The sequence below is a fragment of the Amphibalanus amphitrite genome, unplaced genomic scaffold, assembly GCF_019059575.1.
Source record: "Amphibalanus amphitrite isolate SeventyFive unplaced genomic scaffold, NRLGWU_Aamphi_draft 000571F_arrow, whole genome shotgun sequence".
Lineage (NCBI taxonomy): Eukaryota > Metazoa > Arthropoda > Thecostraca > Balanomorpha > Balanidae > Amphibalanus > Amphibalanus amphitrite.
In genome coordinates this window covers 42,829-113,870 of record NW_024882065.1, presented here as the reverse complement: position 1 = coordinate 113,870, position 71,042 = coordinate 42,829, and the positions used below count along the sequence as shown (strand labels likewise).

General features: G+C 47.8%; 3 protein-coding genes across 10 annotated transcripts; 2 read left to right on the top strand and 1 right to left on the bottom strand.

Moving 5' to 3' along the window:
* The first annotated feature begins 16,511 nt into the window (after nt 1-16,511).
* LOC122394063 (proline-rich receptor-like protein kinase PERK1) lies at nt 16,512-39,711 on the top strand. The gene is made up of 7 exons (XM_043390617.1): nt 16,512-16,629; nt 17,027-17,082; nt 24,651-24,733; nt 33,654-33,823; nt 34,175-34,301; nt 34,653-35,217; nt 39,572-39,711. The coding sequence occupies exons 2-7, from the start codon at nt 17,046-17,048 to the stop codon at nt 39,709-39,711; spliced, it is 1,122 nt and encodes a 373-aa protein (XP_043246552.1). The 5' UTR covers nt 16,512-16,629; nt 17,027-17,045.
* A 3,783-nt stretch (nt 39,712-43,494) lies between these two features.
* Nucleotides 43,495-45,172, bottom strand: LOC122394074 (prostatic acid phosphatase-like). The gene is made up of 2 exons (XM_043390648.1): nt 44,274-45,172; nt 43,495-44,022 (listed from the first exon to the last, which is right to left on the bottom strand). Exons 1-2 carry the CDS (start codon nt 45,159-45,161, stop codon nt 43,753-43,755), a joined length of 1,158 nt encoding a protein of 385 aa, XP_043246583.1. The 5' UTR covers nt 45,162-45,172; the 3' UTR covers nt 43,495-43,752.
* An 11,341-nt stretch (nt 45,173-56,513) lies between these two features.
* On the top strand, nt 56,514-66,610 carry LOC122394071 (cysteine--tRNA ligase, cytoplasmic-like). Of its 8 annotated transcripts, none has more exons than XM_043390642.1 (14): nt 56,739-56,848; nt 58,273-58,437; nt 59,694-59,872; nt 60,444-60,639; nt 61,102-61,242; nt 61,841-61,981; nt 62,284-62,494; nt 62,691-62,932; nt 63,207-63,440; nt 63,680-63,818; nt 64,110-64,327; nt 64,732-64,894; nt 65,445-65,653; nt 66,109-66,610. In XM_043390642.1, exons 2-14 carry the CDS (start codon nt 58,300-58,302, stop codon nt 66,238-66,240), a joined length of 2,343 nt encoding a protein of 780 aa, XP_043246577.1. In that variant the 5' UTR covers nt 56,739-56,848; nt 58,273-58,299; the 3' UTR covers nt 66,241-66,610. The 8 variants fall into 8 exon arrangements, with proteins under 8 accessions (XP_043246578.1, XP_043246577.1, XP_043246582.1 ...); XM_043390645.1 differs by having other exon boundaries at nt 56,801-57,066; XM_043390646.1 differs by having other exon boundaries at nt 56,821-56,851.
* The last annotated feature ends 4,432 nt before the right edge of the window (nt 66,611-71,042 follow it).

The following is a 71,042-nucleotide window of genomic DNA, read 5'->3' as shown; positions in this document are numbered from 1 at the left end:
GCACCAAAATGTAGCGCGTGCAAAGTTCTAGCCGCACATCGAAAACCATTTTCATCAAGGTCAAACTTCAAGGTCAAATTCAAGGTCAAAGGACGGGGAACTGAAAAAGTGCAACTAGATATTATCCGATCTTCAAAATTTTGGCACCAAAATGTAGCGCGTGCAAAGTTCTAGCCGCACATCGAAAACCATTTTCATCAAGGTCAAACTTCAAGGTCAAATTCAAGGTCAAAGGACGGGGAACTGAAAAAGTGCCACTAAATATTGTCCCGATTTTCAAAATTTTGGCACCAAAATGTAGCGCGTGCAAAGTTCTAGCCGCACATCGAAAACCATTTTCATCAAGGTCAAACTTCAAGGTCAAACTCAAGGTCAAAGGACGGGGAACTGAAAAAGTGCCACTAAATATTGTCCGATTTTCAAAATTTTGGCACCCAAATGTAGCGCGTGCAAAGTTCTAGCCGCACATCGAAAACCATTTTCATCCAGGTCAAACTTCAAGGTCAAATTCAAGGTCAAAGGACGGGGAACTGAAAAAGTGCCACTAAATATTGTCCGATTTTCAAAATTTTGGCACCAAAATGTAGCGCGTGCAAAGTTCTAGCCGCACATCGAAAACCATTTTCATCAAGGTCAAACTTCAAGGTCAAATTCAAGGTCAAAGGACAGGGAACTGAAAAAGTGCCACTAAATATTGTCCGATCTTCAAAATTTTGGCACCAAAATGTAGCGCGTGCAAAGTTCTAGCCGCACATCGAAAACCATTTTCATCAAGGTCAAACTTCAAGGTCAAATTCAAGGTCAAAGAACGGGGAACTTTAAAAATGCTACGTCACCAGCGACTTATCCAGCGACGAGCACCGATTTTACCCAAAACCTCGTCCAAGGTCAATTGGACCATGAAGATCACGAAAATCGAACCCATTCACCCCTTAACCTTGACCTTCAAGGTCAAATTCATGGTCAAAGGACGGGGAACTGAAAAAGTGCCACTAGATATTATCCGATCTTCAAAATTTTGGCACCAAAATGTAGCGCGTGCAAAGTTCTAGCCGCACATCGAAAACCATTTTCATCAAGGTCAAACTTCAAGGTCAAATTCAAGGTCAAAGGACGGGGAACTGAAAAAGTGCCACTAGATATTGTCCGATCTTCAAAATTTTGGCACCAAAATGTAGCGCGTGCAAAGTTCTAGCCGCACATCGAAAACCATTTTCATCAAGGTCAAAATTCAAGGTCAAATTCAAGGTCAAAGGACGGGGAACTGAAAAAGTGCCACTAAATATTGTCCGATCTTCAAAATTTTGGCACCAAAATGTAGCGCGTGCAAAGTTCTAGCCGCACATCGAAAACCATTTTCATCAAGGTCAAACTTCAAGGTCAAATTCAAGGTCAAAGAACGGGGAACTTTAAAAATGATACGTCACCAGCGACTTTTCCAGCGACGAGCACCGATTTTAGCCAAAACCTCGTCCAAGGTCAATTGGACCATGAGCATCACGAAAATCGAACCCATTCACCCCTTAACCTTGACCTTCAAGGTCAAATTCAAGGTCAAAGGACGGGGAACTGAAAAAGTGCCACTAGATATTATCCGATCTTCAAAATTTTGGCACCAAAATGTAGCGCGTGCAAAGTTCTAGCCGCACATCGAAAACCATTTTCATCAAGGTCAAACTTCAAGGTCAAATTCAAGGTCAAAGGACGGGGAACTGAAAAAGTGACACTAAATATTGTCCGATTTTCAAAATTTTGGCACCAAAAGGTAGCGCGTGCAAAGTTCTAGCCGCACATCGAAAACCATTTTCATCAAGGTCAAACTTCAAGGTCAAATTCAAGGTCAAAGGACGGGGAACTGAAAAAGTGCCACTAGATATTGTCCGATCTTCAAAATTTTGGCACCAAAATGTAGCGCGTGCAAAGTTCTAGCCGCACATCGAAAACCATTTTCATCAAGGTCAAACTTCAAGGTCAAATTCAAGGTCAAAGGACGGGGAACTGAAAAAGTGCCACTAAATATTGTCCGATCTTCAAAATTTTGGCACCAAAATGTAGTGCGTGCAAAGTTCTAGCCGCACATCGAAAACCATTTTCATCAAGGTCAAACTTCAAGGTCAAATTCAAGGTCAAAGAACGGGGAACTTTAAAAATGCTACGTCACCAGCGACTTTTCCAGCGACGAGCACCGATTTTAGCCAAAACCTAGTCCAAGGTCAATTGGACCATGAGGATCACGAAAATCGAACCCATTCACCCCTAAACCTTGACCTTCAAGGTCAAATTCAAGGTCAAAGGACGGGGAACTGAAAAAGTGCCACTAAATATTGTCCGATTTTCAAAATTTTGGCACCAAAATGTAGCGCGTGCAAAGTTCTAGCCGCACATCGAAAACCATTTTCATCAAGGTCAAACTTCAAGGTCAAATTCAAGGTCAAAGGACGGGGAACTGAAAAAGTGCCACTAAATATTGTCCGATTTTCAAAATTTTGGCACCAAAATGTAGCGCGTGCAAAGTTCTAGCCGCACATCGAAAACCATTTTCATCAAGGTCAAACTTCAAGGTCAAATTCAAGGTCAAAGGACGGGGAACTGAAAAAGTGCAACTAGATATTATCCGATCTTCAAAATTTTGGCACCAAAATGTAGCGCGTGCAAAGTTCTAGCCGCACATCGAAAACCATTTTCATCAAGGTCAAACTTCAAGGTCAAATTCAAGGTCAAAGGACGGGGAACTGAAAAAGTGCCACTAAATATTGTCCGATTTTCAAAATTTTGGCACCAAAATGTAGCGCGTGCAAAGTTCTAGCCGCACATCGAAAACTATTTTCATCAAGGTCAAACTTCAAGGTCAAACTCAAGGTCAAAGGACGGGGAACTGAAAAAGTGCCACTAAATATTGTCCGATTTTCAAAATTTTGGCACCAAAATGTAGCGCGTGCAAAGTTCTAGCCGCACATCGAAAATCATTTTCTACCAGGTCAAACTTCAAGGTCAAATTCAAGGTCAAAGGACGGGGAACTGAAAAAGTGCCACTAAATATTGTCCGATTTTCAAAATTTTGGCCCCAAAATGTAGCGCGTGCAAAGTTCTAGCCGCACATCGAAAACCATTTTCATCAAGGTCAAACTTCAAGGTCAAATTCAAGGTCAAAGGACGGGGAACTGAAAAAGTGCCACTAAATATTGTCCGATCTTCAAAATTTTGGCACCAAAATGTAGCGCGTGCAAAGTTCTAGCCGCACATCGAAAACCATTTTCATCAAGGTCAAACTTCAAGGTCAAATTGAAGGTCAAAGAACGGGGAACTTTAAAAATGCTACGTCACCAGCGACTTTTCCAGCGACGAGCACCGATTTTACCCAAAACCTCGTCCAAGGTCAATTGGACCATGAAGATCACGAAAATCGAACCCATTCACCCCTTAACCTTGACCTTCAAGGTCAAATTCAAGGTCAAAGGACGGGGAACTGAAAAAGTGCCACTAGATATTATCCGATCTTCAAAATTTTGGCACCAAAATGTAGCGCGTGCAAAGTTCTAGCCGCACATCGAAAACCATTTTCATCAAGGTCAAACTTCAAGGTCAAATTCAAGGTCAAAGGACGGGGAACTGAAAAAGTGCCACTAGATATTGTCCGATCTTCAAAATTTTGGCACCAAAATGTAGCGCGTGCAAAGTTCTAGCCGCACATCGAAAACCATTTTCATCAAGGTCAAACTTCAAGGTCAAATTCAAGGTCAAAGAACGGGGAACTTTAAAAATGCTACGTCACCAGCGACTTTTCCAGCGACGAGCATCGATTTTAGCCAAAACCTAGTCCAAGGTCAATTGGACCATGAGGATCACGAAAATCGAACCCATTCACCCCTAAACCTTGACCTTCAAGGTCAAATTCAAGGTCAAAGGACGGGGAACTGAAAAAGTGCCACTAAATATTGTCCGATTTTCAAAATTTTGGCACCAAAATGTAGCGCGTGCAAAGTTCTAGCCGCACATCGAAAACAATTTTCATCAAGGTCAAACTTCAAGGTCAAATTCAAGGTCAAAGGACGGGGAACTGAAAAAGTGCCACTAAATATTGTCCGATTTTCAAAATTTTGGCACCAAAATGTAGCGCATGCAAAGTTCTAGCCGCACATTGCACGCGCTACATTTTGGTGCCAAAATTTTGAAGATCAGACAATATCTAGTGGCACTTTTTCAGTTCCCCGTCCTTTGACCTTGAATTTGACCTTGAAGTTTGACCTTGATGAAAATGGTTTTCGATGTGCGGCTAGAACTTTGCACGCGCTACATTTTGGTGCCAAAATTTTGAAAATCGGACAATATTTAGTGGCACTTTTTCAGTTCCCCGTCCTTTGAACTTGAATTTGACCTTGAAGGTCAAGGTTTAGGGGTTAATGGGTTCGATTTTCGTGATCCTCATGGTCCAATTGACCTTGGACGAGGTTTTGGCTAAAATCGGTGCTCGTCGCTGGAAAAGTCGCTGGTGACGTAGCATTTTTAAAGTTCCCCGTTCTTTGACCTTGAATTTGACCTTGAAGTTTGACCTTGATGAAAATGGTTTTCGATGTGCGGCTAGAACTTTGCACGCGCTACATTTTGGTGCCAAAATTTTGAAGATCGGACAATATTTAGTGGCACTTTTTCAGTTCCCCGTCCTTTGACCTTGAATTTGACCTTGAAGTTTGACCTTGATGAAAATGGTTTTCGATGTGCGGCTAGAACTTTGCACGCGCTACATTTTGGTGCCAAAATTTTGAAGATCGGACAATATCTAGTGGCACGTTTTCAGTTCCCCGTCCTTTGACCTTGAATTTGACCTTGAAGTTTGACCTTGATGAAAATGGTTTTCGATGTGCGGCTAGAACTTTGCACGCGCTACATTTTGGTGCCAAAATTTTGAAAATCGGACAATATTTAGTGGCACTTTTTCAGTTCCCCGTTTTTTGACCTTGAATTTGACCTTGAAGGTCAAGGTTAAGGGGTGAATGGGTTCGATTTTCGTGATCCTCATGGTCCAATTGACCTTGGATGAGGTTTTGGGTAAAATCGGTGCTCGTCGCTGGAAAAGTCGCTGGTGACGTAGCATTTTTAAAGTTCCCCGTTCTTTGACCTTGAATTTGACCTTGAAGTTTGACCTTGATGAAAATGGTTTTCGATGTGCGGCTAGAACTTTGCACGCGCTACATTTTGGTGCCAAAATTTTGAAGATCGGACAATATTTAGTGGCACTTTTTCAGTTCCCCGTCCTTTGACCTTGAATTTGACCTTAAAATTTGACCTTGATGAAAATGGTTTTCGATGTGCGGCTAGAACTTTGCACGCGCTACATTTTGGTGCCAAAATTTTGAAAATCGGACAATATTTAGTGGCACATTTTCAGTTCCCCGTCCTTTGACCTTAAATTTGACCTTGAAGTTTGACCTTGATGAAAATGGTTTTCGATGTGCGGCTAGAACTTTGCACGCGCTACATTTTGGTGCCAAAATTTTGAAGATCGGACAACATCTAGTGGCACTTTTTCAGTTCCCCGTCCTTTGACCTTGAATTTGACCTTGAAGTTTGACCTTGATGAAAATGGTTTTCGATGTGCGGCTAGAACTTTGCACGCGCTACATTTTGGTGCCAAAATTTTGAAAATAGAACAATATTTAGTGGCACTTTTTCAGTTCCCCGTCCTTTGACCTTGAGTTTGACCTTGAATTTTGACCTTGATGAAAATGGTTTTCGATGTGCGGCTAGAACTTTGCACGCGCTACATTTTGGTGCCAAAATTTTGAAAATCGGACAATATTTAGTGGCACTTTTTCAGTTCCCCGTCCTTTGACCTTGAATTTGACCTTGAAGTTTGACCTTGATGAAAATGGTTTTCGATGTGCGGCTAGAACTTTGCACGCGCTACATTTTGGTGCCAAAATTTTGAAGATCGGATAATATCTAGTTTCACTTTTTCAGTTCCGCGTCCTTTGACCTTGAATTTGACCTTGAAGTTTGACCTTGATGAAAATGGTTTTCGATGTGCGGCTAGAACTTTGCACGCGCTACATTTTGGTGCCAAAATTTTGAAAATCGGACAATATCTAGTGGCACTTTTTCAGTTCCCCGTCCTTTGACCTTGAATTTGACCTTGAAGTTTGACCTTGATGAAAATGGTTTTCGATGTGCGGCTAGAACTTTGCACGCGCTACATTTTGGTGCCAAAATTTTGAAAATCGGACAATATTTAGTGGCACTTTTTCAGTTCCCCGTCCTTTGACCTTGAATTTGACCTTGAAGTTTGACCTTGATGAAAATGGTTTTCGATGTGCGGCTAGAACTTTGCACTCGCTACATTTTGGTGCCAAAATTTTGAAGATCGGATAATATCTAGTGGCACTTTTTCAGTTCCCCGTCCTTTGACCTTGAATTTGACCTTGAAGGTCAAGGTTTAGGGGTGAATGGGTTCGATTTTCGTGATCCTCATGGTCCAATTGACCTTGGACGAGGTTTTGGCTAAAATCGGTGCTCGTCGCTGGAAAAGTCGCTGGCGACGTCGCCAACTTCACGGACATGGGCTATCCGGCGAGTGCACCTAATTTGACTAAATCTGCACCTTATGTATGTATGTATGTATGTATGTATGTATGTATTGACACCAAAAGCCTTCCACATATGGCGTGGCGATTACGGCTTAGATCCGAGTATAATGGGTAACAATCATGCGGGCAGGGGGAAGAACACACAGCACTAGACGACAGTCATCCATCGATGGGGGTCGCGACAATAATCATATACATATGTACACAAGACAAACAATATATATATATACATAAGCACAAACAGATCGTCCACCAATTGGCGGCATGCCCTGCCTACTACTAAACAGACTCGTCAGCGGCGTAGCGGGGATTTGTTAATCAGCGCGGCCCTGGCAGACCGGGCGAAGCTGGCAGGTGGCAGCTGCACTACCTGGGGTGGGAGGCTATTCAATAGCGCCGCGGCACGGTACTCAAAACGCCGTTTTCCAGTTTCAAGCCTCGGTCGGGGAAGATGAAGGAGATGATCCTGCCGTGTGTGCCTGTCTCGAAAATTTTGGTTAGGGACGAACAGTGCAGCGAGGTTCTCGGGCTCTTCATGCTTAATGACCTTTTGCGCGATCGTGAGTGTCAGGTAATCTGACATGGATTTTGGTGATAGCCAGCCAAGTCTGTCACGCAGGTCCGAGACGTGGTCAAACTTACGCCGTCCGAAGATCACTCTAGCGGCAAAGTTCAAAATTTTCTGGAGTCGGTCAAAATTTTTCTGAGTCCCGTTACCGTACACAGTGAGGCAGTAGTTGATCCGTGATATGACAAGAGATGTAACGAGGACTTTAATGACACCGTCAGGGAGACAATTTCGTGCGTGAGACAGTCCGACCAACAAGCCAGTACACCGACGACTAAGCTCGGACACATGTGCTTCCCAGGACAGGGCGCTGTCAAAGACAACACCCAGATTCCCCACCTGCTCGCATGGCTGCAACACAGAGTCACGAAGAGAGACGCTGAAGTCGGGTACTTTCCGTAAATTTTGTCTGCTGCCAAAAACCATTAGTTGAGTTTTGTTTGCGTTTAGCTTGAGGGCGTGAAGACAGAACCAGTCACTGATTGATGCGAGTGAAGCTTCCATGCGAGAGATAAGCGATCTGAGGTCGTCGGCACGGCCGCTCACTAGAACCTGGGTGTCGTCCGCATATTGGAAAACGGTGGCGTCATCTGCGTATAGCGAGAGGTTGTTCGAAAATATGGTGAAGAGTAACGGTCCCAGGGCAGATCCTTGGAAGACGCCCATATTATTTGGAAGCGGCCGCGACAGTACTCTACCTCCGGCGCCGTTAGATAGGGACACGCTCTGGGTGTGTCCCGTGAGAAAAGCAGAAAACCAAGTGGTCTCGATCCCGTGCATAGCCAGTTTTTGAAGTAGAAGGTCGTGGTCGATGACATCAAAGCATTTGCTCAAATCAAGGAGACACAGCAGTGAAAGTTCTCCCCTATCAGAGGCTGCGAGGATTTGGTCTGTGACGGACAGCAGAGCGGTCTCTGTGGAGTGTCGGGGGCGAAAACCATGCTGCGAGGAGGCAAGGAGATAGTTATTTGAGAGGTAGTGGTAAAGCTGTTGATGTACAAGGCGTTCCACAACCTTCATAATCACGGGGACTAATGAGATTGGTCGAAAGTTGGTGGGATCTGAGGGGCTGCCAGATTTGAAGATTGGGTGGACTGTGGAATGTTTCCAGGAATCGGGGATATCGGAGTATCTCTTTATCTCTTTTACAGCAAATATCTTTATTTTATGAATTTATTTCAATGTTTTAATAGATAATACTCTCTGATAAAATGACAAAGCAGGCATAAAAGCAATTAGTGCAACCCTAGCTGATAGCTACTAAGAGACACACTGAACCTAATTTGACCAAATCTGCACCTAATCTGCACCAGATGTGCACCAAATGTGTACCAGATGGCCGTCGTGAAAACGGCTATTATAGTGCTGAATGCTGATAACCCCGGCATTAGCCACACATTTGTTATCTTAGCACTTCGGCTTGATTGCTGAGAACACATCGCAACGGGGTGTGGAATCACAATAGTCACCAACTTGCCGACTTCAAAGTATATTTTTAAAAAATGTTTACTTATTTCCTAGCTATCCGGACACTTTTCACTAAGTGAAGTCTGCTCGCATTTTGCTAGGAAATAAGTAAACATGTTTTACAGTGATAGGGGAAAGTGGGTGTATTGCGCCCTCCTAACCAATTGTGCCCACCAACATTCCCACGAATTCAATTGCATGTTAACCCTCGCTGGGCCAGGGGGTGATGCAACCTCCTAAGGTTTTTCGCAAATAACGTACTTACTTAGAAACGGCGGCGCACAGCGCCGCCTGATTTGGCATACCCTCTGGAGCAACCTTTTGGCATCTTTCCTGAAAATTCCAGGTCTCTGTCATTTCAGGTCAGGTCACCAGGTCACCAAAACCGGTACAATGTCAGGGGAAAATTGGACTAACTGTATTAGCGGCAACGGAATCGCTGAGTTTATCGTTAATAACGTAAGAACCGTAAGACTTATAGGGCCACAGAAGTTCAGACACAGCTTGGGGCAGCCCTTTGACACGTGTCCTAGGAGTTTTTTGTTCCAGTGACCTCATATCAGGTCGCAAGGTCACAAAAACCGGTACATGGTCAAAATGGCAGTTGGCACTGCAAATACGCTATTTTGTCAATGAAATCTAGAGTTGTTCACCGATTTGATTCAAACTGGCAGGATATGCTAAGCTCACCAAGTTGTATATGAATAACATAGGTACATCCAGGTTTTTCAAGTTCGGGTGACCTGAGGTCATCTTGAGGTTACGACAAATTTTAAGAAAATTTGTCTGAATAGCTCCAATCGTAAAAATATGCTCCATTTTAACGTCTTGTTTTAGCTACATTAAATATGAATTCGGTGTTCGCTAGCTGAAAAACACTTAGGTCAGGTCATCTGAGGTCAAATGAGGTCAAACTACGTTTTTGCTAATAACTTCGCACACAATGAGGCTAAAGCTTCAAAAATTGTGTCATTGAGTTCCTTGTGATCAGCCGAACCGAATCATACGCGATATGATGCAATTTCATTAACTTGAACTTATTAAATCAATTTTAACTTGAACTTATTAAATTAATTTTACGATGTTAAAGTATACAGTGCAATTGGATTCTAATTGCGATTTACAGCAGCTGTTGGTAAATGCGCCCTTTTGCATGTTGCTGAAAAAGCAGAGCTCTGTCAGAAGCATTAACGAAACCTTAAGCGGCGCGCCGGGGGTATTCGGATTCCCCCCCCCCCCGCCTGTGGTTTTTCGAAGATAGCACCGTCGTGTTCGACATATCTATTCATGCACTTTTTCCGCACATGTGAAAATTTCCGACCCAGATCGCTCAAGGTCAGGTCACTAGGTCACGTCAAGTGGCCTCAACTCAGAAAAAGTTAGAATGCTCGACATAGCTACACCGATGAAACGATCGCCTTGAAACTTTCAGCGTTTGATAAGAGTGATAGAAGTGTAGGGGAAAGTGGGGTAAGGCGGTCAGGGTAGGTAAGACGGGCACCCTTTCTGCAAACCAAACTAATAGCGCTACGAGCGAGAAAAATTAGGACCAGAATTGCCTTTCCCACTACACACCACCATTGAAGTCTGGTGAATTTGTGTTCAGTCGATAATCTTTTATTTTGATATTTTTTAAACACTCATTTCATTGAAAACATCCATAATGTATTGTGCAAGCTTTTGTGTGCAGCACTAGAGAGTTAATCAAAAACTCACAATCACATGTGGGGCAATCATATGCCACCAGTGTTCATTTACCGTGGATTTGTTTTGTCTGCATCAAATTGTCCACAGAGAAAAATCGTGCCGAACTTCTGACATTGAGTTTGAGGTAAGACGGGCAACTATGAATCCAATGGGTAATGGTGAAAATATTTTTGTTGCTGTAGGAAAAAAGAAGCATTTCTAATAAAATATGTTTGATTCCGATAATCACTGACATGTTAGCAATATTCCGTCGGCACAGTTTATTCTCGAATAATGAATGTGAAAAACGGTTCTACATGGCTTCTGAACTAGGGACTATATACGAGCATACGCCTTCTGCACGAATCTCGTATAACGCCATTTCCGAAGCACTTGAGACCAACGAGCGACTGTATCAATGTAGCTAATCTCGGGCATTTGTTGCGAGCTGTGCTGGTCGGTGAAAGAAGCTGGCCGTCTTGCCCTACCCATGTGACCGTCTTACCCCATGGGGTGGGGTAAGACGGGTTTTTGCAAGGTTTTGCAAAAATAGTTGCAGTTTATTTGTTGAATCAGCTCTAAGTCTCATTTTCTGGCAAATGGAAGTAAAATGTCTAAAAAAGGTTTTCACTCAGTTTCCCGTGTCTATGTTTCTAACCGGCCTAAAAATGGCTCCAAAGTTAAGGTGTCCGTCTTACCCCACTCAACCCTATGGCTCGGATATTTTATATCGGTGACCAAAAGACAGGTCAATTTTGCGACCTTCCCATTATAAGTCAATGGGAGAAACGTTGAAGGCTTCTCGTTTGGACGAACACCATTCTAGACGCTCTGAAGCATCGGGACACGGGTAATGATGACACACTGAATTGGAAAATTGCACCTGTGACCCCTCCCTATGTACCTGAAGTCATCTCAAGTCATGGCAGGTCCCCAGCAGTTTTTTTTGGCAATAACTTTTGATAGGGACATACTAGAGCGATGAAAACACCTCATATGTGTTCAGGTCGACTATGCGAATCGGCTTATATGCAGCGCGACCTTTTCCGGTCCGGTCATGACCTCGACCTGAGGTCAAATTTTTAAGCTGACCTTTTAAGGTTAAATTATAGTTCATTCGACGCGTCTCGACGAGAGGACCACAATGCTGGTAAGATAAATGTGGCACCTTCCTTAAGTCAAAAGTGATTGCAGAAAACCTCTCTTTTTTCGTAAAGACGGCTATTTTTCCAGTTTTTGTTTCCAGTTTTCCAATCGTTAACCTGAGGTCAAAGCTGAGGACACGTTAGCGGAAGAGCGTTGAAAGAGCTATCGAATGTGCTTTCCCCGGCGCTGTAGCTCTACCTATTGGTTCCCGAGTTATGCGCCGGGTTTTCGAAAACTGTTGAAATAGGCAAAATTTGGCCTTTGATGACCTGTGGTGACCTGACACCTGACCTAAGAAATGACAGATGTATTTTCGTCCTAATTTTGGACGTTCTTTCGTATGCCGCTAACTGCGTGTCGCTATGTGGCCCAGGAGCCGATTTAGAGGGGGTCAAACACCCCTCCCCCCCCCCGGTGCGGCGCGGTTGGCGACGAGCACCGGCCTGGCGCGGGTTAATTGGTCGGGAGTCTCTTAAATCGTAGCCAATGAGTTCTCCATTGAAACGATGAACAGTGCATGCTGATGTCTCTAGCGATTTTCTTACAATTAGCGTTTTTTCCTTAACGTGGCGCAATTCACCCCTTTTCCCTTAGATCAAAGATAAGCATTACAAATTTCATCGCACTCGTGTATATTGTTCACTTACATAAATAACTAGTTTTGCTTATCGACTATCACGTCACATTTCAAAGGACATATGTAAGTACCAAATACATGGTACTCATGTATGTTGGACTTGGTATAGTAGGTATTATTCTTACGCACCATTCAGGCGTATCTATCAGAAAAGAGTAATGAATTAGCCACCGCAGTGACCTGTGATGTCTCCTGGATAACTTCCAATGGATAGTTTCCGCACATTCAATGTCACCGCTCATCAATGCACGGAACGATTTTCATACCATTTGCTATGGGAATGATTTTATGGTCAATCTCGTAAGAGACCGGAAACACGTAGGGTCAGAGTCACATCAAGATATGTGTGTAACATTTCCTTGTGACAGGCGAGCTGCGATCTCCATTTTCCGCTTAAGTGTGTACGTACATACATGTGAATCACAGCAGCCAGTTGGGTAGGTACTGGCATAGCGGGCATCAGTCACCAAACCACTTGGCTGGGTGGTGGTGTCATTCCAAACATCTATTAACCCGCGCGGGGCTGGGGGGGGGGGGTAAATTTTACCCACCCTCGCGAATTTTTGCAATAACTCAAAAACGTCGGCGCGCAGCGCCGCGAAACTTATAGTACCTTTTCGTACATCAATTTGACACGTTCCCTGAAAATTTGAGCGAAATCCGTCGGAATTTTTTTGAGAAATTGACGTTTTAGTGACGTCATGTTCGCCATTTTCGCCTCAAAAAGGCAAAATTTCAAACGCCGCTAACATCTTCATTTTTAAAGGAATCAAGACGTAACAAAAAAGGTTATACGTAATTCTACTTTGTCTATCAAATGGCAATCTCAATGTTTTGAAAATTTTGTATTTTGGCCCAAATTTTTTTTAAAAAAACTGACATTTTGGGGAAAATAATTATAAAATCCAAAATTTTGCGTGTATCGAAAAAACCGGAATATATGTCAGAGACGTGGTGTATGTGCACCTAAATACCAATTTTTAGAAGAATCGGTTCAAAAATGTGGGAGTTATTAAAAATTTCATGACGTCACGACACACACAAATTTTGAAAAATGAATTTTTTGGAAGTTTTAGACCTCTTACGGAAACAAAAATAGCACCATTCGATTCGCCGTGAAAAACTGCATCAGATAGACACCTTTTTAGGCCTTAACAACCAAGTTCAAAATTTGACCTCACTTGACCTGACCTTGACCTGACCTCGACCTGAAATTCATCCAGATGTGGTCAATATCACCTATTGAGTGTGCCTATTGAATTCTATGAATAAAATGACCCATAAAACAGGTGTCGCACATGCCCTTTTCTATATTTTGTTTTTGGTGATCTGACCTGACCTGACCTGACCTTGACCTTGACCTCCGAATGATATTTTATGCAGCGAATATTGTCTTGGTAGCCTAAGAACACGTTTTGGGCAATCAGTCTCAGTCCATTCTTCGGCAACTACGGTGCAAGGCCGATACTGTAGAAACTTGCAATTTGTACCCTTGACCTGACCTTGACCTTGACCTCAAGGCTCAAACTTTAAATTAAGTACATGTTTTTAGTTGTTCGTTATGAGATCTTTCGATTGGCGTTTGAATTTTCCAAATCGGACCATTAGTTCGGGAGATAACAGGGGGGGAGGGGTAAAATTTACCCACCCCCAGCCCCGCGCGTTCGGCTGGAGACCCCAGCCCGCGCGGGTTAAATACTAAACCACAAGCACGAATAAAATATGTTAATCGTCAAGCCGAAGGCGAGGTGATTTACTTTTTTAGCCGTACGCCGTACTCATGACTTTTTACACAATAGGCATATTTATTACAGATGGATTGTTTTATCACGTGACGGCACCTGCAAGTTTTTAAATAAGACATAGGGGAGAGTGGGGAAAGATGCCCAAGGGTTTGCAATGTCATAAATTATTCGAAAATGACAATCAAAAAGCAAAAACTTGGAGTTTCAACGGAACCCGACATTATTTTCACCACAAAATAACACACTTTTGTGCTTGAAATATGATAACTTTTTTGCTATTAATCATTTTCCTGAAGAAGTGCAAGGGGGCATCTTACCCCAGAGGGTGGAAAAGACGCCCCTGCGGTTGGGTAAGATGCCCCTCATCATCATCATCACGTTTATTATCAAACAAAAGAATACACAAAATCAAGATAAGTAAGAACTGGTGCAAAAGCACTCGAAAGTGCTTAATTCGAGGCACCAGCTCTGTTAAAAAACATACAAGCAAATAAACAAATACACACATATACAAGAACTTAAAATGGATTCAAACAAACTAAATCGCCGGTCGCCGCCACCAAGCCGAACGCGTCGCGCATTAGAGGTCCACACTATAAGTGACAAAAATGGGCACGCAAATTGCCTGAACGAATCAGTTACATTCGAGTCTGCGGTAGCCAATTAAACGCCATCATAAGGGCAAAAAAGTGGTCGCAAGGGGCTTCAGAGGTCATCGTGGGGGCCATCATAGTCCAGCGCGGCCAAACAAGCCTCCGTGGTGACGTTCGGAGACCGTTGTGGGGCCCTTATAGGTCTTCATGGGACTTGAAGGCCCTCAAGACCAGCGTGGGAACCTCACATGCCAGCGCGGCCCGTGGGGCCAGCGCGGGAGCTCTCAAAGAGTGTCGTGAGGGGCCTCGGAGCCAATAATGGGGCCCACAGAGGCCTTCGTGAGGGCTCTCAGAGTCAGGTACCGCCCAAAAAGTAGGCATATTGCCCAAGAGACCGACATGGCGAGCACCTAACCGTATTGGACTCTCAATAGTCCCAAATCGACTTTTGTCTTTCTTCACAAGTATGTACTAAATGATTCGACGAGTTTCTTGAAGGGCAGCCCACGGATTTAGGGGGGCGTCAGGTCAGGGGGCATCTTTCCCCAAGGTACCGAATTAACATTTAATCAGTAGGTTCATTTTGTTAGCTCTAAAACTACACCCTGAAACAAACTAGTTGAGGCAAAGTACACGCATATAAATGTATCACGACAATAGCAAGGGACTTTAATTTTTTACAATTTCTTTGAGCCACGTAGCGATACGAGGAAGGTGCAGCGTTCGAAAGAGCGCCAAAAATAACGACGAAAACAATTCTGTCACTTTTTTGGTCAGGTCGAAGGTCAGGTACCCAGAGGTAATTGAAGGTAAAATTTTGCCGATTTTCAGGTCGAATGTGGACAATTTCCAAGAAGCCAACGCATAACTCGGGAACCAATATAGAGCTAGAGCGCCGCCGAAAAGCGCATTCGATAACCCGATTGACACTCTTTCTGAGTATCGTTCTCAGATTTCACCCAGCGTCAACGGTTTTGCCTGCAGGGGGCAAAAACTGCAAGAATAGTCGATTTTTTGGAAACAGTTTTTCTGCAATTTCTTTTGACTCAAGCCTTGAACGAGCTTGATTTTACCGGCATCGTGTTCCTCTTGTCAAGACGCATCGAATGAACTGCGCCGAGTTTTGTTTTTAAGATATTCGCGAAAAAAACATGGGGATGTTCAACCCCCCCCCCCCACACACAGGGGGTGTTCAACCCCCCACAGGGAATGTGTGCAAACACCCCCCCCCCAGCAGGGCGCGGGTTAAGACCACGCTTGCTCCTCATGAAAAACGATTTCAAGGTAATATTTACATGACCCCTAGCTGAGCGGTCAACAAGGGGTCATGTCTGTAGTGGTAGGCTGAATGTCCAATAATCACAGCGCGCGTTAGACGGTGTCCAAAAGATGCGCCAGGACTTTCCGGACACCTTGTAGTCGATGTTGTAGTGCGTAGCATAGGCGGCGGAACGGGGAGGGCACCGGGGTACCGTGCCCCCCTTTGATTTTGGCATCTTAATATTAGCTCTATGGGCGTTGCATGGAAAGAATGGGACCAAAAGTCGGCAGTGCCCCCCCCCCCTTAATTGAAGGTGTTTCGCCGCTACTGGTGCGTAGGCATAACAGCCGTCAAAACCGTCGTGAAAAATGTGTTACATGCATTGGCTCCTCACGGACATCGTGCCTATAGGTAACTATCTGAGAAAATGGATGAAGAACTACTGCCATGGATTGTGTTCTGGGATCCACTTAGACCATAGAACCGACTAATCCCGCATCCGTTATGTCCAGAAATCCAGAGGGACAGATTCATAATTCATTACTATCCACGCACATATACGGCTCTTCGACATAAGTTTTGTTTGCTATGGATATGATTACGTAAACGATCGTGGCCAAAGTTGACGTAGGTAAAGGATGCATTGAGCCCTGGCGGTTTTTTTTAAGCACACTTTAGTGATGTTGAGGTTACCGCACGATTAGTATGAAATAAATATCATGCAATGTATTCTGCATGACAGGTGCGTGTGTGTGAGTAACACGATATGGTGGCGGCGGAGCGGGGAAAAGCAGGCAGGGCGGGGCCAGTGTCCGCGGCGCGGGCCTGGCGCGGAGGAAGGCCGGGCAGCCGCCGAGTGGCGCGCCAGTTCGGCGCGGGTTGTGCGCGCGCGAGGTGACACGAATACCGCGGGAACCAGAAGTCGACGGAACACACGCCTCACAGGTTAGTGCCCTGGTGAATAGTATATCGGTGGTGGGAGGTTCGGCACGCAATGTTTTCAGATAGCTTTCTATGGGAGGTTAAATGCATTTTCGTAAACATTTGCCTGTTGCGAGGTTCCCATTTCAGAAAACAAGAAAACCTATGCTTAAAGTTGTCGTCAATACTGTTTTACATCGACAATAATGTTGACGTATTGGAACAACATAGCCGACCTAGATATGAACTCCATCATTGCATATTTGAATCCCGTGGATAATGCAATGATAAGTAAAGTAAGTAAGTACTGAGCTCCACCTCAAACATTCAGCCAAATACGCGTGCCCTGCGCGCTCCCGAATCAAGACTTTCGCACCACAGAACAAGGTGGACTGACCTGACCTGACCTGACCTGTTTCAGGCGGTATTAAGGCCGCAGGATGGCCGGCGCTCGTCTAACCATCAGCCTTCTAATCGGTCAGTATTTTATACGGGCAGTCTCACTCTTGAGGGGGTACGTCACCCAACACCTCTTGACTGAACAGAAGCAACCAAATCGGACCCATCAGCCTTATATATTTTGGCTTTGCATCTGTCTACGTGACAGATGCAAAGCCAAAAGATACAAGGCTGATGGGTCCGATTCGGTGGCTTCTGTTCAGTCAAGAGGCAGTGTTTTCATCAATCTCCCACCGCAAGTTTTCTGAATATAATGGACATTGGGCAACAGTAGACAGTAGATAGTAGACGGTAGTGCAATTTACTATCACCCATGACATTACCCTCACCTCATTAGCAGGGTGCCGCACTAGTCTCGAAGGCTACTTGTACTCTAAACAGCATTCAACTAACTGCCGATCTTGCCCTCATTGCTATCCATTCAATGGGAACTCCCCTAAGCTATTCTGCGTCAATCATTGCATAGATATTCACCATTCATTAGGTATACGAGTATAATGCCATTGTCCGTTGCCGTCTGTTGGAACTTGGAAACATTGTGGCGCAAAAGAGCTGTTGTCTATGCTACAAGCAATGCTCACGAAAAGGCACGCACTATTTATAAAATACATGCCGTAGCAAATCAAATCCTTATCAAGTGAATGCCTGCAGAGCAGGGTCAAGCATTTATCACCGGTATTAATAAACGTCAGAAAAGCTTTAAATGGCGTGTGAACAGCTTAAATAAAGGAAAACTGATAACGTACGCAGAACTGTGTGAGGGATAAGCCGATTCGTGTCGATGTTGTAAAATTGGTTTACCACGTGACGATGCATAGGAAATTATCTAAGTGCGTCATGTTCTACCTCTTAAGTCCACATTTTCATTTAAAATTAATTGCATCGTTCTAAAGCTAATACAGTTACAGTATGTAACTATTAGGTAACCATTTACCTTTCGGCATAAGATCTCCATAACAAATATAAGTTTTAACATTTTCTTCTTCCTATAACTTTAAAAAGCATTGTAGGCTATGCCACCATGAGCCTTCTTGAAGCATAGACACGGAGTTTTTCAATGCTAAAAAGTGTCCAATTGGTACAAGCAATGTTCGCATTCCGTCCCTGCCTTGTCCCAGCCCGCCACTGACCGGACGGCGGTGCTGATTACCGGTATATTAACTACCGGGGTGGCTTTTACCACCGACCGGCCGTCGGTAAAAACTCGCTCTATGGCCTACAGGACGGGCGAAGAGTGGGTCGCATCGCGCAGGGCCCCAGACGGCTGGTCACGTGACCTGGGGCGCCACCCGGCGAGGCGTCCAGAGGACCAAGCGGTGCCAGTCAGGGTGGCAATTGAGTCACGTGACTAGATAGCGGCGCTCATCTAAAAGAGGAGAATGGTGTAAAAATGAGGCTTGAAGAGGCTAACAAAAAAAGCCAAAAGTTTGAATATCTTTCGATTCCGAACCCAATCCAAAAGCTGTTGTTCATAGTGCAAGTATTTACAGTTTAGTCAGAATATAATGGGTAGATAGAGAGTGTTTCACTCTATTTGGTAACTTAAACTCGCCAGGGAAACCTTGCAGAATGTTGCAACTGCTTCCGTTTGGCACTCAGCGCTCGATAGTTCCTGTTGTTGCTCAAGGAAATCGATAAAAAAAGATTTTAGCACCAAATCGCAAACGTTTAGATACTGGTGCTGAGGTCATTGCCTTATTGTAAGCAATGCACAATAGACATTTTCTAGACCATCATGAAAAAAACACTAACGTGCGTCCTATGTGTTCGCGGCAATTAAGCTGGCAGGGCCTCCTCTAACATACCCACTGGGTGGGCAAATGCCCACCCAGTCACCACAATTGCCCACCCAGTGGCGTCGAGTTGCCCACCCAGAAGCAAATGCAAAAATAAAGGTTTCTTCGGTTTCTTAAGCAAACTGGATGCTGTTTGAAAGACAAAAAAAGTTTTCTGGTTGCCCGATATTCAGGGGCGTAGCCAGGATTTCCTCAAGGAGTGGGCCAAACTTACAGGGGCCCAAGGTAACCCCCTAAAAATCCAGGACATCGGATTTCATCCACTATTTCTTAGAGATGGCCCAAATGAATAGAAAATATTTATTTAAAAAGAATGCTAGAACTGAGGGTGTAAGCAGTCCATGGGCCCCTGTTAGATACACCCACAAATAGCTTCATAGAGTCGCTCAGCCGGTTCTGAGGGCGGTCTGAGTGTCTTGTAGAGGTCGGATTAGGGTCCTTTAGACCGTCAAAGGCCTCTACAGCCCATGAGAGCCTCGTAAGCCGTCTGAGGGTCATATAAGCCGTCTAAAGGCCACTCAGACCGACAAAAGGCCCCCTTGCACTTGCAGAGGGCACTGTCAGGCCGACGGAGGGCCCTCTCAGACAAACTAAGGGCCTGTTCAGGTCATTTGAGGGCCTCCTCAAACCGATAGGGGCCCCTAAGATCGATAGTGGATCCGATGTGAGATCCCTCAAACCGACATAGGGTCAGACCAACAGTCGGAAACCAACAGATCAACAGAGGACCCTTCAGGTAAACAGAGGGCTCTCTGGTCGATCGAGGGACCCATAGGCCGTCAGGGGCCCTCAACAGAACAGCAGAGGGCCTCTCCCCCCAGGTCGGAACTCGGAAGAGTGCCCCTCATGTCGATAGAGGACCTCTTCAGGAGGGGAAAAAGCCCCTCCAGTTGATAGATGCCCTCTCGGACGAACAACGGGCCCCTCAGGCCGATCGGGAGCCGCTAAGACCGACAGAAGGCCCTCTCAGTCCAAACTCCAAAAAGGGACCCTCATGCAAATAGCGGTTCCTTTAGACTAACAGGGGGCCCTTCAGGTGTTCTACAATTAAATATGCATATTATTTTCGCATTGATTTTATTTACACACCGTTGGACCCATCCCATCCACCTGGGCCCCCTGGTTTTAATAGGGCCCCAAGGCTCTAAAATTGAGGCTCCCTTGGACGAAGTATGGCTACTCATCTGTGTCAAAGGATCTGTCGCAGGGGCCTTTGCGTCGCCAAGGCCCAAGGGCCCACTGTGTTAGCCAGGGGCCCCTATGGAATAGGGGCCACTTGAATTCCAGGAGGGGCCATGGTCTCTTTGGCCCGTCCTTGGCTATGCCACTGCAGGTGACAAGCGTTCTTTCAGGCGACCAGGGGCCCCAGGCGACCAGGGGCCCCAGGCGACCAGGCCCCCCAGGCGACCAGGGGCCCCTAGGTGGCCAGGGGCTCCCAGGCGGCGAGGGGCCCCCAGGTGGCCAGGGACCATAGGCGACCAGGCCCCCTCGGCGACCAGGGGCCCCCAAGCGACCAGGAGCCCCCAGGCGACCAGGAGCCCCAGGAAACCGGGGGCCCTCGGATGACTGCAGGGGCCCATTGGGTCATCAGGGGCACCTCGGGTAACCAGGGGCACAGAAATGAAACTTCGATATCAATTTTCTTCCAAGTAAAAGACGTTTTATCGAGGTTTTTTTTTAATATCCCGGGCCATTGCCCCCGTGCCCCCCCCCCCCTTGGCTAAGCCCCTGCCGATATTGGTATCTGTGGACAAAGACAGCTAAATCTCTAAACACGGCTGAGCTGAACAAATAAAAAAGAATCATGACCGGTTCAGGTAGCCTTTAATACAATGTATTATGTTAGTTAAAACACTGACCTGATGATGACAAGCACGCAACAACCAGCAGTATGTATTCATTTTTTACGGTACCTATATGATCATTTTAACGAGTGTAATTTCAACTTTTGCTACGAAATGCATAACAAATCGTCTTTTAGTATCTTACATGATGCCTGTCATAATAATCGATTACTGAACAAAATTTGCAACACTTATCGGTGAGGTTTGTAAATTAGGAGCTCTAACTCGCTGTTGCATCTGTAAGTCCAGGTAGCACCCCTCTCACGGCATTGGGTTTTAATCGGTATTTGTAAAAAGCAATTGTCTCGTAAGTGAATAGGCATGTACGGCCCTCCAGCAAAGGAGTGGTTGGTAATGCCGGGTTCACACCGGTTTTCCGGTCCGGAAAAATTCCGTCTGCCGGGCCGGCACCAAAATGTTGAAATTGTCGCTAGATGTCAAAAAAGTCGCTAGAACCGGAAAACCGGAAAGTCGAGCCGGAAATGTCATAATCATCAACCATCAAGTACGATAAGTAGGTACCAAGCAATCTCGCGAATTATTTTGAAATCGAACATACTTGTGTGACGGTTTTACAAGTCCCTGATGCAGTTCCACCCAACCGAAAATCATCCATACTTCACTGGTAGGTATATTAGCAAGATTAATACAATTTAACATTTACAGCATGCGGGCTGGGTATCGACAAAAAGACACTAATAAATTTCAATCGCGCTTTGGCTGTTGTTGGTTTAAAAACACCTGCGAACAAAGAGGAATTGAGGGTTGGGCAGGGCGCATTAGAGACGGCGAGCTTGATATTACGCTTGCTGATGTAGATGGCTGGGTCTCAAAATCGGTCATCTGACTGTCACTGAGCTCTACTGCCATAACCCGCGCCCCGCGGGGGGTCCTAAATTTCCACGCCTTGCTGGTGGGGGTGTTTAACATCCCCCTTTTAACTCGGCTCCTGGGCCACGTAGCGATACGGGGAAGGCGGCGTTCGAAAGAGTGTCAAAATTAATGACGAAATTAATTCGGTCACTTTTTTTTGGTCAAATCAAAGGTCAGGTCACCAGAGGTAATGGAAAGCCGAATTTCACCGATTTTCAGGTCGAATGTCGACGATTTACAACAAGCCAACGCATAACTTGGCATCAATTTTCTCCCATTGACTTATAATGGGGGGGGGGGGTCACAAAATTGACCTGACCTTAGGTCACCGATATCAAAATTCCGAGATAGTTATTTATTTAAATTATGTACATATTGTTGCCCTTATCAATCGCTGAGAGTTTCAAAGAGGTCGGTCGCTCGATGTAGCATATGGAAGACGTTGAAACTTTGTATGAGGTGAGGTCACTTGATGTGACCTGATGACCTGACCTTAAGTGACCTTGGTCTACAATTTTTACATGTGCAGAAAAGATGTATGATAAGGTGTGCCAAAAACAGCCGCCGTTTTTTAGATGTTCGCGAAAAACCACAGGGAGGGTTCAAATATTCCCCCCACCCCCACCCCCAGCAGGGCGCGGGATAATATCCTTGGCATTCAGTAGGTACCATCGTATTTCCTGAATCTTCTACTTGCGATTGAATGGCAAAACTGCCTCCACCCTCCCGAGCTGCTATGTGCTTGTGTAGGAGGGCATCGAGGGCAGAGAAGTGTTGTCAGCGCGTCTTGTAGAATGTAGATTTCAGAATCTGCTCGGCTGGCTCCACTTCGTAGACGACGGAAGTTAGCAATACGTAAATTGTGCTACCTGTCCTGCGGCCGGCTCCAGCGCTTGATAATCTCTTCTGCAGATACTGGCTCCGCTCCTTCCACAACCAGCGCGTCCGCAATGTTGTTCCACAAATTCGCCCTTTTCACCGCTTCCTTATAATATTTATCTTTTTTATTATAAAGTCATGGATATTTTCCAACCAATGAAATTAATTTATAATTTGAAAAGGCCATGAGACATGTGAAATACAAAAACAGAAATGTAGCTATCACTCCGTTTGAGATGCAAATGTTTTGAAATAAAAATGAAACGCCGTCAAATTTACGCTTGAATTTTATATTCTCGTGAAAAATCGCGAGACTATTAGGGCACCGTTGGTTAAATTGGTCCTGTAGCGCTGAAACATAACATTATTTCCCTCGTGCCTTAATTTCATATCACAAACGGTGGCTATCCGGCAAGGCAAAAGTTGAGATGATTTCAACTTTTTGCCGGACCGGAAAATCTGGCTCTCCGGCCTGCCGGACCGGTCAAAAGAAGTTGCCAGATTTGCCGGTTCACACCAGTTTTCAATTTTCCGGCACGGAATTGGCCATTTTTCCGGCCCGGCAGACGGAATTTTGCCGGTCCGGAATCCGGTGTGAACCCGGCATTAGTCGTTACGTTTTAGGCATTATAACTTCGAATGACAGAGCCACTCCACCAGTAAAATGACTCAATAGGAATAAGAAGAGGGTTCATGTGGACACTTCGGCAATGGCTTTCAACAACCATTAGATGTATTTATCAACGCAGATCGATTTTTGTGAAGTTAGCAACCAGCCACTAAATACCTGGAGAGCCGTACAATGTATATGTATATCTGGAACGAATAGACGTCACGAGCATCGCTAACCATAAAACACGCGACAAACGTTAACTTTGCAAACTATCATCTTGTTTCCAATAATGGCACAGCTTACGAGTATTTCGCCTCACCCCCCCCCCCCCCCGGCCACAGGTTTTAAAATTGGTTGAACCCCAAAACAAGTGGCTGGATCCGCCCTTCATGGGCAGGGGAGCGGCGAAAAATTTTCCCCGCCCACTGAAAAATCCTTAGAGGAGGCCCTGTAAGCTGGAAATACTCCATTGCAAGCAGGTGCCAAATGGCTACGATTAATACGTGCTGGTATCAGCGATTTTGCTTTACCTGGTGCGCCAGAGTGATCATATCAATGCGAGGAAAATGACGACAAAATTCATGTGTTTCGTGGAGTGGATGTGCTCCAAATAGATTTCTTACGTCACCATCCAGAACTCGGGATAAACCATACTACATGCATAAAACGACTTACTTATTGTCAGGGTCGGAAGAGTAAAATTGGCAGTCTCTGATGAGTTTAAAGGAAGGACGCTGACAGCTGTAACTTCAGTCTCCTGTGTTTAAATTTTCGTGCATGGTAGGTGGGTACCTATGTATATGGATTGCATACGGATATCTGCCCCTGAAGCTCTTTTTTGCTGTCTTAAGTCGTAATGGTTCGATACTGTGCCGCAATGACGCGCATCCAGCCGGTACAGCCTAGCCATTCAGGCGCTAGAGATTTATATGCCGCTAAAGCCCGCCCATGCCGCCCAACATCAAACATAAACTTTTCAGGGAACAAAACCTGAGCCGCCCACAAAATTGAGCCACTGCTAGCGGCCAGGTTTGATTAAAACTACGCTCAATGATAATTTTACCAGTGTGAACACATGCTGAAAACGGCCGAAACATACCTCCCCGCCCTTCATGCGCACTTGTGTTATCCGTATTTACCTTCCCCAAAACATGTGGCAGTTCGCCTTGGATTGACACTGACAGTTCAAGTTAAAAGGTTAATGTAAGATGCCTAAACCACTGCGCGTGTGTCAGTGATTTAGCCCGTTTCTGGCCAGTCCTCCGTCGACCGGTAATAGTTCACGTCGATTCTGGACTGACCAATCGTGCCGGCGTGACCGCGCTGAGCGCCGGTGCGCGACAGACACGGCGCACCGCTGCGCAACGTTAGTCACGGCCAGCGTGCTCTGTGCAAGAGGCTTTGTTTGCTTTCATTTCACCTGGATATACGTGAGACGCTTAATGTGCACTCCGTGAAGGGCGGCCGAGGCTAATTTGGAGGAATGTGACGAGTCAGTATCAGCGTATAGTGATAATATTCGCTAACAGCACGAAGCACGACGACGTATTTCTTACGATACCTATGTGCTCCCTTTCACAGGAACTTGCATGCTAGCGAGTGCGTTTGCAACGGCGAATAAAAGAAACAATCATGAAGAAAGTCTTCAAGATCTATCGTTACGGGTAAGTTATCTAACCGTTTCATGACACCAGCCTCCGATACCTCCGAAACCACACACTCAACAGTCGTACATAACCCTTTGGGGCGAAACGCTTATCAAACGGATATCGGTTGTATAGCATCAACATTTGATTGGTAGGTACTATCAAGTACCAGTGTTGAGTATGTGTCCACTGTCTAGCCTGGAGCTGCGAATTTTGCATTGGCCGATTGTCTGTCGGTTCAAGGTCATTTCCTCATTTTCTCTGCACACCTCACACCCTGTGAACGGTTGCACTGCCTTTCATAATCTACAGTTCGTGTGCAAGCCTCTGGAAACCGAGTCATTATCGCAGATAATCTGGTAAATTCCTCAGGCGGCACATTCCTTGGAGATCTGTACACTCACGCTTACACAAACGGATGCCGGCTAATCAATGGGAAATAGAGATAATAGAGTCACTATGGTTAATGCTCTCTTTACATAAGGACGGATTGGCTTGAGTGAACAGCATGCAATTAAAAAGACGATGGTTTTTCACTTACTTGCTGCAATTATTTATCAGGTTTGGTGATTGAAAGTTCTATTTGTATCAGCTTTGTTTTCTGGGCGATATAAAAAATAGACCGGCAAAGTAAGGACCCTTCTCTCATAAACTGCGACAAAGCAGCTATCGGTAGGTACTACATATGGTTCTAGCACTGGCCATTGCCTGTGACCATTGACCTTGCACTGACCTCCACTCTCACTCTTGGCCTCTGCTACCGAATATTGTGTGGTATCACAGTAGACAACTGTTCATTGTTAGTGAGCCTGCTGATAATCCGATAACATTTTCTACCCAGTTGCCCACTGTGACGGCCTAAATCTTTGACAATAGAATCACCATCCTAACCATGCCTGACGTGCTGTGCGTTCACACTGTGCGAATTGTCCTACCCCTGAGCTGCTGCAGAGTTTTCGGCGCATGACCGGTCTCAGGGCCGCGGGGGTACTGCAGGACCGCGTATGTAGTCGTGACGGCCCCCCTCCCCCGGGCCGTGAGAGGGGGGGGGGGTCGGTACCCAGACAGCGACATGGGAACGGTGTGGGTATGGGCGCCGACAGTCGGAGTTAGCTGGGTGACGGTATATCGAGGAAATCACAGTGTACTGACCGCCAGCCGCACGTTTTGGCGGTGATACGGCCAGCGTGAGACTCACGGGCTGCGGGCGATGAGGAAGAGATAGGTGGTTCTTTGTTTACATTTAATTCATGCAGCCGTAACCGTTAGGCACTCGGTTAACTAGATTGTACGGAACATAGTATCGACAAAATGATAGGACAAGCACACGTAAAATAAGCCAACAAATAAAAACATTTCACCGAAGGTGAGAGCATCAGCAGCGTGGTATTCAATTCATGGTAAGCATGCATCATGCAGAACACAATCAATCATTTTCGGTTCCTCTCATTCGCAATCTTTTTAGCTACAAATGGATTCTTACGCCTTTTTTGTCGTTAAGCCCACAATCTTAGCTGGCAATTATAAAATGTTGAATCTCGAAAATTTATCATTTGACAAACACAAACAGATTCCATTCCAGTACCAACGAGTAGTACTCGCTTAGAAAGAGTATAGTTACAGCACAGATTACACCAAACTCCCCATTCTGCAAACACCCTTACACTTTTGCTCTCCCCCGGCCAGCCCCTGAAGCGGAACCGCCCGCGTGCACGGTCAGCCGCCGCCGGCGAGTGTCCACTTTCCTGTTGCAGATCGTGCCCCGGTCTGTGACTGGGGCTGGGCCCGCCTCTCTGGAAGGTCACGATACGCTCACCGGCAGGTGTAGGGTCGGCTCAGGGGTATATGACTCAGAGCTGGCGGGTGTATGTACTGCGCGTGAACCAAGGGATGAGAATGGAAAAGGGTAGTCTCGGGATACTGAAACTTGATCATTTACCTTCATTTAACCCGAACTGTATTGAGAGACTGTCAACAAAACGTTTTGCCCCCTTTCTCTGTCTTACACTGCCTCATGTGGATACTTAATGCGGTCGGTCCGTGATGCTAGCGTTTCATACATACCTACTGGTGAGACCGAAACCATTGGCGAAACAGTTCCTCTTCGCGTTTGCCTGCGATTCCGGGGCAAAACAGGCGTAAATGTGTGGGGAAATATGTACTTATCCTGGCAGCAGCAGCTAAAAGAGGCTCATAGAAGAACATGCTGAACGATTTGTCCTTCCCATGACTGTTCTAGTTCACACGATATTCAACGTCATTACGTTGCTGATGAAGGCTGTTTCCGTCATACGTTCTTTAAACCAAAACAACCATCGGGGAAAACACGACTCAGAGGTAAAAGAGTAGCCTCAGAACGGCTGCATTTCAGTGAACGCGCTAACCACGTCGGCATTCTTTGAGCAGTGACGCAGCGGAGCGCTGCTAACTGGCTCAGTCACCAGATGTTTAGAGATCCCGGGACTGTCAATTGCCCGTGTATCTACCGTCGTGGGAACAGAGAGCGAGGATAAAGACGCGGAGACTGGATAAAACGTACAATTAACAAGCCCCTCATAATTTGTTCCAGGAATGTCTTTCCCTTCCTTCCAAGCTTGTGAAAAAGGATGAAACTTTCAATGTTTCTTTGCCAGAAAACTAGGTCAAACGCTGAACGCTCGCATTCGGTAATCAGCCTACATAATTGTGTTTGTTCGCCATAGTAGCTCAGGTTCATTTTTGACGATTTGACTTCGCCAGCCTTAAAGGGACTATCCCACCTTTACATTAGGTTTGAGTTGAGATAGCCAAGTTTGCGGCGAGGTCCAGAAACCACTATCTATCTTGGTTGCAACCCCCGCGGCCTCGTGGTGTTGAAGAAATTCGTTCCCTTCATTTGAAAATGAGCCCTGCGCAAGGCCCAATCTCTTAACCATTAACGGTAATCTGATGACGTCATTTGCCTTTTGAACGCCTGTTCAAGTGAAGTATCACTTGATTTACGAATAAGGCAATCAGAGACACAAAATTTGTTATTGTATGAGCCGCGTCATATTTGAGAGCAAATACCTATATTTGCTGCCAAATTTCCCCCACACTGACATGAAGTAAATCTTTCATTACGTCACAGATCCGATCTAAATGACGTCACGATGAAATATAAAGGTCGCAATATCTCAAAAAGTATACGATGAAAACGCGTAAAAACTTGCAGAATTCGTCACAATATCATGAGTAACATTTCCGAATCCTAAACGGGACTTTTTTGAAGGTGGGATAGTCCCTTTAAGTCGTATTCACAGCACTAACAGTACTCACATGGTACTCTAGTCTCTGTTCCAGTTGTTTCTGCCTCTCGCTGTTTGAGCTTCTGACGAAAGGTACCTGTGGACAACAGCCATTGGTTTCTCTCAGCGTATATTATCTGGACTAATCCGAGTACATACTCTGTATATGCTGGGCTACACTGTATATGCTCAGTGTTCCCGGTTCCGTTAAAGGAAGACTGCCACCTTCAAAAAGTTTTCTCAGATCGGCCTATGATTTATTCCCTGGATAAAACAAAATTTTAGAATTCACCTGACAAAGTATCATCACGTGAATCGCGAAAAAATTATCGATTATCATACAATTATCAATCGGTTAATGTCTAGCGACAATGTTTACACATCACTAGACTTCAAGGTCATAAGATTATTACATTTTATTTGAAAAAGTAAGGTATTTTATGATTTAATAATATATGATTTCATAAGAAATTGGCCATGTTTAATTTATTTTGCATTTAACTTCGTAAAACATTTAAAAATCATGGCTCATTTGGAATGGGTCTGGCCCATGTTAAATCCCATTTCCCACACTTTTTTGGAAAAAATGAACTGCTGAATATATAAGTTTAACTTTTATTTTGACACTCCAAAATTCTTCTCTGATCTCGAAACAATCAAAGTTTTGACATATATTTGCCAAAAGATAAGAAAATTCATGTTTCAAAGTTATCGATAAACAGTAGAGATGTCGGTTTTCTTGGACTAAAAAAAATGGCATCAAACTGAACTTTGGTCTCCGATTTCTCGCAAACGGGTTCGAATTTCGGAAAACCGACTTCAGTCTGGGACATATGGCTCAGCTCTAGTGAAAACCGTTTTGTGAAAAAAAGGTGGCAGTCTACCTTTAAAAAGGAGCAATAGGAAAAAGGCCGGCATACACAGTAGAACTAAACACGATAACATTGATAATAAAAACATAACTATGCATTATGCAGTCTCTCAAGCCTTACACACTCTTAATTCCACATCTGAGGATCCACATATGGATCCCAGGATCTTAGGATGTAAATGCCTAAAGGGTGGGATTATTGCTCAGAAAACCGGAATTGTTCGAGAATCGATTTAAGTGTCACCTTCAGTTACAAGCGTAAAGGATGGCCACAACCATGGACGCAGGAGCCGTGGGGGCAATGGCGGCAAGCTGCCCCACAACTTGAAGGCTGTGGGGGCGACGCCCCCACAACTTGAAGGCGTGGGGGGCCAGTAACGCCGCCCCCACAACTTTATTGAATATTTTCGCTAAATATTTTGCTTTTGTGTAAGCTTTAAAATGTAATTTTGGTAATTTTCAAAATGAAGTGGCCCAAATGCGAAAAGAAAAAAATGTGGTAGGTTGGTTTTGGGGACCCAAGTTGCCCTCCCCTCCACGGTTGGATAAAATGGAATGAAGGTAAAAATAGGTGAGCCGACGAAATTTACCTAGCGTAAAAAAATCATTCTTGGTAGCTCTGATATGGTGGGCATTCCTCTAACTTCTCGGTCCCTGACAGTAGACATTAGAAAATCCCTGACTCTCATTTCCTCTCATTTAGATGGGTATGAACAAATAGGTGCCGATTACGTGACAAGTACGCTTGCTTCCCGTCACGGAATGGCTTGAATAGCATTTAACCCGCGCCCCACTGGGGGTCCTGGATTTCCACGCCCTGCTGGGGGGGGGTGTGTTTGAACACCCCCCCCCCCCTTCTAACTCGGCTCCTGGGCCACGCAGCGATACGCAGAGGCGGCGTTCGAAAGAGCGCTGAAAATAATGACGAAATCACTTCGGTCACTTTTTTGGTCAGGTCAAAGGTCAGGTCACCAGAGGTCATTGAAGGCAAAATTTCGCCGATTTTCAGGTCAAATGTCGACAATTTCCAAGAAGCCAGCGCATAACTCGGGAACCAATAGAGCTACAGCGCCGCGGAAAAGTGCATTCGATAACCCTATTAACAGCCTTTCTAATTAACTCTCAGATTTGACCTGGCGTCAACGGTTTTGCCTGCAAGGGGCAAAAAACTGGCAAAATAGCCGATTTTTTTAAAACAGTTTTTCTGCAATAACTTTTGACTCAAGCATAATTGTACGAGCTTACTTTTACCGGCATCGTGTTCCTCTTGTCAAGACGCATCGTATGATTGTATTTCAGTTGAGACAAGTATAATAACACGGAACAAAAATGATAGACGAACGCGTTTCGGCTAAATCACCGTCATCAGCGTCTAAAAGGAGAACAAGAGGCACACATCGAGCAAATATCACAGTTCAATCGTTTTGATTTTTACATACACTTTTTTAAACAAGCATGTGACAATGTGGTTACATTTCCTTTGACAAAGAGAAAATATCCTAAAAGAATCCTAAGAGAATAGCCACATTGTACAGTTTACACAGGTGTTGCACAATTCATATGTGGATGTTTAAAATGCCAAACAACGCCGCTGCTTTTGCCCACTTCATGAAACCAACCCTGACATTAATGGTATCACTCGTAGCAATAAACGCCGCTTCAGTAGCTTTTCTGTTGTCGCGATTACTACATGACGTGAGTACCTTTGCCCCGTCCCAGTATGGGAGATGGTTTGAGTTCTGAGCATGTAGAACAAACGCACTGTGTTGCATGTTATTTCGTAGGTCACGTCTGTGCTCTTTTAATCTCGTTCCAATACCCCTTCCCGTCTCCCCGATGTATTTCTTATTGCAAGACCCGCATGGAACCTGATATACAACGCTGTTGCCATTATCCTTTTTGTTACTTTCTCTATTTCTTGATAGCATGTCACCCACCTTTTTACCCGAAGTAAAGGACACTTTAAAACCTATAGTCTCGAGTTCTTTCGCAATCGTTGTGGCCGTGATCGAGTTCGGCATCGTGATGTATCGTTCGTCTTTTTTCTTGGTTTTTGTTGTTGAGGATCGTTTTCAGTTGTTTGTTGTTGAGGATCGATCACGGCCACAACGATTGCGAAAGAACTCGAGACTATAGGTTTTAAAGTGTCCTTTACTTCGGGTAAAAAGGTGGGTGACATGCTATCAAGAAATAGAGAAAGTAACAAAAAGGATAATGGCAACAGCGTTGTATATCAGGTTCCATGCGGGTCTTGCAATAAGAAATACATCGGGGAGACGGGAAGGGGTATTGGAACGAGATTAAAAGAGCACAGACGTGACCTACGAAATAACATGCAACACAGTGCGTTTGTTCTACATGCTCAGAACTCAAACCATCTCCCATACTGGGACGGGGCAAAGGTACTCACGTCATGTAGTAATCGCGACAACAGAAAAGCTACTGAAGCGGCGTTTATTGCTACGAGTGATACCATTAATGTCAGGGTTGGTTTCATGAAGTGGGCAAAAGCAGCGGCGTTGTTTGGCATTTTAAACATCCACATATGAATTGTGCAACACCTGTGTAAACTGTACAATGTGGCTATTCTCTTAGGATTCTTTTAGGATATTTTCTCTTTGTCAAAGGAAATGTAACCACATTGTCACATGCTTGTTTAAAAAAGTGTATGTAAAAATCAAAACGATTGAACTGTGATATTTGCTCGATGTGTGCCTCTTGTTCTCCTTTTAGACGCTGATGACGGTGATTTAGCCGAAACGCGTTCGTCTATCATTTTTGTTCCGTGTTATTATACGCATCGTATGAACTATAATGTGACCTTGAAAGGCCAACTTGAAAATTTGACCTCAGGTTAAGGTCACGACCTGACCGGAAAGGGTAATGTTGCATATCAGTCGATCCGTATCGTCGAGCTGAACACATCCAAGGCGTTTTCATTGCTCTAGCATGACTCTATCAAAAGTTATTCGCGAAAAACTGTTAGATACCATTCTTAACCTGAGATGACCTCAGGGGCATAACCAGGGGTCACGGATACCATTTGCATGTTCCTTGTGTCTTAGTTACTTGTAATTCAGTGTTTCGGAGTGTTTGTAATGGCTTTCGTCCAAAAGAGGCGCGGCGCCTTTCAATTTTCTCCCATTGACCCTACCTATACCTAATGGGGAAGTCGCAAAATTGACCTGACCTTAGGCATCGATATCAAAATTCTGAGATAAATATTTTGTACATACTATTGCTCTTAGCAATCGCTGAAAGTATCAAAGCTATCGGCCACTCGGTGTAGCTAGGGCAGACTTTGAAACTTTTTGTGAGGTGAGGTCACTTCAAGTAACCTGGTGATCTGACCTTGAATGACCTTGGTCTGAAATTTTCACAACATGTGTAGAATTGATGTATGATCAGGTGTGCCAAATTGCTTCGTGACTCGCGTGTCCGACAAGGTCCTGGAGTTCATTTTTTGGGCCCAGAGGTGAAGTCCCCAATAATTTTACTGTTTTACGTTTTTTTCTCTCAAATATATCTGATTACGTTATTCGACATTTTGCGAAATGAAGTGGCTTATATCCGAAGAGAAAATTTAAAGGGACCCTCCCGGCTCCCACCTTCAAAAAAGTTAATGAATTGGCATGAAAGTGATGTCGCTCGGTCCAGAAAGAGCAAAAACGAATATCTACCAAATTTCATCGAAAAATATTCACCGGTTTTCAAGATATTAGACTTTTACTTTTGTTTACTTTTTGAGATCTCCGCTGTTCCTAGCGACTTTATTTGAAAGTGCGGCATTTGTTGCGCGCAAAGCAGCATATACCACCGCATGCTACAAAACGTTTTAGTCAAACATTTAACGGACGTTCGAAAGCCTGATGACGTCATCAGATTCCCGTAATGGTTAAGAGATAGGGACCACGCTGGTCCCACCCTGCAAGTTAAGGGAAGAAATTTCTTGAACACCATAAAGCTGCGGGAGTTGCGACCAGGATAAATGGTGATTTCTGAGCCTGGCCGCAAACTTGGCTATCTCAACTCAAAACTAATGTTAAGGTGGGAGGGTCCCTTTAATTTAGGGTACCTTTGTTTTATCCCCGGAATCGGTCTCCACCACAGCCATGACCCTTGCCCCCACAACTTCAAACTCGTTCTCGCGTCCCTGGCCACAACAGTACAGCCACTTTCCAATTTCACATTTATCGGCTCATGACAAGGCACAACCGAATAACGTGGTTCAGGTGCTCGACTTAGCTATAGGTTGTGACGTACTCGTCTGGATAGCTTTGAAACAACGCATTTCCGCAATGAATCATGCTGGCCGTTCGCGTTAGATACGTGGAGTGGTCTGCAGTATGTACAAAACTACGCTACGTAGAAGTAAGAAGCTCACGCTAAAGATAAGCGAATATTATCCTGAGCATTTCCTTTCCTGGAACTTATTTGATGCTGAACCGAGTTTCGAGCCACTTTGGTAGTGTTAACATTTACATAATTTGAATGTGCGGTAATGCCCTGGGTTTTTGTCGCTATTTCGCCTAAATAAGTAAAGAACAGTTCGATCTGGATGTCGATTATTCAATATTCATTACTGTTAAAAACTGTTATGAGCTGATGCGTTTCAATACGCCTTACCATTTAGGTACCGTCCTCTATCGCTTTACGCCATCCGTGCATAGCAGAGGGCATCATTATTCATTTGCCCTATCATACTAAGGTTTAGTACAAACGAGTGCTTGGCCGATAACCATTCACATTTACCCGAATAACTGACGATCGAATGGATAAAACGTCTTTCCTTTTCCGGCAGGCATCCGACCCGACTGCGGTAAAGCTCGAGTCACACGGCGCTGACTCTGGACAGGTGCTGCCATCTGGCCCCACTTCCGGCGACCACTACGAGGTGGCGCTGGGAAAGGCCACCGTTATCCCCGACCCTCCACGAGCCAGCCTTCTGGAAGGACCCATGCCGGCAATGAAGTACGTTTAAGGCAGACAGCTTCTTTGTAACGTTATCAGTTATCACCTGTTATTACAATATTCCAGTTGGCAACATGAGGTAGCATCTGTGCGTTTCGAAGTTTGCTCGACCTGTCGTGAATGATGAAATCATACGAAAGAAGCACCTATAAGCAATAAGTAAACGCCTAAGAACGCTGCGTCTAATCTGGCACCGCTACCCACTTTTCACTCATTGAATAAAACGTGTGCAAGCCAACTTAATCATACTACCTCTGTTGATTGGTGAAGCATTAAAAGTGAACTACGAATGTAGGTACAACACCCATAAACCTATGTAAATAAATGTCACGGTATCTTCTATGTCCTCAGGTTTAGCTGCAATGGTGCGTTTGGCTATTTCGTGGAGCCGTCCTTCGCCTGCAAGGCGTTTCACTACTGCGACAGAAAGGGAGAGCGTTACACATTCCTCTGTGACGAGGGAACCACTTTCAATCAGGTGAGATGACGTCTGGGAAGCTAATCGGTAGATATGACTATTGACATTATATCGATGCACTCGAGGCGCATTGTATATTGTATACCGCATGTCTCGTTTTTTAAACCTGAATCTCTATATCTTCGCAGCTGTGTCATCACATCATGTGACAAATACAAGAGAAAATAAAATTGCAACAGTGGACAGCCACCACCGATATATTTATTTATCAAATGAACCCGTTTGGTTAGTTTGGTCACTACAACACACCCCAATCTTCTGACCTACGAGTGCGTCATGTGTGGGAGAATGGAAAAATTAATCCTAATCGACTTGTTCCAGTCTTTCTAATTGCCCGTTCCTCCGTTTCAGGTTCTGAACCAGTGCGAGCCCGGGCAGGCTCCAGGCTGCGGTGGAGCCAGCTCACCGGAGCCGGAGTCTCGCCCGGAGCTCACCTCGGAGTCTCGCCCGGAGCTCACCTCCGAGTCTCGCCCAGAGCTCAGCTCGGAGTCTCGCCCAGAGCTCACCTCGGAGTCTCGCCCAGGGCTCACCTCGGAGTCTCGCCGGCGGGGACAACCGGAGCGTCCGCACAGTCTGCCGGACTCAGTCGAGAAGAGGGCCGTCGCGGCAACGCCGATCAACCCGGACGGCGACATTCTGATCGGCTCTGAGTCGGTACAGAGTGAGCGGCTGCGCCGGCCGGCGCGTCCCCGCGGCCAGGGTGACCGGGTGGGGGCACAGGACGAGCCGGACGCTCCGCAGCCCCGCGTGGTCACCATCAGTCCGAGGGTTCCCGTCTCGGATAGTATCCGGTCCACCACGGGCAGACCGCTGCAGCTGACAGACGGCGGAGCAGAAGTTCCCGGCCAGTTCCCCAGTGGACCGGCGAACTCGGCGCCATTCGTCAACCAAGCCGGGAACCAGAATCCATTCCGGGGTAGCGCACCCAACGGCGCACCGTTCTTTAACGGTCCGCTCCAACAGCAACCGGGCCTTGGTGGCAACTTCGCTGGACAGAATCCTGGTCCAGTGGGACAGCCTGGTGGTTTTAATGGACGTGCTACAGGTGTCAGTGCTCCAGGTGCCAACATCGGTAGCCCTAGCTTTGCCTTTGGCGGTCAAAATCCCGGCTTCGCTCCCGGCTTTGGTGGAATAGACCCGGCATTTGCGGGGCCAACTGGAGGTTTCAATGGTCCAAACGTCGGATTTACCAGTCCATCGCCTGCCTTCGCCCGATCAGACTCCCCATTCGTTCAGCAAGATCCCCGCTTCCAAGATCCTAGATTCATCCAGCAAGACCCCCGTTTTGCTCAACAAGACCCTCGTTTCGTCCAGCAGGATCCCCGTTTTGCTCAGCAAGACCCCCGTTTCATCCAGCAAGATCCACGATTCGTTCAGCAGGATCCACGTTTCGGCGGTCAGCCAGACCCTCGTTTCGCTGGCCAGGGCCCCGCCTTTGCTGGTCAAGACCCACGCTTCGTCGCGCCTGGAGCCGCCTTTAATGCTCCGCCTCCAGACTTCAGCAGCGGGGTACCGTTTGCCTTCAGGGAGTTTGGTGGAGTTCCAGCCAATCAAGGTCTGCCTCCTGCCACTCCGACAGACGTGAAGGATGGCACTGGACCGACTGAAGATAAAACTCAGGGGGATGCTGGTGCGATCGGAAACTCAGCAGCCAAAAGCAGAGGACAGGAGGAGGCGACGAAGCAGGCCAGCCAGAAAGTGGGACGCTTGAGTGGTGAAGGAGGTCAACGATCTCGACTACGAGGAGACGGCACTCCAGCTGGTTTTTCACCCGTTGTTGCAGAGGAGGACATCTTTCAGTCTGCCCCTGGACCTGACAGCCATCAGATTGGCTTCCAACAGAATGGATTTTCGAGACCTGACGGTGCTTTTCCATCTGGGGGCCAAGCTGCTAGACAGGGAGTGAACGATTTTCAACAGGTATCTCAGCGTCAGAATCCATTTACTTTACGCGACAATAACCCCGGATTTATTCCGAGCGACACCAGATTTATTCAGGGAAATCTGGAGATCTTATTCCCGCAACAGTTTCGTGATGATCCTAACGGATTTAGGCCCATCAACCCAGAGGTGTTTCGAGCGGGTCAGGATGGATTCTTAACGAATCAGAAACGTTTTGCCCCAGCGCAAGAAATTTCGCCAAGTAGCCCGGGATTCGTTCCGGGCCAAACAGGCTTTTCACAACAGGATAGGTTTTCGCAAGACCAAAATAACTTCCAATCGCTAAATGGCGACATTTCTGGAGGATCAAATGACTTTACCCAGCGACAGACGCCGTTTGCTCCAGACCGAAGAGGAGTTCCATTGAATGACAATGTTCAAAGGAAACCAGATCAGTTTTTACATAACAGACAAAAGCCGTTGGCATTTGACGAGCCATTGAGGACAAGGGAAGGTCAAGACTCGTCAAATAATGGAAGAGATAACATTAACTCTGAAGAATCCCTACATGATCGAGGACCAGTCCAGCCCGCTGATCTCAATGATCCCAACCAGGAGTCAATTAACCTTGACAGCAAACGGAAACCAAGAGGTCGCATAAATCGTGGCAAATTTCCTCTCACACGCGATCAGTTTTTCAAAGCTAAGGAAGAATCCAGACTTGCTGATGAAAGGGTCATTGAGAAAAGAAATGAGAATGGGGAAATTCTAGAAAATGCGTTACAGGGTAGTAAATCTGGGTCAGATTTGCCTGGCGATGAGCTGAACACTGAGCAGACAAGACTTAGACCCACTCATTCTGGTTCTTTGCCCGAGTCAGCAAGGGGCGGATTCAACAGAGCTGTGCTTGCTTTTGATCAGGATGGGTTCCAACGAAGTCCAGATGAACGAAATTTTGAAAGAAATATAAACAGATTTCCATCAGAACACCGGAGCTCTTCTGCCAGGTTCCCTGGAGGATTCCGGCCAGCCCAGGACAGGTTTTCGCCGCCAAGCCCAGGGTTCCCACAAGATCGTGATAGATTTGAACAGGATCGGAGAAGGTTCCCAGAGGATCAGCAGATATTCCAAGGAAATCGGGGAAGGTTCCGAGGAGATCGGGGACGTTTTACTCCGGAAGGCGGGATATTTGCTCAAGATCAAGTCGGATTCCCACAGGAGCAGGGGAGATTTTCGTCGGGTCAAGGAAATTTTGAACCTGATGAAGGCAGATTCCCATTGAATCAGAATGGCTTCAATCCAAACCAAAACCAATTCATTCGGGACCAAAATAGGTTCTCATCAAACCCCAGCCAATTTACATCGGAACAGGGCAACGTATCGCCGACTCAAAACGGTTTTCCTAACGGTCAAGACAAATTCACTCAAGTTCCCGCAGACCAAAACAGAATTCCAACAAGACAAAGCGAATTTCAGTCGGACCGAAATAGTTTTACTACCAACTCAAATCAGTTTAGGGTCAACCAAGGTAGTGCTCAACAGGAGCAGGACCAATTTTTTGGCCCCAACTTCTCCCAAAACACACCCGGGTTTCCTATTCAAACTTCATCAAATCAGGACCGATTTGGACAAGACCTGAACACCTTCAACTCAAACGATAATAGACTGCAACAGAATCAAGATGGATTTCCACGCATCCCAAATCAGTTCCCGCAAAACAACATTGACTTTGCGCAGGGCGTAAATGGTCTCAGCCAGAATAACGACGGTGTTAGAGGTTTTGGTGCATCTCGTCTGCCTCAAAATCCTAATTTCTTTAATCAAAATGACTTCGATTCCAACCAGTTCCAGCCACAGCGGGGCCCAGCGCCGGGACAATTCCCTTCACGATTCCCATCTGTCCCTGACAGAGATGCGTTTGCTCCGCCGAAGCAAGGAGGTACACGTGGAAACCACATTGTAGAAGATAATGATTTCTTTGATGTGACAACTGCTCCTCCACCTCGCATAATCGCCCCCCTACCAAAGGACATGATTGAACATATGGACAAGAGTGACGCCGGAATCACTCAGGAGCAGTCAACGCCAGGCATTCCTCAAGGAAGTACTCCCTCGGGACCAGGCAGGGGTCTGGGTCGGCGTCGCAAGCCGCCTCGGCGCCGCCCACCCCCTCGGGGTCACGTCAGCGCTATCGCTGGACAGAGCGGAGACTCACAGAGTCCTATTGAACATCCGACCACGCACCCGACGAGTAACGAACACGAAACCGTCACTATTAATCCATCCGGGGGTCGGACAGGCTCTATAGTGCGTCATCGCCAGATCGCTGTTCGTCGACGACAACCGAACGGGCGGCGGCGACTGGGACGGCGACGAAGCACCACACCTGCGCCAGAAGTCACCACGGAGGCTGTGGACGTCACTGAGCCTTCCGTAGACATCACTGGCCCCTCGGGAGAGACGGTCCCATCAGCGACCACCGTCGCCACGACACCAGGTGCTGGAAGACGTAGGAGGATTGGTGTTCGTCGCAGGTTGCCTGGAGGCTTTCGGTCACGCGCCCGCACTCGTCTGAGGAGGCCGGCACTGACGGACACGTCAACAGGGACCTCGGGACAAGGGGTGGACGAGCACCAGTCCGATGCTCTCGCTGATTCAACGCTAGAACGCCCTCAATTTTTGGACTCGGATGTCTCTTCTCTGTCTGGTGATGGCCTCCTGCGAGAACCAAGCAACCTTGACTCGACCACGGTGAAACCTGATTTTGTGCGAAGGCGTCGTCCCGGCGTGGCGGCTCGACGAAGGCGGCTACGAGGACGGCAAAATACAGCTAGGACTGCGACATCAGTTTCTTCGTCTTCTTCTCCAGACGCTTCAGTGACATTGCCTTCAGCTGCGTCGGCTGCTGGAACAGGCCGCCGTCGGTATCGCGAAGGAGACGGCGAAGGTAGTCGGCGAACGGTAGCTGATGCGGACCAAGACAGCTCTAACGATAACACCTGGCTGGATGGCACAACCGCGCCTGGCTCGGTTCAACAGCAGGATCCCCATCCCGGCTCCCGCCGTCCTCCCCGGAGAAGGTTCCGGCCAGGTAGACGTCGAGTGAACGACTTTGAAGGGTCAAACGAGAAGCCCACAGGCGCAAATGCAAATGGACAGCGTTCCTCAAACATTGGGATTGGAGAAGTAACTGGTTTTGATCGATTCCAAGGAAGTGCACCGAGTGGATTTGATTTCAGCAGTGGCGCTGGTTCCCAGAATTTCGCTGGTGGAGATTTTGAACGCAATAACTTCGGGCAGCATCGTTTCTCGGATCCCACATTGGTGCAGAATGACTTTCTAGATTCCGCCGCTTCTGGTCCTTCTGATTCGCTGACGCGTCCTGGCAGGCGTCAGCGGTTCCGACCCAACGCTCAACAGCATGTTCCTTTCTCTGGTCCTGCTCGAGGTCGTGACGTGTTTCACCAGCCCGGCACCTTCTCCACCTCGCCTTCCGCTGCTGCCCTCGCCTCCACCGCCGAGCCTGTGACGGCACCCACCCGAAGGTTCCGTTTCACATCCCAAGACCCAGCTACTCTGCCTTCAACTGAGCCGACGACAAGTGAAGCACCTCATGAAGAAGTCGTCACTGGCCGAAGTATCGGCAGGGGTCCTGTGACAATTGTTTCCACGGGTAACAGCATTCAGACAACGAGCCCCGCGCTCGAGGACACCGCCGTCGCCGCCGAAGGAGTTCGCTTCAGCTGGTCCGAGCCCACCTCTGCGGCCGAGACGACCACCCGTCGCTCTCAACGACCCTCCCTTCCAGAGGTAGCGGACCTGCCTCCTGATCTGGTAGACCGTAGGCATCCACATTCAAGATCTTCAACCTCACTCAGTGATATGCTAAACGGTCGTCGTCGGCACTCAGATACTAGCAACGAAACTGGCAGAAACCATCGCACAAACCTCAGACATCGGATACAGCATGCACGAACCACAGAACCCACACGCGCCACTCCACATCCAGTGCCTCCTCCAACGGAAGCAACGCCTCCAACGACCTCGACAATAGCAACCACGAGCGCCACGCCGCAGGACAGCAGCGCAACTGGCAAGGGAGACTGGCGTGCAAAGCCCTGGACGACCAGTTTCGCGAAGGCGGCGGCTAAAGGCTCCGTCTCGACTTCAGAAGAAGATGTCTCGTTGGACTCCATCACCGAAATGGTCGTGGCAACAACTACTCAACGGCCAATCCCTGTCACTCTAAGTGAGGAAGAACCGCGCCTGCCTCTCCAAGATCTTTTTGAAAATATTTAGGATGTCCAAAATTCCAACAGCTTCTGGGTTACAGGAGTACTAATCGGTAGTATTTTATAAACTTTGTTGAAGGTTATCGTAACTTTCCCAAGCGTCACATGATTTGTGGTGTACGTTGTTCGGGATGTGGAGTAAAGCGATGACGTTGAGCGTATGTGAGGCAATGTTGTCCACTGTTGTCCTAATGTTTCACGCCCCTGGAACAGTGACGCTGCGATGTCCTTGTCATCACATGTAAGGTCATTTTTCTGAAGTGGCACAGAACGCACGCGGCACGACGTAGCCTGGATTGAACGTGCGTGTGAAATGTGCCGGTGTGCAATGTGCATTTTACCTTAGAAAACGAGAACGTGGTTGACGACGTCGGCGAGCCTATGTGCCTATGATCCATCCTATACAATGCTAGTATAAACGACGATATCTGAGCCTTTTCTTTCTCTCAAGAATGAGACTGCATCAAGCATTATACATTCCAACTTTTAGAAAAGATATGTAGGTTTATCACTGTTTATTGTCTTAGCATTACGTCTCTGATAGGTACTCGTTAAGGAGCCTTTTAGCCAACAAGCCGACTCCCGTCTCAGACATTGCTGTTACGAATATCTATTGGTACTGGATTGAACGGGATCGTAGGTTAACGAATGATCAAATCATGCATAACTTATGACTGATGTATGAACCTGATGTAGAACAATTTCGTGCTTGATACACTTCATGAGAAACTAATAAATATTGAACTTTCTCTCTGTTATTCTCTGAAACAAGATGTTCGTGCCAGAGCACTAAGCCCAAATCGTCCGATGGCTCGTCTCATACCTAGTATGCGAGCGTTCTTTTTCACGGTTGGGATGGTCTGGTGGACGGATGGATGGGATGCCGAAGGTATAGAAAAGGTACAAACGCCATAGGCGGCGGAACGGGGAGGGCACCGGGGCACCGTGCCCCCTTTTGATTTTGGCATTTTAACATTAGCCTTATGGGCGTTGCATGGAAAGAATGGGACCAAAAGTCGGCAACTGCCCCCCCCCTTAATTAAAGGTGTTCCGCCGCTAATGACAAACGCCAACGCAAACATGAAACAAATGTCGTTAAAGGTAGTGTGCCAGCTTTCTTGGACCGTATGGAGTTAATGGCCCAGATAAGGAGAACCGGATTTTTAGAACTTATCCATACCTTCAAAACTCATGGAAACGTCTTAAATTCTTCAAATTTTGAGTACCCCAGTGCGAAATTCGCCCCGACGGGTTGTCGGTCGTACCCCAACCACATTTCACACCACTATGAACAATAAATGCACGTCTGAAATCGCTATTACCGATATGCTCATCCAATCAAGTTTCGATAAACCCGTTCATCATCATCTCCTGCGGTTTCGAACACGCCTGTTAGGTGGCTTCTGATGCTCGTCGAGGTCGGAATTTCCAAATACGCGTGTGCGTCGGGCCGCGCGCTCTGACTTCGGCCAAGAAAAATGCGTCAGCTGATCATTGTCATTTCTGCCACTTGCGTGTGGTGAAATGGGGTCATAACTTATAAGACGGCTTTTTCATATCAATTATTTTACATAAAATCATATTTCAAACCATAAATAATGTTCGACAGCCAAATAAAAGAAACAATACCAATACGGGCTTACAGTTAAAGGCTCGACATTGTGTTGTCTACGATTAGACAGCTGATAACTCATTCCCGTACGTCGTATGGTCGTAACACTATAATGACCTTTGCTTATTGTCACAAGTGCGCCGCATTCGCGATTGTTGCCCGACGCCTGTTTGCAGGTGAGCCCACTACAGTTGTTATACATATCTAAAAACCGAAAAACTTTTAGGCGAAAAAGGCACTATTCCAGGCCCATTTTTGATTTTTTTGCGATATTAGGTAAAAACAGAAGCTTCTTATCCTAGGAAAAATAAAATGGGAAATCTTTCAAAGGTGGCACACTACCTTTAAAGAAAAAACAGCACACTCACCGTACCTAACTAGGTAGATTTGTCTCTTGGTACGGGGACCTGCAGTTGCTACTGTACAGCGACCCTGAGTAAATTGTCCCAGCACCCTCACAGGGAACAACAATAAGCTATCGGAAGGCACGCACAGAAAACCTCAGCTGCTCTTGTACAGGGACCGGCAGTCGATATCAATGTTATCGGTTGCTGCTGAACAGGACAGACGGCTAGAGTTGGGGTTCGTGTACAGTAGCAACTGCGGGTCCCCGTACCTAAATTATAATTAAACGTTGAGTTACAAAAATAGGCACACTATAAATCAAGTTAGGCATTTACGGTTTCATTATGCAGCTTTGAAGTTCCTGCCTTCAGTAATCAGTACCTACATCAGATTGTTGGGGACGTGAAATCCTTTTGTTAATATGGAATAAGTCTGTAATCACTTAGCGTGCATTGTACAGACTAGTGGCCACCGTCGATCATCGCCCTTCAGCCTCCACGCACATACCCCTCGAAAGCGAGCCTGCTCTCGCCGTTATGAGGATAAATAAATAAAGTCGCTTCCAGTCACCTCCACTACCCAACCATCAACCAATCATTAGTCTCCTCTCCCTCAACTCCCTTACGCCTATCGAACACGTTCAGCGTATGCCATCAGAAGCAGGCAATAAAAGCAGCCTCGCCTGCGGTTACAAGCTGGTAAAAATCCCCGGCCGTTTCCCGGCGGCCAGCGCTCGCCGCGGTACGTGGCTGCGGCGCTGTTCCACTCTCGGGCGGGCCGGCCCCGGCTGAGTCACTCCCACAGATGACGTCATCTGTGATTGTGTTTTATGTCGCGCAGCATAACCACCGCCGGCGATGGGCTGAGGCGGCAACCCGAGTTCAAAGAACTGTGAGCAACCTGAGCCCCAGGGGTGTCGCATGTTTGTGGTGAGTTAAGCCGTGGCCGGGCGGAGGTCGAGGTGTACGATGTTGTAGATTTATGATAGGCTAAACGGACTTCCCGAGTCCAGCTTTGGGCTCTCTCACATGGTATAACAAATACGATAAAGAAAAATGTAGGACAGCTTTCAGTATTGCCCAGATGACATATGTATATTGTAGGTATATCAGCAGTACCTACACAAAATCAAAACAGTGTGCGTTGTCGTCTGGATGTGCTGACTGTACAACTAAATCATAGAAGAAGCAACACAGTTTCGTTTCATCAAACATATTCAAAATGGCGACTATTCCCAACCAGACTTTCTGTCATCGTCCACTCAATTCAGCCTGAGCTCCCCGCGGTCGCATGACTCCCTCCTGCCCGTTCGGAGCGGGGCCTAGTCACGGCGCCACTTGTTCGCCCTGGGGACGTAGCCCTCGGGCACGGCGGCGCACTCCGCCTCGATGTCGTCTGGCACCACGTCTGCGGTGAGCTGGACGAAGGTGTCCCACGGGCAGCTGAGCTGGCAGCCGGGCAGCTGCAGCGGGTACGGCTCCGCGGTGGTGTCGTTCCGGTAGAACAGCTGCACGGTGGCACCGACCTCGGGCTCCGCGTGCAGCTCCACCAGCACGGCACTGGCCAGCGGAGGCATCACGCCGTTGTATACCTGCGGTAGTGAGAGACGATGTGAGTCCGTCCTTCAGGGGAGTGGGTGACATGTTTAAACATTTAAAGCACTTATACGGGCAAAAAGTATGCTGGCGCTAGTAAAAAAAGATACTGGTTCATTCAGTAATCCATGCTTGGCAGTTATGGTCCGTAGGCATACTATAAGACCTGAACAAGCATCAATTAGGTCATCAAGGAAGGTTGTCGAAACATCACCTCAGCAACCCTACATTCCAGTTATCGACTCACCATCAGAGTGGTCAGCAGGCAGCCGACGTTGGTGTCGTGTCCCGAGTAGGCGAACAGCTTCCTGTTGGGCGGGCTCAGGTAGCCGTAAACGCTGGCCTTCATGTTCTTCAGTATGTCCTTGAGCAGAGTGCCGCCACCAAGCCGACGCTGCAGTGGCGTGGCACCCAGCAGGGCAAAGTCGAGGTTTCCCAGGGGCTCCATCAGATCGGGGAACGCCGGCGCGTCATAGCCAGGCGGCACGGCAAGCGCCCACTCGGGCGTCGTCAAGTTGTGGGTCGACTCGATCCGGAGTGTGTCGTAGAGGTACTGCACGTGCGTAACGTCGGCCACCAGGTCGCCACTGTTCTCGGTCAGGTACTGGTACAGGCCGGCGTACTCGGCGTTGACCGCTTCAACCTGAGGCGAGCTGTACACGCGGTCGTGCTCCGCGTTGTAGGCGTCACATATCTTGTAGGACTTGAACTTGTAGTCGTCCTCAAACGGCACGGTGTGCACGGGGATCGGCTGCCAGGCCAGCTCGGCGTCCCAGACGTCCTGTCCCTGCGGCGGAAACAGGCCGGCCAGGTTGGCCTGCGCCGACATCAGACACCGATCCACGTCGGACGCCTCAATGTGGGTGTAGTTCATGTGGTAGAGCTCCGGCAGAAAGCCGTCATAGCGGCTGCGCAGGAAGCGGCCCAGCTCGAGCTGGTTCTGCTTGCCCTCGTTGGTCAGCTGGCCGTCGCCCTGCGGCCAGGCGCCGATGTTGGGGTCGGTCGGGTAGGCTTCGATGGGCGTGCGCGTGCCATGCCGGTACACCACATTCACCAGCCGGAGGGTGTCGGGAGCGGCGGCGGCCGCCAGAGGCAGCAGCACGGCGGCCAGCAGGGCCAGGCTCGGAGTCTTCATGGCGGCGGACTGTCGCGGAGACTGGGGCGCCCGAGGACCACATTCCGCCAGCCCGGGTGTTATCTAACGGTGGCCGTGATTCGCAGATACAGGCGTGAGCACCGGCCACCTGCTGTACCTGCGACATTATCGATGGACAGGCGCTAAGCGGCAGCTGGAACTTCTGTGCTTATCTCCCGTAGTGCTGGTTCCGTATCTAGTTGTCAGTTGATGGGCTTACTTACTCAATCTCTTTCAAATGAGATTGTGGTTAGTTTTCATTCTTTTGTGTACATCTTTTAACCAGTAACCTAGATTCATTGAATCAAGCGATGCAGAAGAATTCAACAGCTTTTTTCTGATCACAGTCGATCAGTTTTCCCTTTTTCCGAAGAATGCGGCAAATTTTATAAAGGGACGAAAAATGAAGCTGCAAAGGTCATGCATGCCTAATGCCTCTGAATCCAACGATGATTTCGAGACTTTATAGCATAAGGTCTCACTGGACTTCCGTTTGAGTTTTAGTGGTAATTGAAACGTCTAAGCCCAATTCGTGTCCCATGTATGAATGCTTTATCCATTTTCCCCAAAAAAAAAACACTCCCAGAAGCTCATCTGGATTGGACGTTGTGTAACATCTCTTGGGGGGCGGCCACAGCCGGCCAATCTCACGCTCCATATCAGCCGGCTAGATGGGACCCAAGGTACCATGATGACGTCTGTCACATGGGAGGCATGACGGCTTCCACATGGGACGCGCACAGGGGCGACTTCGGAGCATCAGCACACGTGACACGTGAACTTTAACCTGTGTGATACCAGCCGACGAAATTTTCGCACTGTTCCGGATGGTCGCAGTAGGTCGACGGAGGCACATTGCACACGTACCCTTGACAGCTAGTTGGTCATTCCATCTTTGTTCAGGACTAAACGTCACAAGTAACGAATGCCTTTGGCAGTATCATGAATAATGCATAAGCATTACACATAACTGCCCAGCGTTATCATACCACATACCTGGCCAAGCAATTCGTAGTGAGCTAATCAGTTAGCTTTACAGAGCATTTAACTTTGTTAAACAAGTGAGAATCAGGCTGCACATTGAAGTTATCGGGGTCTCTTGTGCAGGTTTTCGTCATCCAAAAAGCAAACGCCATTTCTTTCTGGACTGACGCAGGTCGGCCGCCTCGTCTCATTGCTATCAGGCCTACGGCCTCTTGCACTTATTCGGTTTGCGCCATGACTTCCTCGAATGTCTAGCACACTTCCAGGATGCCCGAGATCGAGCCACTTCTCCGGGATATCTTAATTTATCACGCGAGGCACATGTCCATGAGAAGTCTCGGATCGTGAAAATTATCCTTGACGAAAAGAAGAAACGAGACTAGTCATGACATGTAAACGTTGAAACTCATCACAAGTATTAATTAACTAGCAGGTTTAAGTGAAGTTTTACGATTTCTCAAACGTGACACGACCTTTTGAAGCGGCATGAAAGCAGCCTGGCGATGCTGTCTAGCTTACATATAGATAAAACACCATCGGTCAAACAGCTTATGCAGTATGCATGTACATGCCTAAAACTGTTTTGTTAAAAACTGTTTGTTCTTATTCAAGTGTTATCATACCCGACGTATGATAATATCTTCCCTGTGGACCTCACCTCAGATGCTTGCCTCAGATGTATCTGTAAATATCAATTATAATAACATTCTGATCAACAAAGGCATCCACGGGTACTTTCAGATGGAAGAAGGCAAGCGAGTATAAACAGTAAAAAAGCGAGTATTTACGGCGTCTGGTGTGTGCTGGAGGCATCAGTGCAAACTGCGCAGCTGGGCCGGCCTGCAGCCGATAATGGTTTACCAGGAACTATGACCGGGCCGCGGTCGGACGTGCACTGTGACTGTGCAGGCCCCATGTGGGGAGGGCGGGGGAGGGGATACTGCTACCCGGGACTGGCCAGACGCTACTCGCTGACAACACTGAACGATATCTGAGACGCAGTTCCGACGGGCTTTCCAACGGACGGCAGCCGAATTCCCACTGATTATTTGACGGTGTCCAGAAGTTGACAACGATACCCTGCGACCTGGAAAATTCTTAGCGTCAAGACTCAAGAGCACGGGCAGTGAAAGGAAAGGTTAGTGAAAGTGAATTGGATTTCAGAGAAATAAACGCATCAAATGTATAACTTGTACATTAAATATATCAAATCTTATCTAAGACAAACAATACGATATCATTAAAAAGCCTTACATCAACGCCATAATTACACCTTTACCTACCTATCTTTCCAAAAAATCAAATCAACTTAAGCCCGGCCACTGAAGAGACCGTAATTGTTCTTATTGCTACACTTGAGAGAAAAAAATATTGTCAATCATCTCACAGACATCACTATCGCGGTGTATTCATAATCGGATTATTATTAAGACACATGTCACGAGGTTGAAGGGCGTACAACCAGCCACGTGCTGAGGTAGGTAAGCGACGCGTCACAATAATATGGTTAGCCACTAAACATTAACGAGGATTCGAGCTAGCTCTCCATACCCGCTGGTCGTTGGACGAAATAAAAGCTATTGGAAAGAGCTTTGGCCGTATCCAATAACTGATTCGAATGCCTACCTTCAAGCGCATAGACAAAATTACGATCGATTTTATGCGTTCCCAACAATCCCAACAACAGTGCGCCGTGAATGTTGAATTAATGGTAAGTAAGTAAACAACGAAAATAATTGCAAATTGTTATAGCGTCAAACGGACAAAAACTCACCCGCTCGGATCCCATTTGAACGTACGATTTTACTTTGATGGTAAAAAACCGCATGTCCTAGGTATACGTCTCGTGTTTATTTGAATGATATTTGTTTTAAGAATGGCTCTAGTCTTAGGACACGAGTGATTCAAATCTCACCGAAACGTACAAAATACCCACTATACGTACTGGCAAGGTTTGGTAAAACAAGTTGGCCGGTTCAGAAGGGTTTCGTCTCAGTCTGTTTTTAGCGAGTCAAGCAATGCGGTTGACAGTCTTCTCAACAGTCACAGCGTTGCAACTTCCAAGTCAGGTAACTTTCCAATGAAATCGACTTTTAAAAATTGAGCATCATCGGCGCATCCACAGCTCATGTTTTTAAAGTGACAAATGTTGCGAAAGTCGTTTAAAAATAAAGGAAGCAACACTGGGCTCAACAAAGAGCCCTGAACGACACCATGTGTCAGCGGCGGAACTGCGCCCCTGCACCTGTCTGCGTACGTACGGTAAGTCAGGCACGCAAACAGCGGTTATCAACGCCGTATCTGCTCAGCTTTGCCAAAAGACTGTCCACTGCTATTGGCAAAAGTACCACCCCTTGTCCATTTCCTGACGTTGATCCCTATATATTAGATGTCCCATTCGATACCATAAAACAGCCCAGTTATACTTATGTGATTATCCTGATCGGATGTAGCATATACTCGAACAGTATTCAAAATGCTATGTCTTAGCCATATGGAGTACCCGCTCGGACTTTCCTGCAAAACGAGCCGTCACTAATCGGGAGCAGTCAGGCCGATGGCATGGCCGGACGACCCGCCCGGAAATCCCGCCCCGCCGCTCCAGACGGCGGGTCACGTGACTGTCATGTACAAAACCGGGCGGCGCGCGGCAGCCGGCATCAGTTGACGGTACCAGTCCGCCGGAAGACGAGTCGAAACACAGAGGTCCGAAGAGCACCAGACATGCTGCGGTCGACCGGACCCGTGCTGCTGCTGATGGCCCTCACCGCCGCTCAGAGCCCCAACTGCGACATCGGCCAGCCGGAGGCGCTCAGCGACTGCGTCAAACAGCTCCTCGAGGGTCTCCGGAACGACGTCCACCAGAGCTCGGACCCGCTCCGGCTGCCGGGCTCCACCAAACAGGACGGCAGGGTGACCACCACCGTCTCCGACATCCTCATCCACGGCCTGTCGGCCTACAACATCGACCACCTGAACGTGGAGTTCCCAGAGGGAGGCACCAGGCTCAACGTGCAGGCCACCATCAGCTGGCCGCGCCTTCGTGGAAACGTACACGCACGCGCCAAGGCCGAGCGACGCATCTGGCGCAAGAAGCTGCGCGCCTCCGCGTCTGCCGACGTGGAGGTTCGCGTCAGCCATCCGGTTGGCAGCCTGGACGTGGTCCTCGAGATCGACGTGCATCCCAACGGCACCATCGCGGCGCGGCCGCTCAACACCGCCGTCTCGGTCACGCTGGGTGACATCGACGTGGACGTGCACATCGGCGGCCTGGGCGGCATCGTGAACCGGCTGATCGGCGACCCGGTCAGCAAGATCGCCACGGCCGTCGCCGAGCACAACTGGAAGCGCAGCTGGCGCGCCAAGGCCGAGCGCAAGGCCAAGGAGGCGCTCGAGAAGGCCATCGTGGAGAAGCTCGGGGTGCAGCTCAGTGAGCTGCTCCACGTGTGATCGTCAGATGGACACTGAGCTTTAACTGGTACCTGTCAGTCGCCCTTGGACTTGACATGTTGCAACTTAAGGTGTGAGTATCATAGTCACTTACTGGCCCAATAGGGCAACATGTGTACCCTGTTCTTGTGTCGTATTTGTTGAGGGCATGACAATGTGTGATATTGTTATTGGGCATTTCGCAAAGTGAATTCTCCAATTTTTGCTGTTATACGTGTGCTCGTGTTGGCTGTGCTAACTGGCTGACTGTTCTTTATGCTTGATGAATATAAAATTGCTATGAGCCTATCTGTGTTGAGCATTAAACAATGAACGGCCGAAAGTTGACGACTCAGGCTTTGGCGACAGCCAACTTTGTTGGCTTTGTTGGCCAACAGCCAACACCGCAACGAAATTAGTTTGTCGCACAGGGCTGGGATTTGTGCAAAGTTTCGAAGCCTAAGGATAACAAGCTAAGTTCATAACTTTCTGGAGTCGGTAGAAAGCACGAGACCAGCGGCCGATTTAATAAAACTTGGGTGCTATCTAACATCACGGCGTACAATACATATGTACATATTTTGCGCCCCAGGAAACCACATCTTTTAGAAGCGGGTCGTTTTATAAGAATCAGATAATGTCGGCGTATTATGCGCCGATGGTAATACTTTCGTTCTTTTTAACTGTATTCTACTACATCCACTACTTAAATAATAGTTAATGGCCTCATATGGTTACATGCGCAATATCTTTATGAAACCGTATGACCCACACTCACCAAGGGGAAATGCATGAGGGAGACGCAGACTCCTCATACAGGAATCAGGAATGTCTGTTTGGTCGGTGGCAGCTTTTGACTCCGCATCTTAGCAGCGATACGAGGTCCGATAAAAGCGTAAAACGAGCTACCGCCGTAGCGTACATACGTACCATAGCGTTGGGGCATAAGGTCGCGTGTGGCAGCACAGACGAAAAAGCTGTGGGATTGCGAATGGTGAAAAGCTTGAGCTAGGCATGGTAATCGATGAGAGGCAAGAACTTTGTCACTTAAATGCGTCACAGTGCTTGTTGACGGCTACAGCGCTCTACACCGACTCTCTGTCGACAAACTGCAGGCCAAAATTCAGCGTTGTGACGTCTACAGATGGCTCAGCGAGAAGGATAAAATGATAGTGGGCGTCAAACACTGCTTGGAAACGTCTACATCGATCCTGATAAATTCATCGAGGCTTAGATGACGAAGTGTGTAACATTGGGGTGATAAAAGATCACCGGTTACCTTATCTAGACATTTAGGAGGGAGGTGGAGGTGGAAGTTGAAGTAGGCAGTACCTGGCCTACGGGGTAATCCGATAGGAGGCTGTGATAAGAGGCAGGTAGTGTTGACGTTAAAACTGGGGTCCTACGCAATCATCGACTCTTCAACATGGGACCTCAGTCGCAATCAGCTCCGCGGCGCAGTGCACACAAAAGTCATAGGATTTCCTTATAATAGACTAAACAAAACGACGGTGCAATATGAGCAGAATCATACACATGAAACACCCGTTCGGAATTCCCTACAATACGAGCCGTCGATAATCTGGAGAAGTCAGGCTGATTGCATCGCCCAACGGAACCTGACCGGTCGACGGGGCTAGCCCCGTGGGCTCGACCGGTCAGGAAAATCCGGGCGTTGCCCCAGACAGTTGATGGTTGTGTCACGACTCCGGCCGGGTCACGACTCACGTTGTATGTTGCTTGTGCTTTATTTATTGATATAAATATTTATGAACTTATATTCAGTTCGTTCTCCTGAGCTGACAGGTGATATCAGTCTGGTTAAAGACGCTTCGATGCTCGCTGGTAGCTCCTAACATTGCCCCTCATATTGCTCCCACTTCCGCCACTTCCGATCGAGTGGTTTTAAATGTCAAACGGAAACCGTGCGGCCTCCGGCCTAGACGCCTCCTCACCCTACGGCGGGCACATTGCGAAAATACTCCGTTGGGATAGTGGTTGGAATTGGGTCCATAAGATAATTTGGACCGAATGGTCCCCCTTCGGCAACCAGTGATCAGTTGATAATTTCTGTTCGTCTGACTAAACCTTAGTTCAGACGATTTGCCCTCACCCGTATTGGTGTTTTGCCAGCCGCTAACATAAGGGGGAGGGGTCCGTTCGATCCCCCCCCCCCTATACTGGCGAAGGTTAATTTACTTTGCGTTCATGTGAGAGACTGAAGTTAATTTGTTGGTGAAGTTAAATAAATATGGTAGTCTGATGCTCATGAGTAAGCTATATTTGAAACATATATTTTAGAGATGAGTGGCATACTATTTCGAGCACGGCTCGTCTTCAGATACAAAAGCTTTCTCATGAGCTTACTTGTTTACTCAAGCTTACTCATGAGCAACAGACAACCATATTTGTTTAACTTCACCATAATCTTAATCGTGCTCAGTTACAGCATTCAGTTCCTTTTAAGTTCATTTGTTCTGCATCATGTCGTATCGCGCCTATGAAAGCGAACTTCACTTAGATTTCTAAAGATTTCGCGCATTGCGGTTAAGAAGAAGGGATACTCTTCTTTACAAAACCTTCTGGTGGTATATTTTCTCAAGAAACGTATCACAGGTAACACCCCAAAACCCCTTCCGCATTATTACACTTTCCAGAAAACGCCTGTTGCACTAAATCACTTTGTTCTTACAGCTCCTTACGCAGAGATCAAGATACGTGAAAAACAAGCCACTGTTGCGATCAAAGCACTGTTCAGAACCTCGATCTCTTACGCATGGCAGGCAGTTCATTTGTGAAGCAGCTCACTCAGCTGCACCCCGAGTTTTTCCACTATGGCCTTCTCGAGCGCCTGCTTCGCCTCTCGTTCCGCTTTGGGGCGCCATTCGCGCTTCCAGTAGTGTTCGGCGACAGCCGTGGCGATCTTGCTGACCGGATCGCCAATCAGCTGGTTTACGACACCTCCTGCGCCCTTTAAATCCACATCCACGTCGATGTCACCCAGCGTGACCGAGACGGCGGTGTTGAGCGGCCGCGCCGCGATGGTGCCGTTGGGATGCACGTCGATCTCGAGGGCCACGTCCAGGCTGCCCACCGGACGATCGACGCGAACCTCCAAGTCGGCAGACACGGAGGCGCGCAGCTTCTTGCGGAAGATACGTCTCTCGGCCTTGGCGTTCGCGTGCCCGTTTCCACGAAGGCGCGGCCAGCTGGTGGTGGCCTGCACGTTGAGCCTGGTGCCGCCCTCCGGGAACTCCACGTTCAGGTGGTCGATGTTGTAGGCCGACAGGCCGTGGATGAGGATGTCGGAGACGGTGGTGGTCACCCTGCCGTCCTGTTTGGTGGAGCCCGGCAGCCGGAGCGGGTCCGAGCTCTGGTGGACGTCGTTCCGGAGACCCTCGAGGAGCTGTTTGACGCAGTCGCTGAGCGCCTCCGGCTGGCCGATGTCGCAGTTGGGGCTCTGAGCGGCGGTGAGGGCCATCAGTAGCAGCACTGGTCCGGCCGACCGCAGCATGTCTGGTGCTCTCCGGGCGTCTGTGGCGTCTCTCGACTCGTCTTCCGGCGGACTGGTGCCGGCGACTGATATGTGCTGCAGCGTGCTGTCCGGTTTTGTGCCGGACAATCACGCGACCCGCCGTCTGGAGCGCCGTCCGCGCCGCGGGATTTCCGAACTCTCGTGTAGCGTAGTTAGTCACCCGTATCAGGCGCGGATCCAGGGGACCTCTGGGGGCGAAGCCCCTAGCCTATCGAAGAAATACCGCCCTCCTCCGCCTTCGGCGGCGGAGAGCAGCATTTTTCGATAGGCGGTGGAGTGTATTTTACAGAAATGAGCATTTCTTTTCAGTTCATTTCATAGTTATATCTGGAAGTAACTCTCTGACTTTATATTTAACCCTCAGACTATGTAGCTTCTCTCCCTGAAGTCAGAGTGCCGCTCCCTCAAGTCGAAATGCCGCCCCCGTAGTGAAGTGAATGCCGCCCCCGTAGGCGGAAAATGTGCTGCCCCTGTGCTGACTGCCCCCACCTATGGCAATCCTGGATCCGCTCCTGACCCGTATGGGCTGTATGACGTCATTCCTTTACCGGTAGGAGTCGGATAGGCATCTGATAGTCTGACGGCTCTTGACGTATGTACTATGTACCTACTATCCGGGGCTTGCGTCAGAATTCAGCTAACCGTAAAATTGTGCTTGCTACAATGCTGCATGAGCTTCGCTCTTGACAGTTGCACCAATACCTAAGTCTTTGAACTGCTCTTATCGGATCAGACAGGTAAGAGCAGCAGAACATTAAGCAGAGGCTGTTCTACTGAATACGTTCAATACCTACACTCAGTAGCGGCGGAACACCTTCAATTAAGGGTGGGGGGACTGCCGACTTTTGGTCCCATTCTTTCCATGCAACGCCCATAGAGCTAATGTCGAAATGCCACATTCAAAGGTGCCCCGGTGCCCTCCCCGTTCCGCCGCCTATGAATACGCCAACAAACAACAACAGTTTTCGTTTCACTGTGCTGGCGTCGGACGCATTTTCGAGGCGTGCTGTAGCGGGCTATACAATATACATAGTCCAAAATTCAGGTGTGCCGTGTCCGTATACCACTATCAAGTGTCAGTGCATTGTGAATTCAGTTCGTACCTCAAGGTACTACTCACAATAATTAGATTGTTCTGTTCATCTACTTTACATAAGTATCAATCAATTCAAACAGCACCTATCTACCTACCTGCATTTAAATATTTAACAACGGAAAGAAAGGCACGGACAACGTAATGCTATTAAAATTTTCCCATTCGTAGGTAGGTAGGTATACAACTAAACGCTCAATCGGCACTGGTGGATCCAGGGGTGAGTGAGTCGGGGCAAAAGCCCCCCCCCCCCCCGCCCCCACAGTGCTCGAAATCGATGAAAATTTGAAGAATTTCCGCGACGCCCATTGTCATTTGTCGACCGTCACAAAACACAAAAGCCCTGGCCTCAGGGCCTGTGTCCGTGAGTCGTGAGAGTTCAATTATCATGTCGCAGCAAACCACGATGGTCGCAGAATCCTGAAATCACACGTTTTGGTCTTGGATTCCAGGCTCAGATTGGGGCTGGACTGAGTACACCATAACCATGCAGATGCCGGAGCCGGCATCGACAGCTAAGACGTCACAAGAGGGGGGGGTGCCGACAGGCGACAGCCGAACTCCATCACCGCCCGAGTACCTATCACGAGCGTCGAGCCTAGACCGGAAGGACATCCGTCACTCCCTTCCAAGACTCCCAAGACCTCTCAATTAATCCGCGCCCCACTGGGGTCTGCGTATAACACGCCCTACGGGGGGGGGGCTCTTCATAGCCCCCCCCCCCCTCCTAACTCCGAAACTACTGGGCCGATTGTCAAAATTCAAACGGGGTCTGATAGCCACGGAACAACTGTCCAGCGAAACCTAATTTCATTGAACTCGAGGTCACCGATGACGTCACAGGTCAGGTCAAAGTAAAAATTATTAGAATTTTGGCTTGTTCACATTTTGGGCTCTGGGCTGGCCGCCGTCTTACAAGTCAGATCAGGCTTATTTTTGGTTTACACACTCGTGAACAGATGCTCTAGATACCCTGAGGGTACCAAACTTGTACTCTGCTGAAATTTTCAGGTCAGGGTCAGGTCATCACAGGTCACGGAAATATTATATCATGTGTCGGTCACGTGACACATGTTTAATGGTCCATTTAGGCCATATATTTCGAATTTGATGTCGTCTGTGTCATTCGAAGTCATTTTGAGTCGAATTTAGCTTAAGTCAGGTCATTTTCAGGTCAAAAAAGGTCAAATTTTGAAGTTAAAATTTTTCAACAAAAAGGTGTCTGTTGGATGCAGTTTGAGCTCAGTGACACGATGGTGCCATTTATATTGGTGTACGATGTCAAATACGTACTGAAAAATTGCTTTGAAAAATCAATAATTTGTGAATTTTTTGCAACAATGCGTATAACTTGGCCATTTTTGAAGATCTTTAGCTAAAACTTGCTAGAGTTTGTCATAAGCATGCGTTCTATCACATACCTTTATTCCGTTTTTTTTCGAAAAGTCAAAAAATATAATAAACTTTTTGAAAAAAAATATAATTAAGTAAAAATTTCCGAAATTTTGAAAATCCGAGATAGCAGTTTGATAGCGCAGTCTATTCTGAGTCTTTTCATGCAAAGGAATTGGATCTAGCTCAAAACCTGAGCTCTTGAGAGCGATTGCCGTGGTTCAATGTTTTGCGTCGAAATCGGCCGAAAATGACGTCACTCTGACGTCATTTCCGGCCGACCTATGGTAGCTACGAAGTTCATATTTTGACACAAGGTGTCAAATTGATGCAGCCGAAGGTACTGAAATTTTGGCGTCGATACGTCAAGCGGTTTGGAAGTTATTGCAGAAAAACGGGAGGGGGCTATGAATAGCCCTCCCCCCCCCCCCCCCCCCAGTGGGCCGCGGGATAAAAAATTACGAGTGAACGCCTCCCTGTCGGAGGACGGAGGCAAGGCTGTATAAGAGGACGGAGGAAGTGATCGACGACTCGACGCTGAAGCACCCTTTATGTCCAAACTCACCTTTTACGTTATCCCGAACCGCGGGGCCTGGAAGGTCGCAGGCCGCAGGTCGCCAGAGTCCAGAGAGAGCAGGAGCCGACCGAGCGCCAATAAGACCACTGCACCGATGCTGACGGTTTTCACGAACAAGTTTCTTGCTACGAGGCGGGGTGTCACTCGGACTCAATGTATACTTTTACCAAAACAACTGCTACGAAGTAAGAAGCAAATCTAAATGATTGTCTTACCTAAGAATCGAACCCGCGTCGCTGGCCGCGTGACCGTAACAAGCGCCAAGACGAGCTTGCTTTTGAATCAGTTGCGCCACATTCACCACCAGTCAAGCTGGTGATGTGTACAATAGAGCTTTGACACATTACTTCTTTTGATGATGTCATAGATTTTGCCAAATAAAACGATTTGTCGGTTTCAGTTGGTGTCAAGCAGTTAGAAAACAGTAATGATTCCAAATTGATGATACACGGTGCTAGAAGTTCATCAAATTCAGCGTAGCATATTGTGTTTGGAAAATTTTGGGAACTGCATAAATTGTCTACTGCTCCTTTCTCTTCTTAATTTCGTGACGTCATAGACATCCTCTTACTTTTTTAATGGCAATCCATTACTGCATCGTGGGCACAGCTCCATGCATATGTTGTTCTCTGACACCTTTCTGAGTTTCGTTCCACACAACAGAGAGGCCCTTCACGGTAGTAATATAGCATATTTTACTGATATATTAGCTTCCAATGTGCCCATCACCCATGAGTGATTACATTAGATTTCAAATTAGACAGATATCTCCAGTTATTTGAACATACATGATACAATAGAGTTCAGTTTGAGTTGGAATTTGGAACTTCTTTAAAGTTAATCTTATTCTTGTGTTAGGTAAGATAATTGTTTGTTTTTGGATGGATGTTGCTGGGTAAGAAAATGGTGCAGAGGCCAGTTTTACCAACCAAAATAGCCGTCGGCAGGAATTGTTTGCTTAAAGACCGCTTCACATTTGTGGCGTATATTCGATGGGCATGTAAGTGGATAGGGCTTTACATTTACTGTTTACGCTTCTTATGTGAAGTGGTTTTTAGGCAAAAAATTCTGGCAGTCACCTATTTTCTGTTGGTAAAACTGCCCTCAGTTAGCGATTCACCCTGCGTTGCTGCGAATAACTTTTATTAAAACTTGAGAAAGGCTTTTGCCTGTGTGCTGTTGTCAGCACGGTCTGTTTTTAGTTTCAGTTTGGTGATGTGGCTATTCATTTGTATTGGCTTGTATTTCAATTTATTTGTATTGGTATTCAATACCCAAGGTAATTTATATTGATTTGGAAGGTACCCTACCTAGTACCTACCTAATCCCCTTCAGCACCCTGTTTTCACCATTTACCCTGGATTTATCTAGTATAGCAGAGTGAACTTTGTGATTAGTATGTATAAGGGCTTGGTCCTCTTTTGCCATGTTATCAGACAAGCCTCCAATGCCATGTTATCAGACAAGTCAGACACTATAATTTGACATGAGTTACCTAAGTTCAGCTTTCAACACTCTGTCTTCTTGTGACGTTTTGAGATTTTTGCTCTTTTAGGCATTCTTATGTTATTTTGGCAATGATGGCCTTGGAATAAATTAACCCAGTCTATTGAATTCAAGATAATGATGTGTTTATTGCAACTTGCATGCTAGCTTGTCTCTTCTTTTCGTTCTATTGTATAAAATGATATGGCTTGGCTCCTTTCTAAAAGCCTGTCAGATAAATAAAGGTGTAGTCAAAGAGCTCAGGAAAGCATCTGCTTGTTTTGGTGTACAGCTATTTTTACAGAAACAATTGTCCTTTTTTGCATGCTAAGCTAAATAAGAATATAGTGATCTGGTATATGTATGGTTGGGATGGGTTTTGGTTGTGATTGTAATGCTGATTTTGTTGAGCTGTTGTGTTCAGAACTCACAAGTGCTTATGAACCAGAAGCAAAAAAAAAATGATTGCACTCAATTGCACTCACAATTTGCCATCTTACAAACGTACCATATTATGTTTTGCTGCTCTTTCTAAACTCAATTATAAAGCATACACGATGGATAGGTACTGGTTTTCCTGTAGATGTAATGTAAAAGCATCTTGCAATCATTTCAGGCAAATGAATTACAAACAGTCATATGAATGAGTGTATTCTCAAGAAGTAGCAAAGTAGTTAGTGTGCATTGCTGGGTCGCTTTGACTCAACAGCAATATCCATTCTTCAAGCAAGTCAGATTTATATCCAGAGCAAGGAAGAAAAGAAAAGGATTTTTGGCAAATGTGAGTTTTCTTAATCAGGGAACTATCAAAACTATAGAGCATGAGTGCTTGCTTGAATTCATGCATTTGGGTATCCCTAGTTTATTGTTCCTTTCTGTCTGTTACAGTGTAACATGTCCTGTCATTCAAAGTCTCCTCACTAATCGCATTGTGTATGACTTAATGCTTTTGCTTTCTTGTATTTTGGACTGAATGTATGCGAAAGTTTCTGCAATAAATTGTGCCCTAACCTTTGCCTCATTTTGATATTCAGTATTCAGCTACCATCCTTTCTCTTCTCCAAAGGTTCACTAACATTTGAATTAATTCAGCTCATTGAAAGGTTTGTTTTCAGAGAACTCTTGTGTGATTTTCAGTTTGCATTTCAAAATATCGTACCTGATTGATACTAAACTCATCTTATCCACATTTTATATGTACCTTATACACTTAGTTTTCAATCAGAACTTTGTCTAAAGCATCCAGATATTTATAAATAGCATACACAAAAATTGATGCATTTTTAGTCAATGTGAAGTCAATGTGATGAATGACTTCTTCATAAGAAAAAAAATGATCTAATTGTTTGAAAACTTCTTAGGACATCAGTACCTCATGATGTCCTGATCCTTTTTGCAGAATAGAAATAGAAATGAATGAGAGAGTTGGTGTGTGCCTGACAGACATGGGGCCTAATGGCTATTTGATTACTGTGGTTGTACATTCATGCATGACAGCATAGCATAGCTCAAGATGTGGGGAATGGCCGGTCTATGTATTTTTATGTTTTGTCCCAACTGTGTCCTGTAACTTCCTCTACTACAGTCTTGCAGTGTGGTGTTGTAGGTACTGTTTCAGCTGTAGACTTACAGTTTGCACTGCAATAACTCAGTTTCATTTTTCATAAGTTTGACTAGGAAGTTTCACTTCAGGTCAAAGTTAGCTTTTTAGTGGCATCCTTTGAGGCTTTATAAGATGTAAAATTGTAAAGTGTATTTTAGGTGTGTTGTAAAAATTGTTGTGTATTCACAGATACACGGTCTATACCCTGTGAATTTGAAATGACTGATTTTCTGAGAATCCTGTGATACCACAGGATTTACTGGTGCCTTGGTGTGATTGACAACTTTATGAGTTGCCCACTATGCATCCATAAAAGCTGTTGCTTATCACGTCTAAGATTGTCGCTGATACCATTGCCTCAAGAATCTGGCATTTGTTTTCCGTTTTGACTGGCGTCTGACTGAGCAACTGAAAGTGCCGTGTGTCTCGGACAGATGGCGCGCCGAGAGCAGCCGCAGTGGGCGCCGCCAGAGGGCACTGCCACCCCTCAGCTGCACCTGTTCAACAGTCTGAGCCGGCGCAAGGAGCTGTTTGTGCCGCAGGCTGGCCGCCGGGTACTCTGGTACAGCTGCGGGCCCACCGTCTACGACGCCTCGCACATGGGACACGCCAGGTCAGTACAGGCGCGGGGCGCGCCAGGTCAGTCCGCCAGATGAAGAGGGCATGACAGGTCAGTCTTCTAAATAAAGAGGGCACGCCAAGTCAGTCCAGGGCGCGCCAGGTCAGCTCACTGGACTGGGACGTAAGATCGGCTCACCGGTTAGCGGTTACTCGAGCCGTGAGGTCGGTCCACTGGACACTGACCATGGTAAACATGTCTTAGGACATGGGCCACGTCAAGTCAGCTCACTGGAGTGCACGGTACATGGACAGGCCAGTTGACTACGCAGAAGGACACGAGCCTAGCTAAATAGTCGTTACACAATGTAGAATTGACACATATCAGTATACGATTCAAGATATGCGGGGATTGCAGCAAAAATATTGGTTATTTATGTCCGAATATGATAACCCCAGGATGTTTATACTGCCTGACTCTTTATTTATAAATTAAAGTCTTGGCAGCCAAGGTATAACATTTTGACACATCACATGCAACAGTGACCAAAGGGTCAGACATTACTTACACGCCATATCTATTCGCGTGTTGCATCATTGAACTTGTGTATATCCCTCCACGCTAGGTCGTACATCTCGTTCGATATCCTGCGTCGCGTCATGACCGACTACTTCGGCTACGACGTCACCTACGTGATGAACGTGACGGATGTGGACGACAAGATAATCCGGCGCGCGCGCCACCAGCACCTGCTGGCCCAGTACGCCGAGCGCACCGGCGACCTCAAACAGATGGTGGACGACTGCTCCGAGGCGCTCAAGGTGGGGAGTGTTGGGGGAGGAAGGGAGGCTCAATGCTTGGTCACTAGCTACTATCCAGTGGACATAATTGATAATCATCTGTGTGGCAGTTGAAGGGTAAAGAAGGTAATTTGGGCGAGGGGTAGTCAAGAATTGGAGTGGGAATGGCGAGAGCTAGGCTAGTTGATGTGTGGTGTTGAATGGGCGGGGATCTTAGTGCTGCATAAAATGCTTAATTGTCCATTGTGATTATCTGTGGCTCGATTGCTCTGTCTAAGTGCAGCCCTATGTTTGTTACGGTGGTGCATATATTTTCTTCGTCTTTCATCAGCTGTGCTCTAGACGAGCAGCCTTATTCGCCTTTCGTCAGTTCGTCTGCATGCGACAAATCAAGTCCCCCCCCCCCCATTCCATTCTGTACGGTGATATCTTGCCGTTGAAGGTTCTAACTAAGTTTCACACCACCCTTTCTCCCACGCTCAGATATACGCCGAGAAGGCTGCCGCTGAGCGAGACACCGACAAGCGAGGCATGCAGCGCCGCCTGGTGGACAGACTCACAGCGGCCATCGACAAGGTGGAGGCCGCTGTCAAACAGGGCGGGGACCTGGCTGAGGCGAGACAGGTGAGACGGGGCCGGGGGTCAGTTGGTAGGTTCTGCGGGGAAGGCTGAGTCTGGGTGGGCTGTCCCGGAGCAGGGCGGTTACATGACCCGCGCCCGGCAGGATATTTTGGCTGTCAAGTGAATGATGAAAGGTGAAATGAAATGATTCGTTGAGTTTGACAGATTGGCACACGTCCGTGACAGTGAATGGTTGGATGACATTTGTGTGGAGGTTATAATTGGTAGTTCAGTAGGTCAGTCATTGATAAAGCATGGCACGGGAGCAGGCCGGCAGTGGGTAGGGTACAATCAATAACTTACAAATCATTTTATCATGTCATATCAAGTAGCTTGTAAGTCCTTGGTATATGCTTTTAAGGTAAACGCTGCCCCGGTTCCCCGCTGCTCTCTGAGGCCAGTGACTCGCTGTTCCTATGGTAACGGTTGCCCCCGTTTTCCCAGCTGCTGCTCTCTGAGGCCAGTGACCCGCTGTTCCTATAGTAACCGCTGCCCCCGTTCCTTCCTGTGGTAAACGTTACTCCCTGTTCTCCCCCAGCTGCTGCTCTCTAAGGCCAGTGACTCGCTGTTCCTATGGTAACGGTTGCCCCCGTTTTCCCAGCTGTTGCTCTCGGAGGCCAGTGACCCTCTGGCCGAGTGGCTGGACCGCCGGCTCGGTCACACCGTCACCGATAACTCCATCTTCGCCGATCTGCCGCGCCACTGGGAGGGAGAGTTCCACGCTGACATGGAGGCCCTCAACGTAAGACCGGCAGTTAGTGTAACAACCGTGAATGTGGTAAAGGGGTTTCGCTGTTCTGCCTATCCTCTGTGTTAGAAGATGTGAACGTTTTTGCTACTCTAACACAAAGTCGGTTATACGAGGCTCAGATGACTACAGTGTCGAATGACGCCTTAAACGTAAAGTTGTCAGCGTAAAATATTATTTATGACTGTTGTACGATAACTGTGTGCGCTAAATCATGACACCTACAAGTATTCATCTCAAGTTTAAATCCTGCGTCCTCCTCTAACTACATTTCTCGTCGCCCCTCTTCTCGTCAGGTGCTGCCGGCCAACGTGGTCACCCGTGTCAGCGAGTACGTTCCCGAAATCGTCGACTACATCCAGAAAATCATCGACAACGGCATGGCGTACGAGTCGCAAGGCTCGGTGTACTTTGACGTGGGCAAGTTTGACGCGGCCGAGAACCACCACTACGCCAAACTGGTGCCCGAGGCGTACGGAGACAGTGCTGCGCTCCAGGAGGGCGAGGGTACGTACTGGAGGGGCGTACTAGAGGGCAGGTGACCTGAGCTGACCTCTGATCTCATTTGTGACCCGCAAGCCTGTACTAACTGCTAACAGGCGACTTGAGCGTCTGACATCTGACCTCACATGCGACCTGACGTCTGACCCCTGACCCCGCAGGTGACCTGAGTTTATCCCTGACCTCCCCTCTCCCTCCCCAGGTGACCTGAGCGTCTCGGAGGACCGTCTGAAGGAGAAACGCTCGCCGAACGACTTTGCGCTGTGGAAGGCGTCCAAGGCGGGTGAGCCGAGCTGGCCGTCGCCATGGGGCGCCGGCCGGCCCGGCTGGCACATCGAGTGCTCCGTCATGGCGTCGGCTATAGTGGGCGCCAGCATGGATATCCACACGGGCGGATACGACCTCAAGTTCCCGCACCACGACAACGAGCTGGCGCAGGCTGAGGTACGGCGTGGGACCGAGAGGAATATAGTGTAGAGAGGGGTAGTGGTCAGGGTCTGGCTGGATGGACAGGAGACTTCGGTAAGGGAAGAGAATGCGATGCAGTTGGTGCGATCGAGTTGTAACTTGTAACCAGTCTTGCTAGGCGTCTAACAGCAATTCATCATGGCCTCAGCCTATCCCAGGACAGATTGCCGACCATTCCATCATTATGCGATTGCCCGGTAATTATCATTTTCACACGAGGGTACAAGTTCATGATACTGACCTTTCGCAGGCGTACTTCAACAACGACAACTGGGTACGCTACTTCCTGCACTCTGGTCACCTCACCATCGCTGGCTGCAAGATGTCCAAGTCGCTGAAGAATTTTGTCACCATCAAGGAGGCGCTGAAGCGACACTCGGCGCGCCAGCTGCGGCTCGTTTTTCTCATGCACGCCTGGAAGGACACGCTCGACTACAGCGAACAGACCATGGACGTCGCCAAAAACTTCGAGAAGGCCGTCAATGTGAGTTTGTGGTAAAATATAGGGGAGGGCTGAGAAGTTGAATGTGACGGAGATCAGGCGAAGTAAGTCAGGGGTGTCCTAAATGAAGATTTAACCTCGTGTTAAACGTTCTTGTTTGACGCATTTGCTTATTTCTACGGTCTTTTTCGCATATTTTGTTGGTTTTTACCACATCATTTGTTTACATGGCAATTGAATGCTGGGTTTTCTTATCATTTGTGTGTTCTCTATCTTCACAGGAGTTTTTCCTGTACGTGAAGTCGGTGCTGCGTACTGCGCCAACCGGGGTGGACTTCTTCCAGAAGTGGGGTGATCGGGAGTTGGCTCTGAACGCTACACTCAGCCAGATCCGCACCGACGTCCACGAGGCGCTGTGCGGTAGGTGGCGCTCGAGAAGCGGCCGGGACTGGGCTGGGGATATCAGGGAAATGACTGGGAGGTGAGGTGAGGGAAAGTAAATACCGTTTGGCGTGTTGCTGAGCTGGATGTAATTGTTAATGAGTTGTATGTTTCAAGCAGCCGATATATCCTAGTGTCGTACATATGTGTCTAAGTAGACATATCTAAGCGTCGATGTGTCTTGTTTTGTTCCCAGTTCCTCCTCGTCACTCCATTCTCGCTCCGCTGTCTTCTTACACCCACCTTGACTCTTCCTACGACCTCCAACAGACAACATCGACACACGTTCCTGCCTGGAGGCCCTGCGTGACCTGGTCTCCGCCTGCAACACGTATGTGGACGAGTCGCGAACGGCCGGCGGCGTGGCCAACCGACAACTGCTCGCCGACGCCGCCCAGTACGTCACGCGCATGCTGAAGGTGTTCGGTGCCATCCCGGCCGGCGGGCCGGCCATCGGATTCCCGCTGGAGGGCGACACCACCACTGACGTGAGTTAGGGAGGAAGAACAGGGACTGGCAGGAGGTCGATGTTTTGTTTCGTTGATTTTTCGTAAGGTTGTTTGTTTTTTATCATAACAACGCCGTTTTTATAATTGTAATATGATATGCCGTTAGTGCGATGAAACGGGTACAAACACATTCCGTACCACAGACCTCACACCCGACTTCTCCGGCCCACTAGCCAGTGAAATTCCTGGTAATATCGTATCTGACTGTTTCACGTTGGTGATTGCTGGTAACGGAGCGTAGTGTAGTTGGTAGCTGAAGTAACCCATACCCGACCGCACCCCATTGAACTGGACGTGGAATCGCTGACCGTACCCCATTGCACCCACCTTCCGCATGGACCATACCCCGGCCCATACTGACCCGAACATGCTCCCTCGCCCAGGTGGAGTCGCTGGTGATGCCCTACCTCACCGTGCTGGGCAAGTTCCGCGAGCGGGTGCGTCAGACTGCCCGCGAGCACCAGGTGCCCGCTGTGCTGCAGGAGTGTGACCGGGTGCGGGACGAGGACCTCACAGAGCTTGGCGTCAGACTGGAGGACAGAGATGGTGAGAAAGGGAGAGGGAGGGAGAACTTACCGAGCTGGGCGTCAGGCTGGAGGATAGAGTTGGTGAGTGGAGGGAGAGGGGAAACGGGGGAGGGGGATGGGAACTCGACGCGGAGCTCGGGGTCAGGCTGGAGGACAGAGACGGTGAGAGCGGGGAGGGGGAGGAAAACTTACCGTGCTGGGGATCAGGCTGGAGGATAGAGACGGTGAGAAAGGGAGAGGGAAGGAAAGAAGGATGGTGATAGACAGGTGGAAGGAGAATTGTAATGGTAATTGTGGTGGGATTGGTTCATGGTTGAATAACGGTCCACATTAGAAGACGAGTGCTGAAAGTAGAGGATCAAAAGAGCGAGACTGAATTCAGCAAGCTTCTGATTACCACATGTGCCATGTGTCTGTTTAATTACTGTGCTGCAATAATAGCTGGTTTTGAGACGAGACAGGAAGCCTCCAGTTTGCCCGCAGCGACTTGGTAGTTGGTATGTCACTTGCGGTTTTCAAATTCCTGTAGCCTCCGCCACTGACGCCCCCTCCCCCCCCCCCCCCTCTAGGCGAGGTGGTGCTGAAGCTGGTGGGCCGCGAGGCGCTGCTCAAAGAGCGTGAGGAGAAGGCCCGTCAGGAGCAGCTGAAGCGCCTGGAGAAGGAGCGGCGCCGCCTGGAGCAGATGAGGGTCGAGGCCGAGCGGGAGGCGCAGCGGCGAGTGCCGCCGCACCAGATGTTCAGAAATGACACCGACAAGTACTCCCAGTGGGACGACAAGGTGAGAGTTCAAACCAGCGAGCGGCTGAGCGCATGCCGTATTTAACTTTTCATTGTGCGGCTTATCCTCAGGTTTCGATAAATTACTGTGTCGCGTTGTTTTTTATGGAGCCTTATTTGAGCGATTTATTTTCTTCGTTGTGCTTCAGTGTCCTGACAATGCATAAATGTTATGTTTACCAGGCGCAATGCTCAGAACTACGGATATAAACCTCGAAATACCTAAAAATTCCTCAATTTCGTAATAAAAGGGGAAGTGTCCCTTAAATTGGTACTGCAAGTGCGAATATTCAAAAAATGCGCGGTTACTATTGAGCTTTTTATGTGTGGCTTGACCACAATGACCTCGAATGGGTAAAGGTGTCCTTTTCTGTAAGCCTGTCGGTTGTCGGCCATTGAGTCCAGATTGTGTGTTAACCTGGTTATTAGTGGTTAACCTTGGTCTCTCTCCCACAGGGTATGCCGACTCACGACAAGGAGGGAAAGGAAGTCAGCAAAGGTCAGTTGAAGAAGCTCCTGAAGCTCTACCAGGCACAAGAAAAGAAATATAATGAGTTCCTGGCCTCCCAAAACGCAAAAGAGTCGTAACCTATAGCATATGTTGAAGTGTTAGGAAAGTTTGTTTTGGGAACAAAACGTTTTTATGAGGGTGCAGATTTAACTGATCTGAAACTAAAATCTAGGTTGACGATACATTTATTTGGAATTAATTTATAAGCCGTTGCAACGTTTTCCTATTGTGTTGGGTGCTGGTGAAACCCCCACATGTGGGGCCCACGGTTGTGCGCGCTTCGGTCACATCGCTAGTTGTTACTACCGTTTGCTTTAATTTGAGCGTGACCTCAAATGTCGGGCTGAGCTTCCGCGGGGGTGGGTTGGCAGATCGCCTGTCCGTGCCGATTTGTGGCCGTTGTGACCGTGCCTTTTGCATGGTGGAATACACGCCTGCGGAAGTCTACCAAAGAGTTTGGGTAGTGGCGATGAGTAAAGGCAGAGCCAGATATTACATGGGATGGGCCTCAATGCTAGCGCCTGCGCACACAGAACTGGACGCACTCATGAAGTTGGTCTATGCTACATAATTTTCCCACGCAGGTCAGTGTGAAAATATACGTGAACGCTTATTGCATAGTTCAGGCATGGTTCACGTCAGTCACCGATATTCCCTTTGCCAGCGATGCGCTTTGGGATGCTGAAAAAGGTGGTGGCAGAAGATTATTGGAAGTTCGAGCATACGCCACCAGGGGTGGGTTACCGTGTTTTCATGCATTGCCTGTGGAATTGAAGCCGGAGCTGGCGCAAAAGATGCGCATTTTATTGAATGTCTCTGCCGTCGATCGTTATGGTCTCATGTGCAGCCACTTGTGATTTAAGTCTCGGAAACAATTAATTTCGGGAATAATTAATTCCGAAAGTGGTCATTCAACTGAATGATTTCAAGACCTGGAAGCAAACATTCCGTTTGGACAATGTGTTATGTAAGTCATGGACTCCGAAATTGACGTTAAATTTCTTGGAGAGCGTCATGAGACATGAACAGTCTGAATTTATCGCAAAAAATATGACAAAAAATTGCGATATAATTGTTTATCTATTGCAAAGGGATAAAAAACAAAAGCAGAGATGTAGGTATGTTATCCGTGTCGATTGGCGAATGTTTCCGTGGAATGATAATCGCAGCTTGACTGCATGCTTTCCGCACCCGAGTTTTGTGTCGTTGATGCTGGCAGCTTTTGTGTTTACTGCGTAAGAAAATAGTTACAAAGTTGAGTTTCCGAGAGCGGCGCCAGGCTTGATGTCATACCATGGCTGAGTCCCTTTGTGATGGTTCAAAGGGAGATTGGCCCACTCTTACGTTGAGGTCCAACAACTGCTTCGATACACCGCGAATCAGCTAGGTACCTAATTATCCAAACCGTTTCTATGATGCTATGTCATGTATGACATTATTTAACCCTCGCCCGTATTGGTGTTTTTCCAGCCGCGAACGTATAAGGGGGGGGGGGTCCGTTGAACCCCCCCCCCCCTTGCCGTTTCGCCCCTGATGGAGCTAGAGCTTCGCGGAAAAAAACGAGCGTGCTGCCCGTGACGAGAGGAAGCCGATGATACCTAATTTTAAGGTCCTAGGTCATTGGTTGACCTTGCAGGTCAGGTCAATGACCCAAAAGTCGGGAAAATCGGGACCTGTTAGAACGTCGTAAAGTGTGGCTGCTATAGGGTTTTTCGGGGCGCTGATCACGAATATCATGTTAGTTTTGATCACAGATGATGTCTTTATGCATTTAGTCCAGGTCGGGTCAGGTCAGGTCAGGTCAACCAGTAGGGGTCCTGCCGGGTATTCCTAGTAAGACTAAGTGTCAACCGCCTCTGACAGCTTCGTTACATGGTTACGAAGGTACCAAAACTACTTCGTAAACGTTCATATGGTTGCTAAATTCGAATTCAGCTCCAAAAACTGGCCTAGAAACATGTAAAACTCGAAAAAGTGAACCGAGGTCACCAAAGGCTAATGACCTGACCTGACCTTCAGGTGACCTTGACACCCACCCTAATGCATGGGGGCAACGTCATATCACATGTTTGAACGCTTGAAACCACGAAAAGACTGCAAACGCGCGGCTAATGCGAGCCGACATACGCCGAATCGCGATTCCGGCCAAACATGGTCTCGAAAAGTAGGTCACAGGTCAAGGGTCATTGGGGTCAGGGTCATGAAATTTTCAGGGTAGGTGTAAAATTGATTAACGCGAGGGTACTGAAAGTTTCGTCGCGATCGGCCGCTTTTTACGCGAGTTATTCGCGAAAAACCATGGGGGGGTCCGTTCGACTCCCCCCCCCCCTATACGGGCGAGGGTTAAGCGATAGGACGATAGCTATCAAATATTTGTCACCCGGAAGATAGATAGGTACTAGAGATTGCGAGATACCTGAATCGGCCGCAATTCCCGACCCCTCGATGTGCCCTTGGTCAAAAGCTCACGTGACCCGGGTCGGGTCAGACTGGGGTGGGCTGGTTCGGGGTCGTCTGTCAGTCTGAGTGAGGTCAGTGTAAGTCGGCTCGGTGATGTGAAACAAGTGGCCGTCGTGCGGAGGAAGGGAATCGAAATGGTTGTGCGGGACGCAATGTTTCATAAACCCGGGGCTTCTGGTAAGTACCCGTAGTGGTTGGAGGCTGGAGCGTTCGCGGTGATTATGCACATATTACATAATCGAAGACTTCGTTCAGTGGTAGTGCAGTTTTGAAGCAAACTTACGAAAAAGTGGTATGTGCACTGTGCTGTATGCCCTTCCGATGCGTCCTGGACCGAGGAAAGGGCTACTCATTTTCAAAATTGTTCTAAAACGGGTAGCAGGTTTGCTCACCAGATCCCCTGACAAACTGTTTTTGGCCAGTGGCCATGTTTTCGAACGGAAGTTCCTTTTCCTTTTCGTGAGATATGTCGCCTGGCCCTTAGTTGTCGAGTCCTTGAAGGCCTACACTTATGGAATTATGAATGAAAATTATGAATGCTTCGTAGCAGTAATTAAAAAAAACTTGTCATTCGACTAATTTTAATGCCAAAACTATTTGGACAGGTATTCTCTCCACTCGAAACACTCCTTGTTGGATTCGTTGGTTCTCTTTCCTCTCGCTCTTCTGTCGTTCTCCTCCGTTCTCCTTCCATCCGCCCTTCTGTCGTTCTCCCACCAAAACGAGTGTCGTCTTGTCTACAAGTTTATTCACTACTCTCACTACTACACGAAGAACACAATAATATGGCTTACTGGCGACGATGCGGCCCAGGAATGACTCTACAACGGGTACAGGCTCCAGCACTGCGCTCAGTCACCTCGTACATTCTCTGACATGCCTGGCGTGCGGCGCCGGCTCGGCGCGCGCTCCCCTGTGACCCCTGACCGGTCACCGGTCATTGGTGACCGGCGGCGCGGCCGCTACAGGCCGCCGGCTACTTACGATACCTGAGTTTGGTTCATCTGAGGTAGGTGTGTGTATGTATGCGAGGCGTCCCTCGGGTCGGGCCGGCCGGTCCTGACTTGACAATAAATAGGCTACTGCGGCCCGGCCAGGGGACCCGGGTCGACCTGGGCCGGGGCGGGACTGGCGGCGGGCGCCGCCCGTCCGCCCCCGGCCCTGTCCACGGGTCTCACAAATCACGACGGCATGAACCGTGCCCCGATCAGCGTATGTCATCCCATTCTCATCGATTCCAAACGTGGCCGACCCGTGGACAAACAAAAACAAAGCACGCGAGCGAACAAAACTAAATCAAGACAGCGAAATCACTACGGCGCCGACTGCGCCCCGACGCCGCCGTGACGTCACTAGTCCTCAGTGACGTCACCGTGACCCCGGGTCGCGGTCGGCGGCGGACCGGTTACACCCAGTGGCACGGGCGGTCCTCCGTCGGCCCACCTCGTCGGCAAGATCGCACAGAGTCGGCATACGCCGCCGACGGGCAAAACTCAATACCAAACGGCGGAACGCGTGAAACCGCGCCGGCAGATATCACGCACAAGCCCCGTGGCCCCGTCACTGAATGCACCCGTTCTCGCGAGTAGCGGCGGCGGAAACAAAACAATAATACCCCCACTAAGCGAGGAGCTGGTCCGCGGCGGGTCGGCTCGCAGTTCGGTGTCGTCTCTGTCAGCTCGGTCCGGCAGGGACGGCGGCGGAGGTAGCTCAAGGGTGGTGCCGGCGAAAGACGCCGGTGTGGATGGGAGGGGAGGGGAGGAACGAGTCAGTGAGGAACGAGTCAGTGTTGAGTAGATGTCTGGTGAGCCGAGTGTGAACCCCCGTTGACGATCGTTGTTCCCCAATAGCGTCTGCCGCTGCCCGAGTGTCCGCGTGATTAGCTGCGGTGATTACCCCGGGAGCCGAGCGCGGCCGTTGTCATGGCAACGCCCGGCGAATATCGATGAGTGTTCGGCGTGCACTTGCGGTATGGGATGAGTGGGTGCGTCCCCCCCCCGGCCCCCCCCCCCCCCCGCTCCCCTGCCGCTGCGTTTGTGCGCAACGCAGACGCCGAAAAGGTCCCATCGGTAGTTCATGCGGAGACCTCAGTGACTGAATTCACTGTCACTGAGGTCATCGCCCGCGGCCACTTCCCTTTAACTCGGACGGCGCCCTTGAACGGGTTATTGATGGCGCTGAGATGATTGGCCGGATGTCGGGGGAGGGGAGGGGGGGGGGCGTCACGCGCCGAGCTGAGGCCGCCGTGACGTCCGGTGTCACGACATGTGACGGGTATGTGACCGTGGAAACCCCGCCGGCACGGGGCTCCGGCTGAGTAACGTAACGGCGCTGAGGTAGGGCGTTTGTGACACACGGAAAAGCTCGCTGCTTTTGTACTTTTCTCGACATGAATGCACTAACAAATGTGCACAAGACA

Coding starts and splice junctions, on each gene's coding strand:
- LOC122394063 (XM_043390617.1), top strand. CDS start 17,046: ATGGCCGGCGCTCGTCTAACCATCAGCCTTCTAATCG. Junction 17,083..24,650: donor AACCATCAGCCTTCTAATCG/GTCAGTATTTTA, acceptor TCCCTTTCACAG/GAACTTGCATGCTAGCGAGT. Junction 33,824..34,174: donor GGACCCATGCCGGCAATGAA/GTACGTTTAAGG, acceptor CTATGTCCTCAG/GTTTAGCTGCAATGGTGCGT.
- LOC122394074 (XM_043390648.1), bottom strand. CDS start 45,161: ATGAAGACTCCGAGCCTGGCCCTGCTGGCCGCCGTGCTGCTGCCTCTG. Junction 44,023..44,273: donor GCCTGCTGACCACTCTGATG/GTGAGTCGATAA, acceptor TCACTACCGCAG/GTATACAACGGCGTGATGCC.
- LOC122394071 (XM_043390642.1), top strand. CDS start 58,300: ATGAGTGTATTCTCAAGAAGTAGCAAAGTAGTTAGTGTGCATTGCTGG. Junction 60,640..61,101: donor ACTGCTCCGAGGCGCTCAAG/GTGGGGAGTGTT, acceptor TCCCACGCTCAG/ATATACGCCGAGAAGGCTGC. Junction 65,654..66,108: donor ACTCCCAGTGGGACGACAAG/GTGAGAGTTCAA, acceptor TCTCTCCCACAG/GGTATGCCGACTCACGACAA.